The sequence below is a fragment of the Rhamphochromis sp. 'chilingali' genome (assembly GCF_963969265.1).
Source record: "Rhamphochromis sp. 'chilingali' genome assembly, chromosome: 17".
NCBI lineage: Eukaryota > Metazoa > Chordata > Actinopteri > Cichliformes > Cichlidae > Rhamphochromis > Rhamphochromis sp. 'chilingali'.
This window is the reverse complement of record NC_137944.1, coordinates 9,179,061-9,251,149: the sequence shown is the minus strand read 5'-3', so window position 1 is coordinate 9,251,149 and position 72,089 is coordinate 9,179,061.

Genomic DNA, 72,089 nt, shown 5'->3' with positions numbered 1-72,089 from the left:
AAAATGTTCCTAATTTAATGTCTAAAAGCACTTGGAAAAGGCAGAATCCCATGTCAAATTAGCGCAACAAACTCCATTTTCATTACTGAAAATAACCGTATTTTTATGGGACAGTTATTTTCTGTTATTTCACGGTCGTATTTTGGCGCCCCAGCTGCCGGAAGATTACCGTTGTTTTACGATGTTTTTTGTAACAGTGTAGTGTCTGTCTCCCGAATCCAAACTGGAAGCTGGTTCCACAGAAGAGGGGCCTGAAAACTGAACCCTTCTACTTTTAAATACTTCTGTAATTATTAAATAAATACATGTTTTGGTTACTGATGCTTTTCAAAATATTTATCTTTGTTTTATATCTTTGTGTGCAAATTCTCAAAATCTTGTCATATTTCCTCAAACAGAAGTGTGACGTATTTTTACTCACACCTATCAGTGCAGTAGTAGTGTTAGTGGCGGTCCTAGCCTGTTTGGCGCCCTGGGCGAACACTCCCTCTGGCGCCTCCCCCCCCCCCCCCCCCCCCACACACACACACAAAACATATTAAGGATTGTACATTAACATAAAACTGTTGTACACACACACACACATATATGAAGAGAGAGAGTATGCATAGTATGCAAATGGCTACCAAACAGCCATCATAATTTATCATGCAATGAGAACAGGATAAATCAACAACTGACAATGACTAATTAATATTAAAATCTGTAGCATAATGTATTGTTTGGAGTTTAGTCTGTTACTGATGCTATTTTTACCATTTCTTCTTGGAGCAACTGTAACGCACATAATTTCCTTAGGCATTAATAAAGTATTCTGATTCTGATTGTTTCAGGATGACCTGCCATTATCCAATGACACATCTGCTTACCTGTATCTTTTGCTCGTTTCTCCTCCTCTTCTTTTCTCTTTTTTCTAAACTGAGCACCTGATGGCTTTGAACTTTTCTTGTCCATCTTACCCTTACTCCCAGCAAATGGGCGATAGAAAACCGGTCGGTGCTTATGCCATTCCCAATATGCGCTGGCTGACGTCGGGGCAGCATGAGCACGAGCAATTTTCTTTTTTTTTACCGATGCCCGCGATGCCGCCCCCCACCATGATGCCGCCCCGGGCAACAGTCCGTGTCGCCCATATCTGAAACCGCTACTGAGTAGTGTAGTAAGGTGCAGACCTTTTCGATATAATTTTGATGTCTTTTGGTGCTTGAAAAGGATTTGTTGATGTCCCATTTTGAAAAAAACAGAAACAAAACTTAATTGAAAGCAATATGTTAAAACAATACTGATATAACACATTACTGAAAACACACTGATTGTTTAACAACACTACTGTGAAAAAAAAAAAAACCACGAAAAATTTCCAAAGCCAGTGTCACAGGGTATTCATTTCATTTCACTAAAAACAGTCAGTAGTGTGTGTGGAGACTACTGAACATATCTCTGTAAGCTAGATTCTAAGTAAATTGATTTCACGGAATAATCATTGTCACTGAATCAGTAGCCTTGAGCTGTGGGAAACCTAACTTGGGACAGAGAGTACCAGTGTCAGCTCAGCTGTGATTCACACACATGTTCCATCCTCATTAAAAGCTGGCCCTGGGTCATATCTTCAAAGCTGGATTTATTTTATTTTAATTATTCATTTATTTTTGGACTACTTTAGAGTGACAGAAATGAAATTTTAGCATCACGAATCAAGGGAACTGGTAGTAGTTGTGTGCAATACTGCAGATTTTGCAGATTTTGGTATTGCTCTGATACCAAATACATATAAAACCATTATTGCCGATACCAATACCAGTACTGCTACTTTTAACCTATAAAGGCAGCTTATGTAGGGGAGAGCAGTTTATCATGATTTATGACATGAATTATCGTAAGTTTGCAAATTTTGAACACATTTTAATGACCACTAAATTACTGTGTTTCTACAATGAGTTTAATGAGTTAATGAATAAAAACAATAAAAACACACCTTTCAGCTTTTCATGCATTTTGAAACTGAGTTTTTTGGAGACCTGAAGTGTAAATGTTCCTGTCTCTAAAGCACAACTTATATTGTTTAAATAAAATTCATGTTTCTATCCATATTATCACAATGGTTGTTTAAAGGAAATTTTGTCATTTCACAAAAAAAGGTTGTTTCACCTAATCCAGTGGGCTACATACTGAACATAGAGGATAGAAACAAAGTATCGATCCTATCACACTAGTAACGATCCAATACCAATACCAGCATTGTTACTGATACTATCGAAATTTGGATTGATCTGGTAGATGGAAAAAAATCTATCACCCAATATTTGTTTTTTTCTATTTTTCCCCAAACAAATTAATAATTTTAACAGCACATACTTTTTTCAGTACATTCCCCTGAGCAAAATCTCAAAGTCAACTGATATATTGATCAACAACTAATAAATTAAATAAATAAAATGTACTTAATGATCAAAATTAAATGCAAAGTTGAAGGTTGACCCATCATATGCAGCACTTGTTTCTGCCAAGGTCAATATAAAAGACAGACGTAGCTTTTGGTGAGGAAAATGAGGCAAGTGACTTAACTTGCATTTTATCTGAAGACCGCTAGATGGCAATAGCTGTGGATGCAGAGAGACTGCCAGCCGGATGTAACTCTTTGGGAAAAATGCTATCTTGGTTTTGTGACTATATAAACACATTCCTGATGAGTTTATGGGCTCACTCACTATTTCTGAGGTCATACTGAATAATTTTTTATTTTGTAAATCATGGTCATGGCTTGCCAATGACAAAATGTTAGCAGTTAGCAATTTACAGTTGAACCTGCACCTCCTCATCATAATCAGGTCCCCACCAACTGTGCAAACACTTATTTCATCCTCTCTGAATGGTTAGCAAATGATAAGGAGTGTTATGCAATTGCCATTGAACTTATTATATTATAAACTTAAGTACATTTAAATTCTAGTGAAGTTAACAAGTGATTACTGAAGAACAGCAAGAGAGTTATTTTTTATCAACCTTTTGTGGAACACAATATAAGCCCTAGGAGTTTTGTTGGCTGTGATGGATAGTGGAAGTTTGGTTGTAGACTTAGCTCAGTCAGTGAATCCTAAATCTGCTTCTCATTATTCAACAAATGGCCAATTTGAAAACAGTAAACAAGGGAACAGGTTTTCATAAATGACATGAGAAATTTAATGCAGTTTTTAATGACAATTTCAATTTTTAAGGGAAAAAAGTTCAATCTAACAGTTTGTTCTGTCACCCTTGACAGCAACCACTGCTGTCAGACATTTGGGATAATTTGCAATGACTAATTCACATCAATGTAGAGGAACTCAGGTTCACTCTTTTTTTGCTCCCTACAATTATAACTAAAAACATGACTGTCATGGACAATATGTCACGTGGTTCGAAGGGGAACCCCTCTAAAATGGGAAGAGCAGTAGGGGTGTGTTGTGCCAAGATAGGTATCCCTGACAAAATTTGTTTCCCTTGCGTCGGGAGCAGTCGCTGAGCAGGGAGAACGGATGCAGTTTACTCCGCCTCCATTATGCCCAAGTACACATAGAAGTAGTGATGTTTTAGTTTTCTGAAAAAGTGAAAAATGAGTGTTGTTAAATTATCGTTACATTTGTCATAAGGCAGAAAAAATAAATGTATTAGACTTGAAGCTTGAGATTAATATTTTACAAACCTAATCATAGCTACTATATACTACCCGAACAAAGATCAAGGTCCAAGATCTAAGAGTTTGTGTGCTTTATAATACTAAACTAACATTTCTGTGATTAAATTAAACTCCCTTTGAAGATTTTATGCTAACTTTGAACTCTCCAACTGCATTGCAGAGGAGTGCATGACACATCATATATCAGGTGACTAGCAGAAGCTCTGAAAAACATGATTTTAACAGTAATAAAAGACACAACCCAGGTGAGAGCAGTTAGAATTTCCTCAACATCTTCTCTGTTATAACTATGTCAGTGCTCACTTTTCTACTTCAGATTAATTTAATTTAATTTGCTGATCATAAGGCAACAGCTCAAAACAAGTCTCTGTACACAAGCAAAACCTGTTCCAAATTCATTATCCATTCATGATGGGATTCATTTTTTAAAGCCCATGTCTCATATCCTCACCGCTGTGGCAACATGAAATAAGCAGTGATTATTTTGTGTCTTACAGTGATTAAAAAAAAAAAAAATCAGCACAGCCACACAAATCTCCTGATCATCAGAATATGCAATTTTCTCTCCTCTGAGTCTAAATCCACTATTAGTTTTTCTGTCTGTGGTGCATAAATGTTCCAAAGCAAAGATGAAGGTCCTCGGGAGATTGTTGACTTCCCCTTCAGAATGAGAATCTCAGAATGAAAGCCTCCAACTTTGAAAGACATATTTTCTGTAGTTTGAGTAAACATCTGATAAAACCAAAATTTCTATGTGTCATTTTCAGAATAATAAAATGTTTTATAATTGATATAGCCTAGAATGAGTGATTAGAGTCCACCACCTTTAAGTCCTTTACCAGGTATGTCAGTAGCACACAGGGCCAATCCTGCCCACTGGTTACTTTGAAAAATGTGAAGATTTCAAACTAGAAGATACAGATACACTGATCTATACAGAAGATCAGTGTTATAGTCTTCTTACTGACAAACACATATCCCATGGATGGGATCTCATACGCCAAAGTAAGGAAGAAAATGTGTTGATTTTTTTTATTGTTGGTTTAATAAAAGGTTAGAATTTTCTGCTTGTTTTTTTCACACAGTAATAACAGACATTTAAAATAAGTAGATCTGTCTTCAGCCTCATTTGGCCAATGCAACTCTTTGGGAAGCTGGTGGACCTTTGTGTGGGGAGACCCACCTCTAACTTTATCTTTGTATTTTCTCAGACAGATAACAGAGAAGGGAGGCTGGCAAACAAAATCATCACTCAGGCTGAGAAGCAATCTTTTTGAGTCATCAGAACAGCAGAGAAAGCCATCACCTGTGCCATCCTTTCCATATGCTACACACAGAGAGCACCTCTCACTCACTGTTTAGGTGAAAGAACTTAGGATGTTTGGTCCATTACAAGCAGGACAGCATCAGCTCGATAAGCACACTTTTACATTTTGAATCCAGCAACTGCCCGATTTATTCCTTAAGGACATTAGGCCTTAAAGGAAATACCCATCCCTCACCTCCTTACAAATCTTCCAAACTTAAGTCTAATTTAAGACTTTATCTAAGAGGTTAAAAAGAAATGATAAGCAGTGGCTCTTTCTAGGCCTAAAAATGTGAGTAAATTGTTGCTATAGTTGGTGCTAGATTTGACTGAAGTACTGTGATTGTGCACTCCTTTGTTGTCTTCATGTCTTGGTGTTACTCACTTGTCTTTTGGGTTATTACCTGTTTGAGTTTGATGTTTTTCACATGAGTTTTCACCCGTCTCTGATTACTTTCCCCCGTCCCTCATTCCTTACCTGTTTATTATACATAATCAATCACCAGTGTATATAGTCATGTGCAAAAAGTATTAGTCATCAACCATTTCTTTGGGTTTTGCTCAGAAAAGGGGAAATAGGTACAGCAACGTGCTGAAACATGAAACATATGAAACAATTGTACATTTCTATTGAGCTTGAAAGTTAATTTGGTATGACCACCTTTATTCTTCAACATAGCCTGAACTCTCTTTGGCATGCTTTCTTGTAATTTCTTGAGTAATCTCTCTCTTTTTGAATTTTGGCTGCCTTTTATTCTGTTCCTTGTCAAGATGATGACACATTGCCTCAATAAAGTTAAGGCTCTGGGGGGATAAATCTGATAGTGTTAAACTATGGATGTTTTCCATTAAGGTAAGCTTTTACTGGATTAGTAATATGTCATGCTGAAAAGCAGAGCAAGCATCTGCATCTCATGGTATTGTATGGTGGATCAAAATCTTGTGGTATTTTGTAGTATACAGATATATACTGCAGACATATAGATAGTCCTGACTTTTGACGTTGTTTCTTTCAGTTCTGATGTCTGTGCTTGCATCGAGCTCAAACACCCAAAATGAATTAAGTTTATTACATTCTTAAAAGCATCTGGTTATAGGTTGTTTATACAGCGCCCCTTTTCTCTGATCACTAATAAGACTTTGTGTTTCACCTTTTAAAAAGCTTGGTTTTTGAACAAATGCTGTATATTTGTTTATGGGTGTCCATGCCATGTTTCCATTTTTTGAAATCTCAGACACTGGGTTGACCTGCAGAAGCAAAAATAAATCTAAAACCATTTAAAAGGTGTCAATTTGGCATGTTCAAGCACACTAATTCCCCCAATCAAGCATTTTTAGTTATCTTAGTCCACTCAGATCTTTACATTTGTGATGACAGATTAGAAAATTATTCTGATTACTTTTGTTTTTTTGTCTTAAGAAATAAGCTACAACAGAGATGACATATATTCATTCACTTATCTCATACATCCTACTCTGTATTTCCAAATCATCCGCTTTCTCATGCTTACAAACTTGAGTGACATTAATTTAATATGCGGACTCCACCCCTTTCTAGCTATAATAGCTTCAAATGTTCTGGGAAGTCTTAGAAAGAAGCTTTAGGAGTGTGTTTATGGGAATTTTTGACTGTTCTTCCAGAAGTGCATTTGTGAGGTAAGACACTCATATTGGTAAATGGTCTGTATTTATATAGCGCTTTACTAGTCCCTAAGGACCCCAAAGCACTTTACACATCCAGTCATCCACCCATTCACACACTGGTGATGGCAAGCTACGTTGTAGCCACAGCCACCCTGGGGCGCACTGACAGAGGCGAGGATGCCGGACACTGGCGCCACTGGGCCCTCTGACCACCACCAGTAGGCAACGGGTGAAGGCTTGGCTTGCAATCTCTGCTGTAATTCAACTCAAATGTGCTCTGTCGGATTGAGGTCGGGACTGTGCAGGTCGCTCAGGTTCTTCAACACTGCACTCGTGCACAGTGATTTTGGAACAAGGAGGGGCCATCCCCAAAGTGTTTCCCAATAAATCTGTTTACTTTTTTGCTATTTATTGTGAAGATTATAGTTGCAGCTCTCCAGGTAGCATCATTTTCAGCAAACAGATATAAGCATGATTATCATTCTCTCTCTTCAAAAAAGCACGTTTAATCACGTCCCAAAAAACAATTTACATGAGTCGCTCAATTCGAACGTCCACTCACTGAGCTCGAGTGTATGTTGTATGTGTAAGCACTATTCTTACAGTAGGAGAGTCAAATAGATATTGCAGACATTCTTAAAACTGAGGCAATGATGAAAGATTGTGTAATCGTGGATTGGCAATAAAATCACACATTTACATGTAAATAAACAAGAAAGTTTAATAATTATATAAACATGGCTGACTCAGTTAAAGATATCTCCCACTTTAATTCCTGTCCTATTGTATTTTTCAAAACGTGCCAAAGGGAAAATTGTTTTGTGTTTAAAAGCATCAATTAAACATTAAACATAAACATTTCTCATATTTTTGAAATAATAATAATAGTAATTGGCTCACTTTGCAACTGTTCTTCAGTATCACATTACTTTTACAGTTTTTTTGCTGTCAGTTTAATATTGTGCAGAGTGAAAGAAAATGCGGATGTTCTCCGCCCTCCATCGACAGTCTGTACCTAACATCAACATAAGGCGGCATAACAGGAATATAAAGGAGATGACGTCTTGTTGTCCTCCTGTTTTTTAAACTATACACAACAGTGATTCCCATTACATGTATGGATACCTTCATTTTGAAGGCATAACAGCTAGAAGAAGTAAAAAAAACCCAAAAAAAAACCAGAAGAATAATAAAACACTGAGGTGCCTGTGGAACATATGAGATGTTTACAACCATCAAACACATCTGGTTTTGACTTTTATCAAGAGAGAAAGGTTTGTGTATATGTATTCTCCTATATTCTACCAGAAGTCTGTTACTGTACAAAGTAGATCTTTGTTTTGTGTGAGCTTTGTCTCAGCAGGGATATACTGTGGAAGATTAGAAACTCAGCCTAGCCTGACTGTCAACACATGTTCTCATCTATGGAGACCACCAGTTAGACAAAGGTTAGTGGAGCTTTTCTGACATTTTTGGATGTCATCTGTTATTTAAGTTGCAACACTTTGACTTTCTAGCTCACATTTGCCTTTTACCTTGATGGCAACAGTCCAGATATTTTACTGTTTTCAGTAGTGAACGCCGAACACTCTTGAATGTGTGGTAAAACAGCAAAAAGTGGTAAAAAGCAACACAACACAAAAAGGTTTTCTGTTTTTTCTTCCTATTTTAAGTATACCATTCCTCCAATACCCAGTAGACACTCAAGGTCTAGCTACCCTTGGGCAATTCAAGAACTTGCATCCTTTCATTCATTCTGCATATTTATAACAGAATACGCAGTGTAATGTTCAATTTCATGGATTTCTATGAATTTCATGGTTGATTAGCACTCATTTTGTACATTTTGCATGTTTTAAGCTAGTTATAATCACTGGTTCAAATCTCGACTGTCTTTAATCTAAATAAATCAAAGATGGTCTTGATTGAAGATCATCTGAATAATGCTCTTCGATGCTTTTAATGTCAATTCTACATTTGGGTACAATCAGTTTACAAGAAAACTGAAAATACTTTAAACATACAACTTGTCAGCTACAAATCTTAGGTATCCTTTAGAGCAGGGGTGTCAGAATCATCCCGCCAAAGCTTGCCAATCCGGCCTATTGGGTGCCTTTGGAAAATATGAAGTAGGACATAAATTTGGGTGCTTTTAACCGTATTTTTTAAACTAATCTTTGTTTTATAGCTTTTACTGCTGATAAATACCCCCCACAGCAATACTGCACCAAAAGAGTTAAGTGATAGATAGATAATTAAAATCCATTAAAAGGCCATTATTTAATAAAAACTTTGTTTTATAAACGTGTACTAGATCTTTTTCAGTCATTTTACATACTTATCATGTAGACACACTGAGATGTGCTAATGAAATTGCACTTCTTTATCTTATATTAAGATATATGAAAGATTAAACGCCGTGGGTCTCACCGCCCACTATGTGTTAGTGCAATGCGGCACAAGCTCTGGCAACGGTTGTACAGACACTGGATAGCTCGCAGTAACAAGCCAGATACCCCATACTCTTCGGCTCCACAGAATCCAATCCAAAGTTCGACTAACAGATAGACTCTCCTCTCCAGTACTCTGGCACAGACCTTCCTTGGGAGGCTCAGAAGCCTAAAGCTCCCCCTACAGCTGGACACATTATTCAGTCACACTGGTTGAAGAGGGAAATCCTCATCCCAGTCATTAAATCCATAGCCTGAGAGTCCTTAGCTTCCACACAATATACAGATGTGTGTCAACCATGATAGACCCCCAACATTCAAAGCCTTGAGAAACTCAGGGGTAAATCGTATCCACCCCCTGAGTCCTGTCACTAAGGAGCTGATGAACTACATCGGTGGCCTCGTTGCCAGTACTGGGTGAATCATCCCTTTTATACCCGGACTCTGTTACAGAAGCTGTGACAGTGGGACAAACCTGAGTTTTTACCTTGGCTACTGCTAGAGCTGCACTCCCCACTCCCTTTGGCTTGCTGGTATATGTCAGCTGCCTTAAGAGTCAAAAGTTCTATAGGACTTCTTCTTAAGCTTGACAGCTCCCTTTTTCCCTTTTTCTTCAAATCGCTTAGAAACACGCTATTTAACATCACTATAGTCCTGGTTAAGATCAGGATAACAAAATACAATGCAAAATGCACAATGGAAAATATAGAGCTAGTGGTCTAGCTGTAAATATTACTAGATAGACAGTGAAAAATTACTCTTATACATTCTACACTACAATAAAATCAATGGCTATTACATTTAATTGTTAAAATCTATTCAGCTCCCCAAGGGAAATAATCCTGTCTGAATGGGCTTAATTTTTGACATTTCTGACTGAGCCATAGCAAAGCATCCACAGTCACGATAGGTGCTTGTTTTGCATCAGCAATTTCTTGCACTTGAGTGATACTGAAAGCATTTGAGGCAAGAGGAATGTGCTGTAACCACTTTACTGATGCTCTGGCAATAAATCTGTAATGTTTCACTTTCAGATGATTTATGCTAATGTTCTGGTAATTTACATTCAGGGGTATGTTGTCCTCAGTAATGTGTTTGCACTAGTTTAATGTCTTTCTGTTAATGACAATGGAATACTCAGATTTGTGTAGTTTTTCAAAGTGAGCAGCTGTCACATTCTCCTGTGTTCTTGTCTGTACAAAATGTCTTGCATTTTCTTTGCCTGAGGTTAAGAACAGTGCTGTGCAATACTGCAAATTTAGTGATCAATCTGATACCATGTAAATACAGGGCCAGTATTGCTTACTGTTAACCTGTAAAGGCAGCTTAAATAGGCAAGAGCACATTGCCATGATTTATGAGATGAATCATCATCAATTTGAAAATTCTGAACACATTTTAATGTCCACTGAATCACTTTTATTTACTTTGCACAATACTTTAACACAACAAAACAGACCGTACAGCTTTTGATGTATTTTGGAGACCTAGTGTCTGTCTCTAAAGCACTTTGGTTCAGCTTATTTTGCTTAAATGTGCTGTATCCTCTAAATAAAATAGACATGACAACCAGCACAAAAAGGTCAAACGTCTTTCATAATGCATATTTGAGATATATTGCACATAGATACACATATATAAGTATAGTTTTTAATTTCCCCCAGAAAATAAAGTTAACATCAATTTATCTGGGCCACATACTAGAAACAAAGTATCAATCCTATCGTGCTATCGTGCTCCTACATACATATTGTATGTAAAGAGGCTTCTCTGGCCATTGGACCTGGAAGAGTGCTGTTGCTCCTCAAAGTGCTCAATGCGCAGACTTCTTGAATGACTACTGAACAAAATATAAGGTATAATTTGCTCAATGATCAACTTGTGCATGATAATGCAAATAATTATTTATATTAATATTTAATAAGTAATAATTATAAGTTCGGTTTTGTGGTTCTGTATGAGAAAATGAAAGACTGACTTTTAAATTCACATGTGACAAAAAACCTGAGTCACCTCCGTTGTATCCATTCATCCACTGCACAATATTTCCTACAAAGATTAGCTTTTTGTTTTTGTCTTTTTACTCCTACTTAGTGTTACCTGCCTTCACAGTTTTTAGCAGAAAGCCTTCACCTCCCACTGTTTTGCTTAGAGAAAACATTTGCTGGTCGACCATGATCCCCAACGCAACTTAATTCTTGAAACCTGTTTAGCGAGAGCATGAGTATATATCTGTCACACCCCTTCACTGTGCATGAACATAAACCTGTCCATGATAAGTGTTCTTCCTGAGCCTGTGTGGGTTTCTTTTTTCTTTTTTTTTTTACTTCCACAAACACCCCAAAGTATGTTAGGTTAATTATTGATTCCCAAGTTATTCACTGATAGTAAGTAAATAAATTGCTTAAACATTATAGAACTATATAACTTTATGGTTAAATGTAGCTTGTAGTCTAAAGTGTTTTGAGTGATCAGTAAGACCAGAATCACGCTATATAAATGCCAGTAAGGTTAAAAACAGGGTGCAAGTACAATGGAGTCCCATCTCGCCTTCTTTTAAGAGGCAGGTAATTCAAATGCAACATTTGAAACAGTTTGACAAATGCCATCAAACGAACACAATATTTCTGTGTCAATCTTTTTTGTTAGATAAAAGCTCTGTATTTCCCAGGGGCCCAAAAGCACTGATGTGAAAACGTATGTCTGCAGAAATATGTAAGAAAGAGAGAGAGATGATCTTCAATGTTCAGTGAGTGACATTTATTAAAATGAAAATAAAAGCTTATTGCTAGTTTTCTGTTAATTAGATAAAAGGATCTAAAGTGTACATGATGTGGTTCTGAACTTGATTATTCTTTGAGCTGTGGCTCAGGTGTCAGTGAGAGTTGTCTACCAGTTGGAAGGTCAGTGTTTTGATCTCGGCTCCTCCAGTCCACATGTTTAAACCCTGGTTTAAATATTATCGTCTCTATTGTGAAGTCATATTTAGATGGTTACGACCAGACTGTTCACTTTCCTTTTCAGTTGATTGTATGATTTTTACATCCATATAATAACAACACTATTTCATTTCAGTGCCTGTTCCACTGCGTTGTTAGCCTTGTACGGTCCATGCTTGGCTCTGACTGATTAGAATTACTGAGGTGAAATACATCATATTACACCTCAGATTCACACTGACAAGTGAATCTATTTTCAAACCACAATTAAACACGGCTTCTCTGGCAGGAACTGACAAAAACATGCTGATTGACAGACAGCTCATGACAGTAACATGACAGTTTGTTAACTAACCCTTTACATTATAGTGTTTGGATGCAGTTAGAAGACAAAAAGAGTCCAATGCATGGCCAAGCAAACCGATGGTCAAAGCACAGGCTTCTCAGATACTTGGAGTTTCTCTGTAGGTTAAAATGGCCCTGTTTTTCTCTGATTTATTGCCAGAATTAGCTTTCAGAAAGTCAGTCATCGCAAAGCTGGAAATGTAACATGAGCAATGGGATGTAGATTCCAATCAAGACATCCACAAAAGCCACATGCCACATCCAAAGATGAGGACATCATCTCAATTTAAAGCTAATATACTCTGGGTGCCTTCAAATTGTAGTGGGACATTGCAAAAAGAATATTAACCAGTAGTAGTTTTTGCTGCTCCTGCAGTTTATAGTTCACCAAGCATTATTTAGAAAGGGGTTGAGAAAACAAGCACATGTAAGACTGCATTATTCAAAGCTCTATGCACCAGATTTTCTTTTTCTAAAGGTCTTACTAAGTTCATGGTCACAGTCATGTCAAATAGACTGCACACATACTCAACACATAGTATTTTGGATCATTTGGTAATAATTGTAATGGTAGTTTTATACATTGTGTCAGTGAAGTGTAAATTGCAGGCTTTCACCCAGCCTGCCTCGTGGACACACTACTCTTCTGACTATGATGTGTGTACCGGGGGTCAGAAGCTTGATTACAGGCTGTCACTTTCATGAAATATTACTTCACTGACACAAAGCATTAGCCTTGTTCAAGACCTGCAACTCATTTAAAATGAATGACACATTGCTTACATTGTTACTGCTGCCCTCTGGCAACAGTCATTCCCTTCCAAAATTGGAGTGAAGTCCCCCAAGTGAGCTCAGGCAGGCATCTCTGGTTCATACACACTTAGATGACTCACTTTCCTCCCAGATTATGCCAAACACATCCTCTAAATTAGGCAGTTTATTAAAGCTTCATAATTTCCTGTCTCTGTCTCTGCCTCTGACATGTCAGTACCGCTGTTGCCTTGCTTTACTACCCGATGCTTCAACACCTTTACCACATCTAGCATCCACCTGTAGACTCTGGGAGGATATTTACTTATCACTCCCTACACGTGCTACTGAGCCCTAACATCAAACTCCAACTGTATTAAAATCTTTTCATGTCTGATTGAACTGTTGCAAACTTCTAAAAACGATCACGTGTCCATTACAATTTAGAAAAGGGTCATTCCATGGAATAAAGAATTTAATTCAATTTCAATTCAATTTTATTTATACAAGCGGTGGCACAGTGGTTAGCACTGTTGCCGCACAGCAAGAAGGTCCTGAGTTCAATTCCACCATCAGGCCGGGGTCTTTCTGTGTGGAGTTTGCATGTTCTCCCCGTGTTTGCGTGGGTTCCCTCCGGGTACTCCGGCTTCCTCCCACGGTCCAAAGACATGCAGCTTGTGGGGATAGGTTAATTGGATAATCCAAATTGTCACTAGGTGTGAATGTGAGTGCGAATGGTTGTCTGTCCCTGTGTGTTGGCCCTGCGACAGACTGGCGACCTGTCCAGGGTGTACCCCGCCTCTCGCCCTATGGCAGCTGATACAGTCACAATTTGATGCTGAATGGGAAAAAACAATTCCTGAGAGGAAATTATCCCCTCCCAGTTGCATATTGGGGAGATAATGAACCATAGTGTTTTGTTTTCCACTCAATATGACAGATAATATTAAAGCTATGGAGTGAGCTATCCATAGCATGAAAATATAATATACCCACTACTCAAAATTCTCTAAACACTTACGGTAGATTTGGGCCAGCTGTGTACTAAAGAAAAGGCCTTCCAGCACAATGTGACTCATCAGAAATCAGGGAACAGTTCTTAAGCCTCAGATCCAGTAAAAGCTCTCTGCAGTACTCCTGCATGTTATGGGCAGCAGGCTTCCTGATAATATGGCTGTACTCTCCCTATTTATTCCCAGAAGGCTAACTGGGCTGGGTATCTTGTTTTAGCAAAACAACACTGTTCGCCTGTAGAGTAAATGAACAGTTGGTGTTTTTCTGGATTAAAAATGATAGTTGTTTGGATACGGGCTTAGGAGAGCAAAAGTACAATAGCTATTTATTACAGAAATGAAAAAACAACAATTTAGGAGCAGAGGTGTGTGGAAAAAATAATCCTACAGAAAAATGGGGAGCACTGCCAGGAAAAAAGTAAAGTGGATGAAAGAAATTTGGTGTGTTTTATTGGACAGATTTAAAATGAATGAATGAATGAATAAATAAATAAATAAATAAATAAATAAAATAAAATCAATAAATCATCCCTGTGGGGAGACAGCACAACAGCTCAATCATGCTAGTGTCATTGACTAGTTTTTTGTAATTACTTTGGTCTATAATGCTTTTTTTTTTTTTTACTACTACTGCTACTACTACTTCATTACTTTAATTATTACTACTGACAACTACAGATCCATGATGGGAATCCTCCACACCACCACAGGGGGTGGAGTTTAGATTTCAGGGGTGTACTACAAAGCAAGATTAGCAAGCAGTGTTGATGTTAGAGTCTTCTGTTAGTTTTCTGTGTCACAAAAGTGGTTCTCTCTAAATATCGTGCTAACTTATGCTGCATAACCTGGTCAAGAGGAAGCTTCAGTTTCAAATCATCTGGAAGAAGCTTTACTCAGTCCTTTGATTGCAGCATGTTTTAAGATAACAATTTTCCAATGTGCCAATCTTCTAATGTTCATTTTTAGTGACCCCGTGTAAATATTAGCCTCAGTTTCTTGTTCTTAGTTCTTCTGCTGCAGGTTGTGTTTTTTCCCCTGAGCTCTTCTCAATCAAAGGGAACTGCTGGATTTTCTTCTCTCTTTTTTGGATCATTCTCTCTAAATTCTGTTGAAGGTTGTGCAGGAAATTAGATGCAGATGAGCAGCTTCTGAAATTCTCAGACCAGACTGTAAGGCACCAACAACCATTCCATTGTCATATCACAAATCACCTTTCTTCCCCATTTTAATCCTCATCAGCAGGTTTTCAGGTTGCTACCATGCGATTGGCTTATTAGGTATTCTGTTAAGAATTAATTGGACAGCTGTAACTAATAAAGCAACCGGCGAGGCTGATTAGGGATAAGACATGGGGAAGGAAGACACAATCACTTTGGTTTTATCTATAAAGGACAGTAAAGTATTATAAACTAGGGTCCTGATTACTATAAGGGCAATGTTAGAAAAAACAGAAGAAAAAAACTGAGCAATTGGTGTCCATTAAATTAATTCTTCTTTGTTTTTTGCGTCTTCAGAAAAATGTACAGATCACAGAGTAAACAGAGGGGAACCATCCTCTGAGGGAAGGTTGGCAGGTGTCAAAAAAGATGGTGATATGGTAAACATGAGATATTTTCATGTTAGAGTGATTGGCAGCTGTAAGACCTTATTGAACTGTTTACTGAGTCTGAGCCAGTGAAGAATATATTCTCACAAGAGCAAACCCAGCACAGTTCCCAAGCTACACTACCGTGCACAGGGCAGCTGAACAGTACTTTGTTGTTTAGTTCCTTCTTGTTCAGCCTCTTTGTGATTAGGCAGCATCTGTCATATCAGCTTCAACAGGAACTGTTTGATTGTGAATAGTTAGGTCTTACCAACCTGCTTCTGTTTATCTGGTCATTCTGTGTCGCACATTTCATTTCAACCACATATTTACTGTGACAGTGAAAATGCACTCTCAGCACCCGACTGTGGGACATTTGACTCCACTCCATTTCCACGGCTGTGCAAAGACAGATTCATAAATATTCATTTATTAATTTACCTAAAATGACAAGCTGGACAACTTGGGGATTCTTACTGTATGTTCTATATATGTTGTTGCAATGATTCATTTCTTTTGGAATTTACCACAGACTTATCTACTTAATTATTTATAGTTTTGTTTTATAAAACTAGCTGTTTTTTGCTTTTTATACTGTAAGTCATGCTGTTTGAAAAAAAGAGATGCCAAGATGACAAAAATACAGCTTTTCTTCAACAAGATCTATCCAGATTTAGAGAACAGATTTAGAGAGAACTGCAGCAAGGTTTCTGTAGGTCAGCATAGGTTTACAGATCAGAAAAAAAAACTTTATTCTCAGTCTGCTTTCAGTAGCATGCAACAGATGTCTCAGTTGGCTGTAATCTTCAACTTTATGCTCTGGGTCAAGGGTTCATTCCTCCTCGTTCATCTCATGGCTTCTTTTCAATTCTTGCAAGACACAAAAGTTTGCTGCCACCTGGTCTTCTCATCACCCTGGTCTGGTTTACAGACCACCTGTGGTGGAGGCTGTAACCTGAAGGGACCAATAGACTTTACAGTCAAAAACATCAATTTGTCTGACCTGATGACTATTCTGTGATTGCTTCCCTTTCATTTTTTTTTCATTTTTTTTTTATTTAAGAATCTCTTAAGGCGATGTCTAAATATATGCTAACCACCAAAATGTCTTGATTCAGTCAAAGCAGTTCAGTAAGGAAAGATCATTAAAAGGACTTGAACATGATTATTGATTTGAGGTATTTGGCAATTAGAATCCGATGGACTATCACAGCAGAATGGATTCCCAGGGGTGATAGGGATTAGTGCAGGAAACCCTGAGTCTAGATGCTGGTGGTGGAGATGGAAGCTTGCATGGAGTCTTAATGATGGGGAGGAGGTGGGGTGCATGAAGGCGTCCGCAAGGAACAATGACAGATGTGCAGTGAGAAGTTAAAGTACATGGCGTGAAGGCTGATTGGCTTGAAGAAGGCCAGGCATAGAGATGATTGGACTAGACCAGTGATGTCCCAATCAGCTAGACAACGTAGGAAAGTGGCAGTGATGAAAAGCTTAGATTAGCTGCCAACACCTGGGAAGCAGACAGACAATTTACGCATAAGCTTCATTTCTATAAGGAGAGATCATTAGAAGGAGTTGAACATGATTTAATGATGTACAGAATTCCATTTGAGGTACAGCACGGGGCGACCATGGCTCAGGGGTTGGGAATCGCATCTGTAACCGGAAGGTCGCCGGTTCGATCCCTGGGCTCTCTGTCCTGGTCGTTGTGTCCTTGGGCAAGACACTTTACCCTACTTGCCTACTGGTGTTGGCCAGAGGGGCCGATGGCGCGATATGGCAGCCTCGCTTCTGTCAGTCTGCCCCAGGGCAGCTGTGGCTACAACTGTAGTTTGCCTCCACCAGTGTGTGAATGTGAGAGTGAATGAATAGTGGTATTGTAAAGCGCTTTGGGTGCCTTGATAAGCGCTATATAAATCCAATCCATTATTATTATTATTATTTCGTGGTTAGACTCTGATGGTTCATCACAGCAGAGCAGAATCCCAGCAGCGATCGGGATTAGGGCAGGAATTCAAAGAAAAGAAAAACAATCTTACCAGGGCAGGAAGATCTTACCTACAGGGTATGGAACACAATAACATTAGTAGTACTCCAAGGCACAGGGTGATGCATAACATGCATAAAAGCATCACAATGAATGAGAAATTAAGAAAAAGGTCTGGATAGCAAAGGGCTAGAGCAAAGCAGGATAGAGATTGAGCCTGCAACGAGGATCAAGGGCCATAGGAGGCCAAGACGGTGCAGAGACACTGAGATAATATATGAGGATAGACTGAAGTTGAGAGAGAAATAGATGCTTTGATAGGCTCAACCTGATGTACAGCAGGAGAGATAGGCGAGCCTGTATTAAGGTTCAAGGCCACCAAAGGCCAGGTCAGTGCTGGAAGAGACAGGGTAAGAAGAGCCTCCGTTAAGGCTCAGGGCTGCTGTTGGCCGACAGAGAGCAGAGAGCCTGGGAAAAGATGAAAGGCTTTACTAAGGCTCAGGACAGCTGAGATTCTTCAATTCTTGGGTACACATTAAAGACACATGAGGGTGCAGGGAGAGAGAAATTTGCATGCTATTAACTTGCAGATGGAATTTAAGGCTTGCAGATGTAAAAACAGAAACAAGCTCCTGTAATTGTGAAATTGCACAGCGCTGAGGCTTTCTCTGGATTAGCACCGCCAGCAGCAAGAATTTGCCTAGAGCAGAATGGTTGTAGCCAGATGAAATGCAATGCAGGTTGAGCAAATTTGCTAAACACTAGCACTTCCAGAAGGGCGACAATGATAGGATAGTAGATTAAGCTGCGAACAATTGAAATAATTGAAAGAACAACTAAAAGCACATGAATGCACGAAGGCATCAGCAAATAAGAATTACAGATGTGCAGTGAGATTTAAAGTAAGCCAAACCTAGTACACAGACATCTGGGGAGTAAATGTTCAGGATGTGTGTAAAGGACGCACTGCTTCGCCTCAAAGGTGGAGAGGAAAACCCAGCCAGACCGCTTATCCACCTGACCCAACACCTTGACATTTTGTAATCAAAGTAAACATCTGTCACGCTAATCTGAAAGACAAACCTCTTAATGAACATTTAAAGAGAAGAAAACAAAATGAATATATACAAAATAAAATACTATTCTACTAAAGTAAATATTCCATGTAGAATGAGCTGCCTTTCTGTCTTGGATGGCTTTCTTTCAATAATTTCAACTTAAAGAATCATGAAAAACAGTGAAAATAAAGTGTTCTGTATTCAAATATATAGATTTAATTGATGTAATAATGTTCTGTAAGTTTTCAATATTTAGTAGTGACTGCAGGGCAGACTTGACTGAGCAAGTTACATTTGTGTTGAGGACTGTTGTTGACTGTAGAGATGACTGAAATATAGAGGTAGCAGCTGTTTGGGGATGCGTGGTAGTGAGAAAAAGCAAGCACAGTGGGCGAATGATGAAGTGGGCAGTGCTGAAGAGAAACTGCTGGGATGAAATTCATACAGATGCACCACCTGATGTGCTTCCATCACTCCCAGAATTGTTGGGTTATGGGTACACTTTGTGTATTTTATTTAATTTCTTTAACTGTAGCTACTACTGAATGCAAATTTATTTTATATATTTTGGGACTAGGGACGTTTTTTCATCTTGTTACTTGTTTGACATTCAATTTCGTGGAAAATGGAAGTGGAAATTAAAATGACAGTTGATGCTGAACATCAACTGTCGTTTTAAAATTCAGCAGAGACATTTTATCTGTGCCCTTGACTGAACAGAGGACAATGAAGACAACCTTGCCTAAAACATTGGCACCATCTGGACATTGTCATTGTCAGACAAGCATGCCTTAGGTTTGTGATCTTTATCCACACATACCACAGTGAAAATTGACAACACATTAGTGTGTTGTAACTTAATCCTGCAAGGCAAGATGCTCCACCGCATAAACAAGAGAAGTTCTGCATCCAAGATGTAGTATCTACAGGAAGTTGAAGAATTTGCTCAGTACCTCATGGAAGCTATGTCTAAAAACCTACAGCACATCCTAAAATTAAATAATAAAAATCAGAGACAATTAGGTGTTATTGTCAATTTCAGAGGGTTTAGTCAGTATATAGGTTTATGCAGCAATTAAACACATTATAATCTGAGTTATCTGAGTAGGGCACCAATGCCCCTATTTATAGTTCATTATCTGTCACCACACATTATAACATGAAGAATGGTTTTACTGTAGTTACAGTACAGTACACATTTGCATTATGATTATGATCTCCACAGTTTCAACTTTACATGTTTCATGATATAAAGTGAATTCATGCCAGCTGCTTACATTGTAAAAACATTATGTGAAACATACAGTACATAAAAAACCTCCATATTCAACATTCAAACAACAATTCATTTCAGATCAATTACAATTTATTTATGTTGTGTCAAATCATAAACAGAGCAAGTCTTTTACTAATTGTAAGGTTGTTGGTTCGATCCCTGGCTGCTCCAATCTGCATGCCGAATATCATTAAGCAAGATACTAACCCAGATTTGCTTGTATCAATCTGCTTGTATAAATAGGCGTGAATGGGTGAATAAGGCATGTTGTATAAAGCGCTCTGAGTGCTTAGGTAGCGTAGCAAGAACAGACCATTTAGCTAAGCTTCGGTTTTTAGCTAACATGCTTACATGCTAACTTTGTGCATACTCTGGATGGGAAACAGGAATACATATGCTCATCTGTGCAAACAGCTGCAGCAGTGAAAAGTGCATTTCCTACTTTCAGAGTACCGGAAGCAGAATGGGTTGCCATATCTGTTTCTTACTGACAGCTCCAGAACTGAGTATGAACATTACACAAGTATAGCTAGATCAGCGGTCCCCAATCCCCGGGCCTCGGACCGGTACCGGTCCGTGAGTCGTTTGGTACCGGGCCGCGAAAGTTGAGGTTCAGGTGTGAAATGTATGGTTTTCAGGGTTTTTATCAGTTTTCAGCCTTATTTTGTTATCATTTTTATCGTTAACTCGGTTTTCCTGGATCTTTTCATGTGTGTTATGAATAAATCTTCTTTTTTTCGATTTTGTTGTATTTATCCGCGACACCTTAAAGGCCGGTCCGTGAAAATATTGTCGGGCATAAACCGGTCCGTGGCGCAAAAAAGGTTGGAGACCGCTGAGCTAGATCACTGCGAGAAGCAAGTTACTATAGTTGACAAAAAGTGCAGTGCATTTTATTTGTGAACTTGACACTTAACTGATTTAACAAAAAGCTCAACAGCTGTCATTCTCAGCTATGGAGGACCAAAGACAGCTCTTGGGGTCGCGGCAGAAGTCTTGGAATGATGCAGATGGACAAAGTTAAAGTACAGTAAGCTTATCCTCATTATCTGAACTGCTTTCTGAAGTGCTTTCATGAAATAGCTATTTTAGTGGTCTTTTGGGTTCTTGTTTTTTTTAAACAGCTTTCAGAACAGGACCTAGAAACTTAAGGAATTATGCTACTACATTTTCTCTTCTGTTCCTCCACATTGGCTTTCTGCAAACTCATCTCTTTGCCTGAGAGATGTCTCATGTTCGTTCATTGCTTTCAAGAGTATCACATCATTTTCTTCAAGCCTACTTACAACAATCACCTCATTGCATAACTTTTTGGAGAGAAATAAACCATGTCTGAAGTCAAAATAATACAGCACACTTTTACCTGACCTTCACTAACAGCACACTCAAGAAATACAAAAGTAATGCAATCCATCAAAGAGCAATTGCCTAGGAAAGCCTAACTATTAGTGAAGATGTCAACTCTTATTTTGTTCCATTTAATACTATAATGTGAGCATGTCTGTACATTCTACAGCAGGGGTGGGCAACTCCTCGAGGGCCGTTGTCCCTGCAGGTTTTAGACGTGTCCTTGAACCAACACTGCTGATTTAAATGGCTAAATTAGCTCCTTAACGTGTCCTGAAGTTCTCCAGAGGCCTGGTAACAAACTAATCATGTGATTCAGGTGTGTTGACCCAAGGTGAGATCTAAAACCTGTAGAACATCAGCCCTCAAGGCCTGAAATTGCCCACCCCTGTTCTACAGGGTGGGCCATTTATATGGATACACCGTAATAAAATGGGAAGGTTTTCAGTTTCAGTTTTCAGTTTTATTTGTCATATGCAAGTTAGCACAGGGTCAACATTGCAATGAAATGTGTTTGACGAGCAGCAGTCACTCAGCAGCATGGTACAGTAGGAGAAAATAAAATAAAATAAAATAAAATAAAAAAAATAATAAAAAAAAAATAGAAAAATAGTAAGGAGCAAAATATTAGAGAGACATGGTAAAAGAGAAAAGATGACTAAATATATGTATCTATAAATATAAATATATGTACACTAGTGATTAAATAAAAAAATCTTGAAAAGAAATATGACGGGAGGGCAGATGGGATATTCAGAATCAGAATCAGAATCAGAATACTTTATTGATCCCTGGGGGAAATTATTTTTTGTTACAGTGCTCCATTTTAAACCAACATTAAGACAAGACAGACAATACGCTAACTAAGAATAGTACAATATATACATATATATACATACATACATACATAAGTCACTTATAAATAAATATTTGGAAAAGAAACATGTGTAGTTGTAGCAGCAAACAGTGTGTTAAGTGGATGCGTTGTACAGGGAGATGGCCACAGGCAGGAATGATTTCCTGTGTCGTTCAGTGGTGCTTTTCGGTAATCTCAGTCTCTCACTGAACGAGCTCCTGTGACTGACCAACATGTCATGGAGTGGGTGGGAGGTGTTATCCAACATTGTCTTTATCTTGGACAGCATCCGCCTCTCCGACACCACCTTGAGGGAGTCCAGCTCCATCCCCACAACATTGCTGGCCTTACGGATCAGTTTATTAAGTCTGTTGGCATCTGCGACCCTCAGCCTGCTCCCCCAGCATGCAACAGCATAGAGGATCGCACTGGCCACCACAGACTCATAGAAAATCCTCAGCATTTTCTGGCAGATGTTGAAGGACCTCAGTCGCCTCAAAAAATAGAGACGACTCTGGCCCTTCCTGTAAAGTGCTGTGGTGTTTTTAGCCCAGTCCAGTTTATTGTCAATGTGTACTCCAAGGTATTTATAGTCCTCCACAATGTCAACACTGACCCCCTGGATTGAAACAGGGGTCAAGTGTTTCCTGGTCTTCCTGAAGTCCACGATCAGTTCCTTGGTCTTTGCCACGTTGAGCTGCAGATGATTCTGCTCACACCACGTGACAAAGGAGTCGACCACAGCCCGGTACTCTGTCTCATCATCCCTGCTGATGCATCCAACCACCGCAGAGTCATCAGAAAACTTCTGAAGATGGCAGGTCTCTGTGCAGTGGCTGAAGTCTGTGGTGTAGAGGGTGAAGAGGAAGGGGGAGAGGACAGTCCCCTGTGGTGCCCCTGTGTTGCTAATCACCTTGTCAGACACACACTGTGGGAGACGTACATATTGTGGTCTTCCTGTCAGGTAATCAACAATCCAGGACACCAGAGAAGCATCCACCTGCATCGCTGCTAACTTATCACCCAGGAGGGTCGGCCTGATGGTGTTGAAAGCACTGGAAAAGTCAAAAAACATGACCCTCACAGTGCTCGCCGGCTGGTCCAGATGGGTGTAGACACGATTGAGCAGGTAGATGATGGCGTCCTCTGTTCCGAGACGAGGCTGATAAGCGAACTGAAGGGGATCCAGATGTGGTCTTACTATGGGTCGCAGCTGGTCCAGGATGAGCCTTTCCAGGGTCTTCATGATGTGGGAGGTCAGTGCCACGGGCCTGTAATCCTGGGGGCCACTGGGACGAGGCGTCTTTGGTACAGGGACGAGGCATGATGTCTTCCACATCACCGGGACCCTCTGCAGACTCAGACTCAGCATAAACAGTTTATGAAAGACTCCACACAGCTGGGGGGCACAGGCCTTGAGGACAAGGGGACTCACTCCGTCTGGTCCAGCAGACTTGCCTGAGTGAAGTCTCCTCATTTGCATCTCAACCTGGTATTGAGTGAAGGTGATGGGTGGGGGAGGGGTGTCAGGAATCTCACAGGAGGCAACATGTGAAGAGAGAGGCTGGCACAGTGGTGTGGCTCTGGATTCCAGGCTGACTGCAGGTGAGGTTGTGGGGGTGGGAGCAGACACTGTGGTGTCGAATCTATTGAAAAACAGATTCAACTCGTCGGCTCTATTCTCACCTCCCTCAGCTCCCCTGCTGTTGGTTGGCCTGAATCCAGTGATGGTCTTCATGCCCCTCCACACCTCTCTCATGCTGTTCTGCTGGAGTTTCCACTCCAGCTTCCTCCTGTAATTGTCCTTAGCCTCTCTGATCTTGTCCTTTAGTAACAGGAATTGCACAGGAATGAGCAGCAGAAAATTACAGTATTGCACTTTTAAATATAAATATCAATGACAATAAAGTGGAGTGACCAGTGCAGATTAAACAGAGTACTTGTGAAGCTGCAGGGTAGCTTCTGAGTGCTGTGTTGTGTGTGTTTAAGTGTTGTGGTTGAGGTGTCATATGGCTTGGTGGTAAAAACTGTTTTTAAGTCTTGTAGTCCGAGCAGACAACTCCTGTAACGTCTGCCAGATGGTAACAAGGAGAACAGCTGATGTGCTGGGTGGCTGTGGTCCTTGATGATGCTGTGTGCTTTACGGAGGCATCGCTGGAGATAAATGTCCTGAATGGCAGGAAGCCTCGTGCCAGTGATGTGCTCTGCTGCCTTCACCACCCTCTGTAGTGATTTACGGCTGCTGGCAGAGCAGCTTCCGTACCAAACTGTGATGCAGCTCGTCAGCAAGCTCTCAATTGCACACCTGTAAAAATTTGAGGTGATGTTGGCGTTCATGCTAAACTTCCTCAGCCTCCTCAGGAAGTAAAGCCGTTGGTGAGCTTTCCTGATAGCAGTGTCTGTGTGAAGGGTCCAGGAGAAGTCCTCAGTGATGTTGACTCCAAGGAATTTGAAGCTGCTGACCCTTTCAACCTTGACACCGTTGATGTGGATGGGCTGGTGTTCTCTGACTGGTCGTTTCCGGTAGTCCACTATCATCTCTCTAGTTTTGCTGATGTTGAGAGTCAGGTTATTTTCCAGGCACCACTCATACAGTGCCATCACCTCCTCTCTATAGGCCGTCTCATCATTGTCTGTGATGAGGCCTATGATGGTTATGTCATCCGCAAACTTGATGATGATGTTGGACTCGTGTTTAGCAACACAGTCGTGTGTGAACAGGGAATATAGGAGGGGCTAAGCACACAACCCTGTGGTGTACCTGTGTTTAGGATCAGTGGTGAGGAGGTGTGCTTACCAACTCTCACCACCTGGGGCCTGTTTGTGAGGAAGTTTAGAATCCATCTGCAGATCGGTGTTCCCAGCCCAAGGTCGACGAGCTTCGTGGCAAGTTTCGAGGGGATAATGGTGTTAAATGCCAAGCTGTAGTCGATGAAGAGCATCCTTGCATATGTATTCCCTTTCTCCAGGTGAGTGAGGGTGGTGTGCATTGCCAGGGCGATGGCATCCTCTGTGGCTCTGTTTGTCTGATAGGCAAACTGAAGAGGGTCCAGTGTGTCAGGGAGGGAGGAGCAGATGTGACCTTTGACCAGCCGCTCCAGGCACTTCATGATGACGGATGTCAGTGCAACAGGACGGTAGTCATTCAGACAGGAGACCACTGATTTTTTGGGAACGGGGATGGTGGATGCTTTGAGGGACGTGGGGACCACTGACTGCCTCAGGGAGAGGTTGAAGATGTTGGTAAACACCTCTGCCAGCTGGTTGGCACACACTCTGAGAAGCCGGCCTTGGATGCCGTCTGGTCCTGGAGCTTTGTGAGCTTTGTGGAGCTTTGTGTGAATGGTTTGTGTGAATGGTTGGTGATATTAAAGTCCTGTTTGTGGCACATTAGTATATGTGAGGGGGCAAACTCCTCAAGATGGGTGGTGACCATGGTGGCCATTTAGAAGTCGGCCATCTTGGATACAACTTTTGTTTTTTCAATAGGAAGAGGGCCATGTGACACATCAAACTTATTGGTAATGTCACAAGAAAAACAATGGTGTGCTTGGTTTCATTGTGACTTTATTCTTTCACGAGTTATTTACAAGTTTCTGACCACTTATAAAATGTGTTCAATGTGCTGCCCATTGTGTTGGATTGTCAATGCCACCCTCTTCTCCCACTCTTCACACACTGATAGCAACACCGCAGGAGAAATGTCAGCACAGACATCCAGTATCCATAGTTTTAGGTGCTGCACATCTCGTATCTTCACACCATAGACAATTGCCTTCAGATGACCACAAAGATAAAAGTCTAAGGGGGTCAGATTGGGAGACCTTAGGGGCCATTCAACTGGCCCATCTACTTTCCAGGAAACTGTTCATCTAGGAATGCTCGGACCTGGCACCCATAATGTGGTGGTGCACCATCTGGCTGGAAAAACCCAGGGAACGTGCCAGTTTCAGTGCATAAAGAGGGAAACACATCATCATGTAGCAATTTCAAATATCCAGTGGCCTTGAGGTTTCCATGGATGAAGAATGGACCCACTATCGTTGTACCCCATATATCACACCAAACCATCAGTTTTGTTGTTCCAACAGTCTTGGAGGGATCCATCCAATGTGGGTTAGTGTCAGACCAATAGCGGTGGTTTTGTTTGCTAACTTCACCATTCACATAAAAGTTTGCCTCATCACTGAACAAAATCTTCTGCGTGAACTGAGGGTCCTGTTCCAATTTTTGTTTTGCCCATTCTGCAAATTCTGTGCGCCGATCTGGGTCATCCTCGTTGAGATGTTGCAGTAGCTGGAGTTTGTAAGGGTTCCATTTGTGAGTAGCTAATATCCGCCGAAGGGATGTTTGACTAATGCCACTCTCCAGTGACATGCGGCGAGTGCTACGCTGTGGGCTCTTGCTGAATGAAGCTAGGACAGCCACTGATGTTTCTTCATTAGTGACAGTTTTCTTGCGTCCACATTTTGGCAAATCCAACACTGAACCAGTTTCACAAACCTTATCAAGCAGTTTGCTAACTGTAGCATGAGAGATGGGTGGTCTCGTAGGGTGTCTTGCATTGAAATCTGCTGCAATGACCCGGTTACTGCCTTCACTGGATATCAACACAATTTCGATCCGCTCCTCACGTGTTAACCTCTTCGACATGCCAATGGCTGTGAACAAAGAGAAACTTGTAAATAACTCATGGAAGAATAAAGTTACGTTGAAACAAAGCACACCATTGTTTTTCTTGTGACATTACCAATAAGTTTGATGTGTCACATGGCCCTCTTCCTATTGAAAAAACAAAAGTTGTATCCAAGATGGCCGACTTCTAAATGGCCACCATGGTCACCACCCATCTTGAGGAGTTTGCCCCCTCACATATACTACTGTGCCACAAACAGGACTTTAATATCACCAACCATTCCCATGTTATTACGGCGTATCCTTATAAATGGCCCACCCTGTAGAAGACAAAGCATGTTGTTATATCCCTTCATTAGACCATCCAACTGTGATCATATTTTGTCATATAAACATGCAAAAGGAATCACAGAAACTGTGCTGAAATATTGAATGACAAAGTATGACAAGTACAAATACACACAGTATATCAGTGTCACAGTAAACAGCCCACTAACCAAACTGGAAATAGATTATATGCAATCTAGGTTCCTCTCAGAGTCCCGTGACACCCAAACTTATTTTTAAGCTTTTGAATTAGCAATGGAAAGATAAAGTGATGTATAAACAGGAATACACTTAAAACCCAGATGTTCCAGTTTTCCATCAACACTTGAACACAGCATTCATTTGTCCATCTATGCAAATCTGACCTTTAAATGTGATGTAACTACACATAGTTTATATTTAACATATGTAACACATATATTTGCATGACTAAAAATGATATAAAAATTAGACACTTTTGTAAATGTTAGCTTTAATTTGGAGAACATGTGACTCAGATTTGCCACCATTTAGAGTCCAATTTCTCTCCATCAGTCCTGGCAATGCGCAATGTTTGAGCTGTTGTTTTGAAGCACCTATCAGAATGAGCAAAGTGAGATCTGCAATTGTAATTTCAATGATGCTTGAGAGATAAACATTTCTGAGAAAAAGAAAGGAAATTGGCTCTCATCTGTGATACCAACCTTTGCCCAGTGCAGCTTCACAGAAATCTTAAGCTGAACATTTTGAACAATCTAAATTCCCTTCTGAAAGAGACTGTCCATATGTTCACCCTTTTTTTTTTTAATTTCCTGCATTGAGACTCCCAAGACACACAGTGTTCTCTGCGAGGGACACATCCATTCATCAGATGGTTTGTTTTAATCCTGTAATGCCTCCAACTAGGGTATTTTTTAGGCACAGGTATAAACAGCATACATTTTTGGAGTCTAACTTACTAACTTGCTTCTTACACAAATTCACTTATTCCTTTTTATTTATCTTCTTACCTAGAAACATATAAAATAGATTTGTGATGGCGGCGGGACCTCTATGACTGAAAACTGAACTTTCTGCAATCTTATCCAAGTATTTTTTGTGCCTAAACCTGAGCAAATAGGTTTTTTTTTTGTTTGTTTTTTACCCTTTGTTGTTGTAAGCAGGAGATAAAACTTTTCAAATCCTAAAGAGGAAGTTTCAGATGAAGTTATGACTGAATTATGAAAGTATAGTTGATGGGTTTATTTATCTGGCAACAATGAAGTCTTTAGACAGAATGACCACCTTGCAAATGTTTTCACATCACTGAACAGGCTGTCAGGTTAGCTGACACAAGCACAAGGTTACGAATAAATGTTTCTGATTTTCAGAATGGTTTTTAACCCAAATCTGCTTTCTCAGTGTTCTCAAAAATCCTGAAATAGTTTTTATTCACATACAGAAACAAAAACTATGGATAGTAAGGAAAGTCATGGCAGTAAACATCCATCTGCAAAGACAGAATAATCACTGCCGCAAATAATGTTTATTCTAGTGAATTAAAAATTATAAAAACGTGATGCACCACTGAGAAAGCTGAAAGCAACAAACACATATTTCATATTTCAAGACCATGTAAGTGCTGAAACGTAAAAAGAAATGTTCAAACTAAAAACCTATTTGCAGTTGGTTTTTGTACTTTCATCTTTTATCATTATTTCACTTTTTTCACATTGATAAAATTGCTGAGGAACTTGTTGCATTGAAATACTCTGCAGTTTAGTGCAAGAAAAAAAAGATTGTTTACTATACAGTAATGAATTTAAATACCAACTTTATACTGTGTAGTATACTGTCAGTTTATGGAAATCAGCCAAAACAACTCATCTGTTTACATCTTTTTGAATTCACTTTTGTGCATCCACAAAGAGCAGTAAACCTCAGAGCAGTAGCATCAGCACAGTGCAGCTGATCACAACCTGTACACAAAGAAAATCTGCTGGAGCCCTCTATAGAAACTATTGTGAGATGTGATTCTTACCCCCACAACAGATGTTGATAGGTACTTTATTGATCCCAGGGGAAATTCCAGAAACTTGTACAGGGTGGCCATTTATATGGATACACCATAATAAAATGGGAATGGTTGGTGATATTAAAGTCCTGTTTGTGGCACATTCGTATATGTGAGGGGGCAAACTCCAAGAGAAACTTGTACATAACTCATGAAAGAATAAAGTTACGTTGACACCAAGCACACCATTGTTTTTCTTGTGACATTACCAATAAGTTTTAATGTGTCACATGGCCCTCTTCCTATTGAAAAAACAAGAGTTGTATCCAAGATGGCCGACTTCTAAATGGCCACCATGGTCACCACCCATCTTGAGGAGTTTGCCCCCTCACATATACTAATGTGCCACAAACAGGACTTTAATATCACCAACCATTCCCATTTTATTACGGTGTATCCATATTAATGGACCACCCTGTACATTTTAAGGTTCCTCACCTGTTGAATATCACTTTAATCCTTGACTGTTTGATTTTTCTGTTTAGGTATGAAGGCAAAGTCACCCTCTACAATGTAGACAAAAAGGAATATTCTCCTGCTTGTCTACATAACCCACACAGGCACAATTTACAGCTGACAGCTGTTGTCAGCTATCAAGATGTGTAGTGGAAAAGCTAGCAGCAAAAATGCAATTAAAGATGACATAACAGCCCATTCTCACTCCTGAGGCGTAACATGTCGACGTTTTGTCACGTCCCGCGGCGTTCCTGAGGAACGCGAAAGGAGACCTTCGGCGTTCTTATGGTACGCGGCGGGTTATGGCTGGAATCCAGTGCAATGACGCTCCCGCGGTAATAGACGTTCCAACCCTGTATTCCAGCCCTAAACCTAACCTTATCCCTAGCCCTGACCATAACCTGACCTTAACCAGGTGTCATGATCCTGGGTCTTTTGACCCAGCGTTTTAAGTTTCAGTTTATTTTGTTCATTAGGTTATCTAAGTTCATTTGGTTATTAGACTCCTTGTGTTTTCTTCCCCTGTATTTAAGTTTCCCCTCACCCTTCGTGTTTCATGCTGCGTGTCTTATGTTATCAAGTTTGTATTATCATGTCTGTCTCATGTTTCCTGTTTTATTTTAAAGGAGTCGTGTGTTCTTTGTTCATTGTATTTAGTTTCACTTCCCTTGTCCTGTCATTAGGCTCATGTCAGTCAGCTGTTCCTCCATGTGTTCCCACTTCCCCTAATCACCTCCTGTGTATTTAAGTCCTCTGTTTTCAGTGTGTGATTGTCAGGTCGTCTGTTGTCATGCCATGCTTCCTATGCCATGCCATGCTTCCGAGTTTCTTGTCTAGGTTTTTCTTATTGTTTGTTTAGATTCCCCAGTTTAGGTTTGTGTTAATTTTGCTTCAGTTTGCCTTGCCCTTTGTTTGTACCTTTTCTACCAGCCATATTAAACGGCTCGCCTTTTATTAACATTTCAAGTTCTGTTCCCTGTTCCTTGGAGTCTGCGTTTTGGGTCTTTTTGTCAACCCCTACAGTCTGCCCTCGCCAGACTGTGACACCAGGACTTTAATGATGTTAAATAGCGTGTTTCTAAGCGATTTGAAGAAAAAGAGCAAACGTGTAGATTCAGTCCAGACGGTTCTCATATTTCCTCTTTTTTCCGAGGTCGTCATTTAGGAACGTGGTGGGTAGCCGAAAACGTAATATGGTGACGATTTGTCACCTAGCGTAAAATGTTACGCTTTGGGAGTGAGAACGTGTTGGACATAAAGGTATCTCCACAGATGGCAGTAGATGAGCTGTGTATCCATAGGCATCCACTGATAGCAAAGGGTAAAAGTGCTGGAGCTTTTACTTAAAATTAACCATGAAACTTAATTTTATCATAAAAAACTTGTATTGCCAACATCCTAGCATGCTATTTACACTTTCAGTTTATGGTTAGGTTATGTGTGTGTTATATATATTAATACAGGCACATTGAGAAATTCAATTTCTGTCCACAGATAATTTAATAAGTTCTTTCTACCATCCACACAGGTGGTAAGTACACAGGTACTAAAATCATAATCAGTATAATGTGTATTTTCCAACTGAATCAATCACTCTGCATCTGTACACAAACACTGCATAAGATACGTATTGAACACACCACCAGTTTTTTAAGTACATATATTTTTAAAGGTGCTATTGACATGAAATTCTTACCAGATGTTGGTAACGACCTATCTGATCCACATATGCAAAGAAATCAATAATAATGTGTAATAAAGAGAAATGAAATGGGGGGGGGGGGAAGGCATGGAAAGTCAAGACAGCAATGCCACAACACACACTATGTATACAGCACTGGCACACTTTATATAATTCAAGGAAGGATGAATGGCAAAAATGGAAAAAATCTGCAGCTAGAATGACCCAGCCAATCACCTGACCTGAATCCAATGAACATCTATGGAAGAACTAAAACTCACGCCGACGGGACCTTCAGGATTTGAAAAGTTTTTGTGTGGAAGAATGGGCAAAAATCACATCTGAGCAATGCATGCGACTAGTTTCTCCATAAGCGAGCGTCTTGAAGCCGTCATCATCAACAAACACTTTTGTATGAAGTATTAAATGCATTTCAGTAAGTGTGTTCAATACTTATTCCCTGTGTTAAGTTCTCATTATTACACATAATTTCTGGACATTTATGGTTTTGATTTCTTTGCATGTGTTGTTACCAACATCTGGTGAGAATTTCATGTCAATAGCACCTTTATAAATACAAAAATATACTTAATTAGGCAATTGGTGTCATGTTCAATACTTATTTTACCCGCTGTATCACTTACAGCTAATTTTTCAGTAATTTTTCCTCCTCGTCTCACGTATCCTATCAGATTCTTGTGTCTTGGTGAGACCATTTTGTGTCACTTGCCAGTTAATTTCTAAATTTTAAAAAAGTGTAAATATTAGCTATAAAAGATTATGTAAGTGTGATGCTTGTTTAATTTGTTGTTTAGTTTTACAGATTTTATATACTTTTTTCTTTAAAAAAAAAAAGTAATGAAGAATAGGGAATAATTATCCATCTTTGTTTTTCTGCTTTGCAATTAAAGTGCTTTTGACAGTCATCCTTGAAGTTACTTCATAATTAAGCATAGACATGCCTGGACTGGTAATCTGGCCTTTGCATGGTGCACTAATGGCTCAACATTTATATTATTTTCTTTGTCGATATAAGGACTGGCAGAATTTACCAAATCAAATTTCTTAATGCAACCAGCCCCTCCCCTACCTTCCTGTGCACTATTGCACCTTATAGCGCACAGTTAGTGTGCAGAAAATGATTGATAAAGATGAATAAACAAAAGAGAAAAGCTGGAGCTGAAAAGCTAAGAGAGAGAAAAAAGAAACTAGAAATCAATGCAGTAAAATGTTTCAAATTAACTAACAAGTTAGCAGCTGCACCGTCAACAGTCGTACCAACAACACCAAGGAGCCAGCGTTTGCAGTCACAGGAGTTACTGTTGGTAGCATTAGTCGTGAAGCAGTGCAGGAGCAGTACCACCAACAGAGTGAGGAATAGATGGAGGAGGGTGTAATTACTGTGGCAAGAAAATAGAAGGAGGCATATAATTAGGAAGCGAGAGATTCAAATAAAATGAATGGCTACCTTGACCATGCGCTAACAACCTGATTAAAAAGAAAAATTGCTTCAATATCAATTTCCAAACATGTCAAGGACGATTTTTTTAACCAAGTCCAGATCTGTGCATAGATGAATGTAAGACAAGTAATTTACTACCTAATTTCAGTCAGCCCAGTTGAGCTTAGAGTCTAACCTTTAAGAAGAGAGGCATTTCCTCAGGTGTATTTATTAATTTAAAAGGCCTTAAGCAACTTAACTTGAACTTCTTGAACTTAATTTTGTCCAATTTTTTGTGAATTTAACTGGATTTGATTATCAGAAAAAACGGTCACTGCTGTCACAGCATTTCCTTCAGAGTGCTCGTCTGGTTGTCTTTTGTGCTGCCTGTATCAGAGTCTGTGTGTAGCACTAAAGGTTCCATTGTGCCAGATAAATCTTGGAAACCTGCAAAAAAAATAAGGGGGAAAAAGGCATGAAATTAAACTCCAGTTTGTTGCTGATGTTACATTCCAGTATTTCAAGAATATTTCCCATCACCTATCTGTCTGCACAGACCTTCTGGTTAAGTTCTGTTTGATCATGACAGATGAGTCATGGATGCCATCATTATTTTATGGTAGTCTATGCATGAGTGCATTTTTAGTTGCATAAGTCCGATGTAGCAATCTTTTACCACCACTTGGCTTTATACAAGTTCAAAGAGACTCTCTATAAAATGTGGAAAACCCATTAGCTTACTGGCAAAAAAGAAACAAAAAAATCACAGTATTCACTCCAGCTGAATTCAAACTGTCAGCACTGCCAAAGCTACAGGCTGCGAATCCCTTGGTACCATTGCACGTTGCTACTTTATATTCATACTTTACATCTAACTGTAGAGGGAAAAGGAGACTGAATCATTTATCACAGTTTAACTTATGTGCCAAAATACAGACAGATAAATATAGTTTGTTGGCTCCAAATACAACCACAGCTTGTTCTTACAAAATCCAATTAACAACTGGAAGCATTAGGGGGGCGTATTTTGAGGAGAATCCCATAACATGGCAGGCACAGCTTGAAACACAAGTATGTATTCCAATTTTAAAAAATATCAGGCTGTATTTCATTTCTCTTTGTTAAATTGGTGCCACAAAAGCTCTACTTAGGGACCTTCTTGACTCCTGGGGCAATTAAACCTTTTCAAGATCCCTCACACACTTCTATTATGACCAATGCTGCCATCCAAACCACAGTGGTCCTAGATTTGCCGTTCCTGCAAAGTCACACCTTACACCCTTGGCAACTACTGCAGTCCTTTAAAAGAAACCTTAACTGGTGGCTGTGTCTCAGGAGATAGAGTATGTTGTCTACTACTGAACTCTGAAGGTTCCTGGCTGTTCCAGAGATTTCCAAAGTATCCTTGGTTAAGATACTGAACCCCAAATTGCTCCCAATGTGTTCACTGGATTGTAGACGTATGAATGTTAGACTGAAAGCTCTAATGTAAAAAGCATGTGTGAATGGTAATATCTCCTGCGTCTAGGTGCGGGTTCCTCCTCTGTGTGTGAGGGTACCTGGACCTGGGGTATAAAGCATGTTTGGGGAGTGTGATTGTGTGTACAGTGTCCATTTGTGTCTGTCTCCACAGTGGGTGAGTGCCGAGTATTTGTATATGTGTGCATGAGGGTGGGAATGCATGTTTGTGTTTGTGTGTGCCTGTTGTTGTGTGTGTCTGTGTCTATATGTCAGGTCGGGTCTTAGACTCCACCTCTCTGGGAACATCTCAGGCCCTCCAAGGTATGGAGGCCTATCACCACACTCCCTGCTGGTGACTCAGAGGTTGGTGCGCTGGTGGTTCTTGGTGTCCAGGGCTGGGCGCTCAGGTATGTACTGGCTTACTCCCAGTGGCTGCTTGACAGAGCCGGATACCCATGGCCCTCTTCCGGGGGGAGGGGCCTCTGGCCTCTGGGCCTGGGCTTGGTCCACTCTGGCGCAGCTGGGTGCCAGCAGAGCCCGCAGGCACGTCGCTGCAGCCCCCTCTGGCTTCTGCTCTTTGGCTGCTGAGTGACTCCTCGTCTGGGGCTCTCCTCAGCTCTTCCCAGGAAGGTTGCACGATTGCCCCTCCTTTGGTCTTCCTTCGGCTCTCGCACTCTGGGGGCTTCTGGATGTCTGGGGCCTGGATCTCCTCCATGCCTGCTTCATATAAGGGACGGGGCTATGCCCCCCACACCCTCTAATGGATAACTACATGGAGAAACCTACTGAATATAAGCACGCTCACACACACAGGTGTGCACACAAAGACAGGTGTACAAAGACACAAACTACACCTGTCTTGGGTGCTACCTCAAAGCACATTGTGTGCTGTCTGTCTTGCGTGCTTCACAATAACATTCAATATTTAGGATTTACTGTTATTTACATGGCCCTGTGACAGACTGGCAACCTGTCCAGGGCGTACCCCGCCTCTCGCCCTATGACAGCTGGCATAGGCTCCAGCGCCCCCTGCGACCCTGAAAAGGATAAGCGGAAGCGAATGGATAGATGGATGTTATTTACACTTAGCTAGATTATCCTGATGCTTTTGTGTTTATTATGTTGCTCTCTTTTTTGCTTGTTTTCTCTTTTTTTTCTTTTTTTCTTCTCTCAACAGGTGATGTTTTAAGTGCCCTTTCTCACTGTCCCTCTTCCCTTCTGTTTGTTCTTGGCCTTCAGACAATAATTCTGATGGCTAAGGAACCAAACAGGACAGGCAAAAAAAAATGCATGTGTGAATGGGTAAATGAGGCTTGTGATATAAAGTACTTTGAGTGCTTGACCAGAAAAGTGTTATATGAGAATCAGTCCATTTACCATCTTATGTTATTTTTTATGTGCTTGTCTTACTATAAATTCCCTACTAAAATACACTGTTAGATATACATGACACATTTAAAAACTCCTAAATATGTATGTATGGATATTATGACTATTATATGACCATTTGAATTTGGAGATTACATAAACTGGTAATGCTGCAGCTATTGTTATTTTTAATGAAGAACAGAAAAAAATGTTACATTTTTGGTTCAAATTTCCTGTCAATGAAAATAAGGGAAATTATATCATTTCATCCCCAATTATAAGAAAGGCAAAGCTTACCGTTTACTCTTTGTTGATTAGCAAAGTGTGTCTTTCTTTCATAGCCTTTCTTTATCTCCATGTTGACTGCCAAATTTATTATCTGACTTTAAACACAAGTCAGATACTCCAGTCACCTGTGCAGTAGTACAGCTATTAAGAAAAGGTCACAAATGCTTATAGTTATATTCTTTTAGTTATATATTCTTTTTTATTTTGGATATTTGTCACAGATACATGTTTCAGATCATCCAACTCTTATTTCTACATAATTTAAATCATGAGTTATTAGTTATATTTTGTATTTACTCTGGTTAATATGCAACAAAAAAAGAAATCATGAGGAGGCAAATACCTTATCACATTGTTTTTCTTCCCTGCAAAAATGTGATTGTTATTTCTTGCTTTGAAAGACATAGACTGAACCATAGTGTTCACTGGTGGAGTAACAGTCCTGTTTCAGTCGGGTTTTCTGGGTTCCTTTGACAATAAGAGTTGACATGTTTCAACAGAATTTCAGGTAACTAAAAAAAAGAAGAAATATAATGACGAAGCATGCAAGTTTACTCCTCGCTGCTGCTGCCAGGCTTAAATCTTCGCTCTCATTAGATGGAATAACTCGGTTCACTTGGCACTAAAGTATCAGGATTTGTCTCATCTAAGAAAAGACATCACATCTCACAGTGATATCAGTCTCAACCTGGGCTTTGAGTCACTTTTTGTTTAATAGAGAAACAAGTTTGGACATTTTGTTTTTAAGGCAGCAAGCAAGCTGAACTTCGGGACAAACAAAAGATATGAAATACTGGTGCTTCACGTTTTTTATTTTTAATCAAATCATACAGACTGGTGATCTCTCCGTGGCGTACCCTGCCGCTCACCCTATGGCAGGATAGACTTCTGAAATGAATAAGTGGATGAAGATGAATAGAAGCTGTAAGCTGTTAGATGAACTCTTAAAACATACATATTTTGTACATCTGCTTTCTAAAGAAGAATAAAAGTGTTGTTGTTTTTTGTTTGTTTGCTCTTTTCTATAGGAAAGCCAACTTATCTTTTCTCTCTCAAATTCTGATTTCCTGTGTAAAGACCAGTGTGAAGGGAAGCTTTGCTAACTACAAAATTTTAGACTTAGATACTTAGTTAACATTTGAAACATTTTGCCAAAAACAACTTGAAAGCTGAATAAAGTACAATAATGTAAATTTCTCCTTTGTTCCACTGGCAATATTTATAACTCGTGTAACTCATTCTCATTTTTCTTTCTCCAGAGCAGACCTTTAAAAAATGGAAATAATTTAAATAACATATGTAGTATAATGCTATATATAATCTAAATGTATATTTTTATATTGATATTCTTCTGCATTTCAGACTCTGGAACAATCCTTATAGTTATCGGTTGAAAAGAACCTGACATCTGCCCTTGGGAAGTCCATGCCGTGATAGACCTGAGACAGATAAGGTTCTTCTACAGATTACTCAAACATAGACAAGAAACGTCTGGAGGGTGTGATCATGCATTATGAATCTAACAATGGTTTATGTATGAGTCTGGTTGAGATAAATGTATGGGCAAAAATCTGTGCCATCAGAAACTGAATTTGAATAAGTTAAATTTGAATTTGAATTGCTCAGATTTAATCTGAATTGTAACTTGAATAAATGCTTTTGAAAACTGAATTTGAATTAGTCTAATTTGAAATTGAATTTATGGTTTGAAAATGATCATCACTAAATTGAAATTGAATTTTATATTTTGAAAATGAATTCATTTGCTTTGAAACTGCATTTTATCCTTTGAAAATTCAGCTCTCGAATAATTTTTGGAACTTACATCCGGTTCTGGTTCAAGCGCAGATTAATAGAATTACGTTTTACTAGCGGACCGAAAGTGTTACTGACGGGAATCTACAGCGTCTTGAGCTGAATTAAGACTTCAGAAGTCATTCGTCATGTCGAATGACCAGCGGATAAACTCTCAGGTTGGTAATAAATGTATTACATGAATAAGAAGAAGCGTCATGTTAACAAATGATAGCCGTAAGGTAACTTTTATGCTAATTGTAGCTACTAGCTAAAAACGCTAATTTAGTGTAGTTTGCCCGGAATTCAGCTTTGACAAACAAATATGATCGCCTGTTTCTAGTAGAATTCCAAAGTTGTCATCTTGGACCCTCTCAGAGTACCCCCTCTGTATGCTTGCAGAGACCCCTACAGTAGGGAAACATGCAAAACGGTGCCCAAACCTTTGTATTTTAGCTTTATTTATGTCTTACACAGCATCCCAACTCTTTAGCTAACTTAATAACTTTAGCTAAAGTGAATAGTTAGTCTAATTCATTAGTGCAGCATTACTGGATCATCTCTGTTTGAAGTGATATAATATCATATAATATCATTTTCAAACCATAAATTCAATTTCAAATTAGACTAATTCAAATTCAGTTTTCAAAAGCATTTATTCAATTTACAATTCAGATTCAATCTGAGCAATTCAAATTCAAATTTAACTTATTCAAATTCAGTTTCTGATGGCACAGATTTCTGCCCATACAAATGTCTCGTTGATGTGTTGATGTGAATTAGAGTTTGAGTAAGAGCAAGTGCCTGTAAAGAAGGGGCTTCGGTTTTATTTATTTGAATTTTTATTTCTGTGTTAAAAAAACATTTATAACTCTAAGTAAAGTTTAAAACGTTGGAAAAAGATTGCTTTCAGTGCTGAACAGTGAAATCAGATTCAAGTCTTTCCAACAACAATCACTTGCGTGTGCCAAAGCTGTAACTTCTGGATCAATCAGCCCGGATGAAATTAAACAGGAGGCAGGAGGCGTGCTGGGTGCACACCTGCTGACAGTCCCCTACATTAGAAGAGGAGAGACATGTCGGTTCCTGGGAAATTTACATTCTCTGCAAGCTCTTGATTACAGAACATTCTGAAGAAATTGAAAAAAGTAAGCACAGATAGAAAAACAAAACACAATCTTACATATTAAACCATTGTAAAACTACTAAAATGAACACTTGCACATGTGGTCGCATAAAGACAGGAACAGAAAACTGTGTGCTTATTAACATTCCCCTAAACAAGCGCTACTGTGAGTGAGTGAAGCCTTTGTAATGAAATATGTAAATAACAAGTAGAGCAATATGAAATGTGTGTGTGTGTGTGTGTGTGTGTGTGTGTGTGTGTGTGTGTGTGTGTGTGTGTGTGTGTATTACTTATATATATATCACAAATAAATAAAAACAAGAATATCAAGGCATCTCAAAGTCAAAGTAAACTTTATTGTCATCTCTGCTATATACGGTACAATATATAGAGAGACGGGATGACAAGGCTCCAGTTCCATTTAGTGCAAAAGTACAACAATAAGAGTAAGGTAGTGAGTTCAGGAGTCTGATGGCTTGCAGGAAAAAGCTATCTCGCAGTCTGGAAGATCAGGCCCCGATGCCGCGATAGCGTCTGCCGGATGGGAGGAGGGAGAAAAGTCCACGTATATATAAAACTAAGAATATTCTTAACTAAAAGTGAGAGATCAAAACTCAAAACACTGAGTCAAAGATCCAAGACCATGACAATGAGGGTTTAGTCCTGCCACAGTTTAGAGTGAGTCAGTTTCCTTATCTCTGGAATGTGAGTTAATCCAAATCTGATTGCAAAACCTGCCAGACAGCACAGGATATAAAAACAAAAAAAAAATTCCCCATTCAAAAATGTCTCCTCTATATATTGGCTCACAAGTTCAGAGTTGCATTTTTTAACAATGCAATTTATTGTCAGAAATAGAAGATATGATTATCCAACTTAGAGAGAGATGTCGAAGGGTAAACAGTGAATATATTCAAGGTCTTTCAGTGTTATCTGATGTACTGTACTAAATGTGATAAATACAAGAATAACTTCACACTTGATAATGTTGCAGTGGTTATGAGTCCATCCAAAATGACACGGCAGTCTGAATGTGCAGTGGAACTACTGCTTAGGAAAGGTGGCATGATTTTGCCATTTGTGTGTTGCACCGTTAACTACAGGCAGCTCACAGTTAGGATCCAGACCAGAGAATGACATCATTCAGTGTAGGCGTGAATGCACCAAAAATTATTGTAAATTAATCTTGATTTCATAAATTAAATAGACTGATGACCCTAGTGTGTGGTGTGTGTGAGGACAGGGAAGGGTCAGCTTTATTTCAGATTTGAGAGATAAACTTTACATTTCATATATAAGTTCATATATAAGTCTAGAGCCTCTGAGGATTATCTAAGTATTTATAACATTACACAAAGCAAAAGTCTCCATCACAGTGTTCATGAAATGCTGGGTTTATCCATCTTCTAGGGCGGGCCTACGTTGGAGTTCTGAATATTTCCCTGTGAGGGTAATAGTGATGAAGATCCCGAGGTCCTCCTTGATCCCTGTGATGAGCTTTAGTCTTCCTGATGTTTCTTGCCTCTCTCAGTGGTCAAGAGAACATCTGGCACAAGACTGCTGTGATGAAAGAAAGGGAAGAAGTTTCTCCAAACATCTGGACCAAGAAAACCCAGTTTGGTCCAATTATCAGAGGAAGTGTTTACGTCCTAACTGCGTCAAAAGACTAACAAACATCCATCCTAAATGAATGCAACTTAATCGGTGTGTGTGTGTGTGTGTGTGTGTGTGTGTGTGTGTGTGTGTGTGTGTGTGTGTGTGTGTGTGTTCCTTTGAATCCTTCATGCACATCCATCAATATTTTTCTGAAGTGCCTCAGCCTGTGAAGACCAAGCTGTCTTTGAAAATGTAAACAGATATTTTATCCATCTGTGTAAAGATATCAACTCAAGAAAAGTTCCAAGCATTTTATAAACAATTGTAATCTCTTGGCTCTGCTTGCATGCCTGAAACCCTCCATCTATCCATCTTCTTCTGCTTATCTGGGGCAGGGTCGCTGGGGCAGCAGCCTAAGCAGAGAAGCCCAGACCTCCCTCTCCCCAGCCACCTCCTCCAGCTTGTCCAGGGGAACACCAAGGCGTTCCCAGGCCAGTCGAGAGATATCTCTCTCCAGCGTGTCCTGGGTCTGCTCTGGGGCCTGCTCCGAGTGGGACATGTGCGAAACACCTCAACCAGCATGTAGCCTTATCAGATGCCTGAACCACCTCAACTGGCTCCTTTCGATGGGGAGGAGCAGCAGCTCTACTCTGAGCCCCTCCTAGATAGCTGAACTTCTTACCATATCTCTAAGTGGGAGGCCAGCCACCCTTCGGAGGAAGCCCATTTCTCCCACTTGTATCCACAATCGTGTTCTTTCTATCACTACACACAGTTCGTGACCATAGGTGATGGCAGGGACGTAGATCGACCGGTACATTGAGAGCTTCGCTTTTACACACAGCTCTCTCTTAACCACGACAGACCGGTACAGTCCGCATCACTGCAGCCGCAGCACCAATCCGTCTGTGTCGATCTCCCGCTCCCTTCTCACTTGTGGACCTGAGGCCATGTCCACACTAGAGATGGCACGATACCACTTTTTTATGTCCGATACCGATACCGATATCATAAATTTGGATATCTGCCGATACCGATATGAATCCCATATAGTGTTTTTTAATCAACAAAACTTGTTTTTTTTAATATCTTGCTGCATTTTGTATAAGTTCATACTCAAGTTTAAAACAACAACTACACTAAAGCTAATCTGTTATACCTGTATGCAAAAAAAAAGATTTCATAGTTCAGCAATACTGATCAATCTAATAAACTTAAACCTACACCATCCTCCCTATTCTGGTATTTTAAAGAGTACTTAGCGTAAATATTAAGCAACCTAACTAATAGGGTTCCAACTCCCAGCAACAAAAATAAATAAATAAAAAATGGGGAACCACCCCTCACGCTCCACCTCATGATGCTTAATCGACGTAATCAACCTTAATTTGATGCAGTGTGAAAAAAAATGCACAGAAATCAATTATTTTTCAAGAAATATAATAATAGATTCAACATCTTTCTTCAACAAAATTGCAGACTGCACAGATGGTACCTTCCCAAAGGAAAAAGTACTATAGCTTACTAGGGTATATATATTAGACTTAATAGTTACTATATACAGTAATTGACTTCTATTCATTTTACATCAAATTAAAACTTTGGGTGTCAGATAATTATTTATTAAAAGCTCAACATTTTAAATGAGAATAAGAAAGAAAAGTATGTCTTTGTGCCCCCTTTTCCCTGTTAATGCCCTATCGGCCCCCCTGGCTAAACTTTGCTAGATCCGCCCCTGCACAGTTACCAGCGTCAGCTACGTAGAAAAAGATCCTGGTGTAGAAAGTAATATTAAATAAATTCTAACAACAGCTGATCAAGCTTAAACGTGCTGCTGTTGTTCAGCCGCTGGTTTCCTCTTTCTGGTGCAAAGTGGGCCAAAATTAAAGAAGAGAGACGGAGTCGCGACAGAAAAGCCGATCAGCTGATAATTAAGCAGTTTCATGATTGAAGTAGCAGCCGGAGAGGCAGTCGTTTGTTAAGCTTAACGCAGGAATGCTTTACATTCAGAGATGGACTTACACACTTGCTTTACTTCTCTCGGGATAACTTTGTCGGAGATGAAATGCCGGGTTGCTAGCGAAGCTCCAAATGCTATCCAGACCACCGACAGGTCCTACATGCCACAGCCGCTCTATCACGTGATGCATACTGCTCCGACGTGCTAACGTTCTGAGGTGAGTTACGGCGTGTTGCAAGTTTTGTGAGGTGCTTTCGTGATATTTAATGGATCGGATTACATTTTTTATTTTTCTCCGATATCCGATCCAGTAATTTAGGTCAGTATCGGACCGATACCGATACGTAATATCGGATCGGTCCATCTCTAGTCCACACTAATACGTTTGAAAGCGTATCTTTTTTTCTCTGTTTTGGCCTTCCATCCACACTGAGACGGCATTTTTGGTCAAGAAAAACGGCGCCTTTTTAAAAACGCCCTTCAAAGCGTTTACATTTGAAAACGCCGTTTTCACGTCGCAGTGTGGACAGCAAACCCAGAGCCTTTTCGAAAACAATGACAAATTTTAGTTGACAGCCCTATTAAAGATTAATATCAGTTTGTATATGCTCCAGATAGCTTTTCTTCAAATTCTTTAATTCTCACTCGCTTTTGCAACTTTGGACTTTTGTGTTACTTGCAGCAACAACCACCTCATCATCAGTCCATTTAAAAAACTTGGTGCTTTTCCTTGACATTTTGCCGCAGCGTTTCAAAGAGCCGGAAAGTAAATAAACGGCAGACAGAAATGAGGCAGGTAAAACCGTCTTGCATTTCACGCATGTGCAATACAGGAACGTAAGCGTTTTCGGCCGTTTCAATGTGGACGCACAACTCTGTGAAAACAATTGAAAACAATAGTGTGGACGCGGAGCGTTTTCAGACATATACACCATTTTCGTATTTATCCAGGCTAGTGTGGACGTAGCCTGAGATACTTAAACTCCTCCACTTGGGGCAGGAACTTGTCCCTAATCCGGAGTGGGCACTCCACCCTTTTCCGGCTGAGGACCATGGCCTCAGATTTGTAGGTGTTGATTCTCATTCCCACCGCTTCACACTCGGCTGCGAATCATTCCAGTGTGAGCTAGAGGCCTCACATGAAGAAGCCAGCAACATCCAGAGCCTTCAGGAACTCAGGACGGACCTCATCCAACCCAGGGCCTCTGCCACCAAGGAGTCATTTAACTGCCTCAGTGACCTTGCCCCCAGAGATAGGCAACTTGTCCCCCACGTCCCCAGACTCTGCTTCCTTTAGGTCCTCGAAGTATTCCTTCCACCGCACGACAATTTTCTCAGTCTAAGTCAGCAGCCCTCTACCTGCACTATACACAGTGCTTTCAATTCATGAGCCAATTAAGTTTGCCAGAACCTCTTCAAGGCAGTTCAAAAGTCTTTTTCCATGGCCTCTCTGAACTCCTCCCACACTCAAGTTTTTTTGTTCAGCTACTGCCCAAGCCTTGGCCTGTCGGTACCTATCAGATGTTTCTGAAGACCCACAGGCTCACCTCTGGTGTTCACTATTTGGTTCGGGGATTACCACCACTACATGTACCAACCACCTTCGGCCACAGCTCATGGTGGAGATGGAGGTGCTGAATATGGTCCAATCAGACTCAGTGTCCCCAGTCTCCCTCAGAATGCTGTTGAAGCTCTGCCAGATGTTTGCGTTGAGAATCTCCTGAACTGGGGCCTATGCCAGGCATTCCCAGTGCACCCTCACTATACGTTTAGGTGAGCCAGGTCTGTCCAGCATCCTCCCCCGCCACCTGGTCCAACTCACTACCAGGTGGTGATCAGTTGACAGCTCAGCGCCTCAGTTTACCCAAGTGGTAAACTGGCAAACTGTGGTTTACACAGACGTCCAACAACAAAACACTGCTCGGGTTCAGATCTGGGAGGCCGTTCCTCCCAATCACGCCCCTCCAGGTCTCACTGTCATTGCCCACATGAACGTTGAAGTCTCCCAGTAGGACAACAGAGTCCCTAGACGGAGCACCCTCAAGCACCCCGCCCAGGGATGCTAACCTACAGGCTACAGTCCCACAGACCAACACAAATCCCTATCCTAATGAGGACACATATGTTATATTCCCTCCTGTGGTGTCAGTACACTAATTAGGGCTTATACAGAGTCAGACTGATACACACCGTAGTTTGTTTACATTTTGACTTCTTCTCTTTATTTAACATAACACAGAAGTTACACATACACATAACTGGGCGTGGTGCCCCCTATAGCTTGTATAGCACACCATATATCTTGGTTCATACATAACAACATATATGATACTTCCCTTAGTATTTAGGGATGAACAGAAAGCTTACAGTGCTGAGCAGTGATGAAAACCACCACAAAGTGACTTTAAAATGATTGGCACAGTGATTCTTCTTTAGAAACATGAACAGGTAGAACATTTAACATAGCTCTCTTAAATAATTTACTGTAGAAATGTTTAATATGAAATAGTTTTACTGTAAAAACACTGTAAAAATCATTGCATCACCTGATTTTTAGAGTATTGTCCATAACAATAACAATATCATCACTACAATGATTTAGTGAGTAATTCTTAATGAATTCATAACCCTGTTTAATCATTATTCCAGCATTCAAAAAAAAAAAAAAGCTCAGTGAAATGAACATTGTCCTCCCTGCTTTTCTTACTCACTATAAGATTAACAGCAAAGATACAGCCAGTGCCTTATTGATCTATGCAGTTGCTCAGTTGTTTCCTTTCCTCACCTAATTACGAAATATCTGTTGTTACATGTATTACAAATGTTTGATCGTGTTAATGGGGGGTCTGCAGGACAACTTAACACCTCTGTCCACCAACTGCTCTGTTTCTGCTGTGGTGATTCTCACTTCTTGTCTCCTACTCTGACGCAAAAGCTTGTGTAGTAATAGCATGCTTCACAGTTTCAAACCAGGGATTTATTTCCTGCAGTAACTGGCATAGTACTAACAAGCAGTGAGTGGGGAAATATTGTTGACTGCTGAAAATAAATAAATATATAATGTGTTTATAATGCATTAGTATGCTTACCTCTGTGAGGGGATCATATGCAAATGTGCAGCATTCATGCACTTTTTTTCCTGAATATTATCATCAAATTTTGAAAACAGCACTTCAATTCAGTTACTCCTATTTTTTCATATCTTTAAAAAGGACATGCTTTCATTACTAATGAAAGGTTGGTTGTTGGCTCTTCATATTGTGAATTATTTTGGTGTATTTGTTTTTTTCTCTTCAGATTCAGTTACCTGTCTGCATATTCGATTTGGAATTTGCATCCTATCTTTGCTGTCTCATAAACTTTAATATGAGTCCCTTTCAAAACTGTTACATTATTCATACCTTTTGTAGACAGAGACAAGGACTCCTATTTCCCAACAGGCACTGACCTTTTCAGCAAGAATGAGCAAGAAGGCTTCAGAGTGGGCCTCTCAAATTAGGCAGAGCAAATCCCGTCTTACTGAAAGCTAACTTTCGGGGCCATTGAAGATGTTAATTATTTTGGCATTTAACTCCTCTCTCCTCTCACCCCCTTCCTTCCCTTGCAGTTTTTATTCTCTTTGTGCTTGCTCACCTCATGACACCTCCTTTCTTTGTCAGGTGACTATTTTTTCTGGAACTCATACAAAGCTTAAATTTGAATATGGTGTTTTCTATTACAATTGTCTCGAGAGCGAATTGTCAGTTGTATGAATTTATTTAAATTATTGCTGCCATCACTTTGCTGACTTTGTAACTTCAGCTGACTCATCAGTGCCTGAGGGGTTGAAAAAAAAAAGCCATGGAATTATCATTGCTGGTCTCTTATCTTTTATCTGCCACTTATGCTCATGGGTGTCCAGTTAGTAAGACTTTAGCACAAAGCTAAATGTTAATTAACAGATTAACTGTGGAGTCCTGACATGAGGTTTAGGTTTATTTCTGTTACACTGGCTCCAAAAATCCACACGAATTTCTATAAAATAGTTCCTTCCAGGTTTCTGAAATTAAATCACTTTCAGTTTTATAGTTCTCATCAATCAAACCCACCTTGGTGACCCTGCATGATAAACAAGGACAACATGGATTGGTGTTTCACTTTAATCCTCTCACATCTGCAAGGAAAGCAAGCGTTTATTTAAAGCCGGTGACCTTACTTCTAATGAGGCAAGTACTTGTAGAGATAAACTTGGACTAAAGTAACCAAATTTACATTTTTCTTAATTCATAAGGGGTGTGCAAATAGCAGAGTAGGAGTGATGAATTACACAATTTAATCATAATACTGAACCCACTGAGACATGTGGCAGTCTCTGTTCCTTCAAACAAAAAGCTCTTTATCAGAGTTTGGATTATGTGGTAGCAAACCATCCAACCTATTCCACAGCAACTCTTTTTAACTTTCCTAAACATATCCACGGCATCAGTCACAGATCTGGACCTCTCAGCAGTGTTGGTGCCTTGTTGAACATGGAATAGCCCTGCAAATAATATTGCCTCCCATGAGGTCCAAAAAATTTGTGCTTCAGCTTTAGCGAGTGAATTCAACACTATTGATACACTGTGATACCCAACATGAATTAGAAGTATTTGTGTTTTGCTAGCATTAGCTGAAAATGTACCCCAAAACCCACTTGTCCAAAGATTTTTGGGCATCAAAAGACCAACATGATACCTAATGACCGTCGTTAAAGTCAGAATGCCCATCTTAGATCTACCTAATGACCCACCCTTAACAAAACAAAAATTAATAAGTGTTGTTTGAGTTTGAGGAGTGCCTTTGTAAATACGTTAAGGAGACAGTTTCCAAAATGTTCAGCTGACTTAACAATGGTGGTCATTCTAGTGACTCACTGGCATAATAAAAAGATTTAAGCTTTTTAAATCTTAAGCAAATGATAATCTGCTTGAAGTAAATAAGAACGTTTGGCTAAACAGATGCCGAATGCTCTACTAATGCTCAATAACTCTTTTGGTTAGGTGTATCCCACAGTGGTCTGGGTTTGAGCCTGACTACTATCGAAAGAAGGCAAAATGCTAATGTTGCATCACATTTTCCATTAATCACTGTATTTAATTAACTGTTGCTGTTTATTTTAGCTTTAAAGTGAAAACTTACTGTGTGAGTACCTGGCAGTTCTGTTGCCACAGTTATCTAGTGTGTGTTTGTGTGTTTGAATGACTGAAGCAGAAACATTCTAAAGGTTTCCTAAGTACAGCTAAGCCTTAAAAGCACTATTACACTAATTACCACCACTGCAATACAATGGCATAGCACAATTATACAAGCCCTGAACTGTGAAATGATTCCAAATTAGATATCATGCAGCACATTCTCAACTTTACACTGTTATTACCCTTATGAGTGACAATTTTCCACTCTTTGCATTTTTCACACAATGCGCAATAAATGGAGAAAGTAGGCATAAAAAAAGTATGTGTGAAAGTATCAGATTGATTATCTGTGGTCTGAAGCCCTAAACTGTCACCTTTTTTTAAATTATCAGTCTACAAACGTGTCTGTGCTCAACAAAGGTGGTCTGTAAGGTACCTGCATAGTTTATATGAGTTCTCTACTCCAGGAATCTCAGAGCTCAGGAGTGTTTGCAATAGAAGCCTAACAAGCGCAGTCTCTAAAAAATAAATAAGAAAATGATGCAAACAAAGAACTGAACCTGTAGCTGGAGCAATTAGTTCATTTCTTTTATATAACTGTGAAATTGTGATTAGTAGGTTCTGGGAACTGTCCATTATCAGAAAAAAAAATCAAAAACCTTACATGATTTCAGTTTTGGTGATCTCCCATTAACCTCCTAGAACCGGGCATCCAAATATGTGGACATCACATTTTGGGTTGTCTAGAGCAAAATACAAGGGCCTGATTTCCACTTATGAGGACATTATACTGCCACTGTTCTATCAAAATTTAAAACGAATGTCCTCATATGTGGATATAATTTTTCTCAGAAACAAAAATCAGGTAGAAAAAAATCTGGTAATTCTTTGTTTTTACATTCATCAGGTCCCAATCAGCCCAAATAGCAAAGAGAAATTAAAAATGCATGCCATGAAAGAGTTCAGGTCTTAGGAGGTTAAGGCTCATCTTCTTGTGCATGTCCAGAAGTTTGAATGCATTTCAGAGAAACTGGAGAAGATCCTTTTAGACTGCACGTCATATCATCATTTACTGCCCAAATAAGGTCCTCAGTATATACAAGTGAGAAACAATTATTACTTTCTTCACATTACAGCATCAACTTTATTGGCCAAATATGTGCACACATACAATGAATTATACTTGATTCTTATTTTGTGCTGAATGTAAACAGAATAGACAGAAAGTATAAACTGTAACAATATGATACAGCAAATAACAACAGGTATAATATATTTAAATGTGCAATGGTGCAATCATACTGTGGACATGTGATGCAAAAAGTTTTAAAGGGAGTGAATTAAGGTTATGTTTTCCCCTAGCAAAAAGTCACATGGCAGTTTCCTGCTTTGCACTGCACTGCACTGCAGTGCTAGTCTTCAGTGTTTTTAAATATATGTGATATTGTTCCAAATGTATAATTCTGCACTTTAGGCCCAAATTTTTGTCCTGTAGAAGGTTTGAAAATAAGGGCTCTGTATCTGCACAGGGTCCAATTAATCCATGTCAGTGCACTGAGGCCAAGATTTTACTAAGAGCCCCTGTTGACCTTTTTGCTCCTCTCATCTCCTCACCTTAATAAGTAATTAGTTTGTGAAATTTCGATTAAGATAATACAAGAAATCTTATTCAGAAAATTACACCAAGTACAAAATAACATGAAAAAATAGAGGTATTAAAACGAGATTACCCTTAAGGTCACAACATAACGTGATATTAGTTGTGTGATACTAGTTCATATGTGTTTAAGTGTGTGACAATCTTACAATCAGATTGCAATACACACAGATGACCACACAACAATCTTGCTTCTTCACAGGCCTTTCAAGGATCAGGAGTCCATCCCATCTTTTTCAGTCATGTAGCTATAAATATACAAATAATTCTGTTCTACTCAGCGTGCCTTTTCCCTTAACTTTGCATCCACCTTCATCTTTAACCTCCCATGGCTTTTAAAGGAATTCTTCCCTCTTTGCCAAAAGGTTTCAAGCTGTGAGTGGGAGATTTTAAAAGCCCAGATATAGTCACTCAGAGCTATTTCTTAAGACGTGCGTATGTGTGTATGTGTGTGTGTGTGTGTGTGTGTGTGGGGGGGGGGCATGTGCATTTTGGTATTTCAAACACAACAGGAGGTCACTATAGTTTGCTCGGCTGATCTGATTTGACCAACTTAGCAGCATAGTGAACAGCTGTGGCAGCAGAGACAGGTCTGACTGTGAAAATTAACTCATGGAGGCATTCCTACTAAATTATATGCTAAAAATGTGTAATCTATGTGATGAGTTTTTACAGAGTTGGACAAATATATTCAGCATGATAAACTATCATGGTTCCTGTTAGCTTGTTGCCTGATCAAATTCAAGCTCTGGGTGCTGGGCTGAGGTTGGAATTGGACATCACTCTGGGTTCTTGGCTAGCTTAGCGTTGGCATGCTGTCTGTGCAGATAGTTGCAAGGAACCAAAGTTACGTTAGCGATACAGTGCAGTTGTTTCTGTCCTGGATGTATTTTGCACATAACCATCAGGGTGTTGTCTTTTTGTGAAGGAAAAATAAAAATACATTCATATCACTGTGACAAAAAGATCATGTTTGTTTTTGGGTTTTTTTGCTACCCTCCTAGCTTGCTAATAACTGAAGAACTTTTGTAATGCAAGTAACAACATGATTGTAACTAGATTGCATTTGCTGAATTTAGTATTGTAGTGTGTTATATTGTTGCGTTGTGATAAATCACTTAACAAATTTCTCTTTATGTAACTCTAGAATTTGAAACCTTGAAAACACCACATTTAAGGTGTCCTTTCAGTTTTGAATATACCCATCTTATTTATTACAGTTATCACAATAATATCACATTGATATACTACAAAAATATTTAAAGCAACAGGTAGCAATATCATATAAAATGTTATACATAATCAGCAGCAACTAAAATATAAAAAATACAATTCCAGGCTTATACACTCAACAAAAATATAAACGCAACACCTTTGTTACTGCTCCCATTCCCCATGGGATGGATGTAGAGACCTAAAATTCATTCCAGATACACAATATAACCATCCCTTCCAAACAGTGGTCACAAATCAGTCCAAATGTGTGGTAGTGGGCACATCTGCCATATTGAGATAATCCATCCCACCTCACAGGTGTGCCACATCAGGATGCTGATCTGACATCATGAGTAGTGCACAGGTGTACCTCAGACTGCCCACAACAAAAGGCCACCCTGGAATGTGCAGTTTTTTGCGCTATTGGGGGTCTGGGGACCCAGAACCGGTCAGTATCTGGTGTGATCACCATTTGCCTCATGCAGTGCAACACATCGTCGCATGGAGTCTATCAGATTGTCAATTGTGGCCTGTGGAATGTTGGTCCACTCCACTTCAATGGCTGTGCGAGGTTGTTGGATATTCGTGGGAACTGGTACACGCTGTCGTATACGCCAGGTCAAGACCCCGATGAGGACGACGGGCATGCAGTTGAGCGTCCCTGAGACGGTTTCTGACAGTTTGTGCAGAAATTGTTTGGTTGTGCAAACCAATTGTTCCAGCAGCTGTCTGGGTGGCTGGTCTCAGACGATCTTGGAGGTGAACCTGCTGGATGTGGAGGTCCTGGGCTGGTGTGGTTACACGAGGTCTGCGGTTGTGAGGCCGGTTGGATGTGCTGCCATATTCTCTGAAACGCCTGTGGAGACGGCTTATGGTTGAGAAATGAACATTCAATGCACGGGCGACAGATCTGGTTGACATTCCTGCTGTCAGCATGCCAATTGCACGCTCCCTCATTGCTTGTGGCATCTGTGGCATTTTGCTGTGAGACAAAACTGCACATTCCAGGGTGGCCTTTTGTTGTGGGCAGTCTGAGGTACACCTGTGCACTACTCATGATGTCAGATCAGCATCCTGATGTGGCACACCTGTGAGGTGGGATGGATTATCGCAATATGGCAGATGTGCCCACTACCACACATTTGGACTGATTTGTGACCACTGTTTGGGAGGGATGGTTATATTGTGTATCTGGAATGAATTTTAGGTCTCTACGTCCATCCCATGGGGAATGGGAGCAAAAACAAAAGTGTTGCGTTTATATTTTTGTTCAGTGTAATATGAAATTGGAAACCATGCTTATAAAGGGTGACTACTAATAATAATGGGAAAAGCTCACTTCACATAACAAAGCTGTTAAGTTAAGCAGAGACACACAAACCAGTGGATTTAGGCGGACACTGCTTTGGGTTAACCATTGGAGACAGGTGAACTGCAGACAAATTAATTCTTATGTAGCCAATTTGTTTTCTGTTCATGCCACATTTTCCTGTTGCTGTCTGACCACTGTTTGCTACTGCTGCAACTTCTGAAAGAAATTATGGTGTCACGCCATTGAATGATGTTCAATCAGCTTTTTTCTTTTACTATAGAGCAAATAGTGTTGTAATAGTAATTTTACAATGTATGTTGAAGGGATATTACTGCCCTCTGTTGGTGTGTCTGTGCATTACACTCAATAAAAGGTGTTTGTTAAAAACATCAGGTTATGGGCCCAGAGGTCGCCAAGGGAAGCTGCTAACACGTTTTCTTTTGGGAGTCATAAACAGAATTGTGGGATTCACAATGGAAGATAGACTGTTTATTGACAAGCTGAGCGGACCGGAGAATTGGGCAACGTGGAAATTTCAACTGGAGCACCTGTTGAAGGCAAAAGGACTGTGGGGTATGGTAAAGGAGACGGAGCAGTTAGCTGCAGATGCTAATGCCCAAGCACGAGCTGAATTTGAACGGAAGAAAGAAAAGGCATTTTCAGTGCTGGTACTGAATGTAAGTACACCCCAATTGTACTTGATAACAAACTGTAAGACCCCCAAAGAAGCATGGGAGATGCTAAAAGCACAGTTTGAAAGAGATACTGTTGCTAACAAGCTATTTCTGAAGAAGAAGTACTTCTGGTGTGAAATGAAGGAAGGAGAACATCTCAATGATCATTTAAAGAGGATGAAGGAACTTACTGATCAGCTAGGGGCAATAGGTTCTGTAATTGAAGAGGAAGATCAAATTGTCACCCTTCTAGGTAGTTTGCCACCCAGCTATGCAACTGTTGTTACTGCTTTGGAGACAAAGATGGACAGTCTGACACTACAGTTTGTTCAACAAGCCTTGATAAATGAGGAACAAAAGCGAGTGCTTACTGACAACACCACTGTGTCCAGTAGTGTAGCAGCGATGTCATCTCAGATGCATAGAAATGAACAGAGTGGATCAAAAACAGTGGGAGCAAACAGCTCCGACTCATGGAGATGTTACAAATGTGGGAAGGAAGGACATATCAAGCATGATTGTCCAAGCATTAAAAAGAAATACAAGGCCCACAAGGCTAAAAGTGTGGTGTATAAGGACAAAGAGGACTCATATGAGGGAGCTTTTGTTGTAAATGAGTCATTTAAAAGTGATGCACAACAAGAAGAATGGTTAATTGATTCAGGAGCGTCAAAACACATGACATGGAATAAAGAAGCTCTACAAAACTACCAAGAGTTTTCAGAACCACAAACAGTGAAACTCGGTGATGGCAGAGTAGTTGAGGCTTTAGGTCTGGGCAACATAACAATGAAAATGTCATTCAGAGTTAGTGATGGAAAAGATGTCACAATGTATGATGTGCTGTATGTTCCCAAATTATTAATGAACCTTTTCTCAGTGGGAGCTGCTGCCAAGAAGGGAAACACAGTGAAGTTCAAAAGGACTCATTACTACATAAGAGGAAAGAATGGAGCTCTCCATGGAATGGGAACACAAAGATCTGACGGATTGTATGAGCTGGATATTGAGGGAAACTGCACAACCTGTCATGGAGCGTCAACTGCTTCAGTTCCAGCAAGTATGTGGCATCAGCGCCTAGGTCACACTACAAATCTGAAAAAAGTCAAAAACTTGGTAAAAGGAGTTAGCTTTACAAATGAAGAGGAGGACATTTTTTGTGAAGCTTGTGTTGAGGGCAAATTATCAAGAAAACCTTACAAATCAGTGGGAGAAATACGAACAAAACGCAAGTTGCAATTAGTGCATAGTGACGTTTGTGGTCCTTTTCAAACTGAGTCACTAGGAGGAAAAAGTACTTTGTGACTTTCATTGATGACTACTCCAGATGTTGTAAAGTGTATTTCATAAGAGAAAAAACGGAAGTCCTGAGCAAGTTCAAAGAGTTTGAAAGAACCTTCTCAAATGAATGTGGGCAGGGAGTAATACGACTCAGAACTGACAATGGTGGGGAATACACATCTAAAGAGTTTCAAGAATATTTGAAAGCTCAAGGCATCCACCATGAAATGACTGTACCACACACACCACAGCAAAATGGTGTTGCAGAGAGAAAAAACAGAACTCTAGTGGAATCAGCTAGAAGCATGCTGTCACATGCAAAGTTGCCAAACACATTCTGGGCAGAAGCTGTTGCTACTGCAGCTTACGTACAGAATAGGCTCCCAACATCTGCTTTAAAGAACGAAACACCCTATCAGAGATGGTATGAAAAAAACCCAGACATTAGCCATATGAAAGTAAGTATTTGGTTGTGTTGCCTATGCTCATGTTCCAGACACAGAGAGAAAGAAGCTGGACAAAAAGGCAGTGAAAGTTCGCTTCCTGCGATATGCAACCAATGCAAAAGGCTACTGACTGTGGGATGAGGAAAAAGGAAAAATACTGATTCGACGAGATGTGGTCTTCAATGAAACAGAGTTTAAATGCAAACAAAGTGAAAAAGATCTCGGTTTGGGGAATGAGGTGACACTACATACGGGTGAAAGACAAACAAGTACTGAGGAGACTGTCGCCAGTGAGGCTACAAAAGGAGATCAGCGGATCAGAAGACCTCCAAAGAGATATGGATTTGAGGAGTTTGCTGATGCAGCTACAGTTGATCATTATGCAAACATCTGTTGTGTCACAGAACCAAATACACTGGAAGAGGCTATGTCATGTCCAAATGCAAAGGAGTGGAAAGAAGCAGCTGATTTGGAATATGAGTCACTGCTAGAAAATGGCACATGGGATTTAGTGGATCTACCAAAGGATCGCAAAACAGTTAGATCAAAATGGGTCTTTAAAGTTAAGCATCACAGTGATGGACAAGTGGAAAGATACAAGTGCAGACTTGTTGCCAAAGGCTATTCACAGATTTATGGTGCAGACTATGATGAAACATTCTCTCCAGTTGTACGATTTGGTTCAATTCGTACATTGTTGTCATTTGCTGTGCAAAACAATCTAAATGTGCATCAAATGGATGTTGTGACTGCATTCTTGAATGGACACCTGGAAGAGGAAATCTACATGGAGCAGCCAGAGGGTTAGATCAAACCTGGGCAGGAACATCTAGTGTGCAAACTAAACAAGTCAATATATGGACTGAAGCAGTCTCCACGTTGCTGGAGCAAAGTTTTTACAGAGTTCATGAAAAGTATTGGTTTTACACAGAGTACTTCAGATCAGTGTGTGTTTGTTAGAACAGGTCAGGAGTTGGAAATATTGGCTGTGTATGTTGATGATCTGATTTTGATTACAGAATCAGCAGAGAGCATGAAGACCTTAAAGGACACTCTGAAGAAACACTACAAAATGAAGGACATGGGTGAGCTATCCTACATTCTGGGCATCTCAGTGGTCCAAGACAAGGACAAAAACCATGTTATGCTTCATCAGAGACAGTATATTGAAAACATACTACAAAAGTATGGAATGGACAGTGCCAATCTAGTAGCAACTCCAGCTGACACAAATGTCAAATTAAGAAAGAGTGATGATGTCAGTCAACCTGTAAACCCAAGCATGTATCAGTCAAGGGTTGGAAGTTTATTGTATGCTGCCATGGCCACACGACCAGATATTGCACAAGCAGTGAGTGTGGTGTCAACGTTTAATGCAAACCCAAACACTACACACCTGACAGCTGTGAAAAGAATCCTGAGATATTTGAAAGGACCTCTAAACATGGGGCTCAAATATCAAAGAACAGAAACAGGAACCTTGGTTGGGTATTCAGATGCTGATTGGGCAGGTGATCAGGACGATCGACGTTCTACAACTGGAAACATCTTTCTACTTGCAGGAGGTGCAGTCAGTTGGCTTAGCAAGAAACAAGCAACAGTTGCACTTTCAACTGCAGAGGCTGAGTATATTGCTTTGAGCCAAGCTGCACAAGAAGGAGTTTGGTTAAGACGATTACTAACTGAGCTTGGAATGGAAACCACAGCAACAGTGATCCTGGAGGACAATCAAGGAGCAATTGCAATCGCAAAAAATCCAGTTGATCATGCAAGAACAAAGCACATAGACATTCGTTACCACTACATTCGTGAACGTGTGCAAAATGGACAAATCCAGCTGAAATACTGCTGTACAGAAAACATGAAGGCTGACATGTTAACCAAACCACTGCCTAGACAAAAGTTTGAGTATCTCAGAGGGAAGATTGGACTGTGTTCGGTTTAAAAGGGTTATCATATGCTTAACATGCCTATTCTATGCTTATGTTAAGATGTCATGCATGTAACTGTAATGAAGAATAATAGTTTTGTCTAAGATGGACACAGTACATTTTTTGTGTGAGTTCAAAACAAAAGAGAAAATGTTTATTTTCTAATAACACCGTGATATAGGTGCATAATGTTGTTTTTTTTTTTTTTTTTGAAAGAAATAAGCAATGGCAGTCAAGTAAGTGAACTCCATGGTAAAATTAAGTGGGAGTGTTGTAATAGTAATTTTACAATGTATGTTGAAGGGATATTACTGCCCTCTGTTGGTGTGTCTGTGCATTACACTCAATAAAAGGTGTTCGTTAAAAACATCAAATAGGATGTAACATAACTATTATAGTTGAACATCCTTTCTTCATAGAACATACATCAAACAAATTTCATTACTTAATGGCATATTTTCTCCAGTAATGAATTATGAGGGAACAACTATGGAATCACCTTCCATAAATAGTTGGATAAATACAAGAAATACTTGCCAAAAACGAAATAAATTAAGCAAGAGCGTTTCTTTGCAAACCATACTGTCGCATCTGGCTGATTGAAAGGCAGCATGGCCACAAGAAGAAAGCTGTTGGTTGAAAAGCTGAAAGAATTACACAGCTCCTTCAAAAAGGAAATTGTGGAGATACAGAAATCATTTTACTGCTACAATATATTCCTCATCAGTAACATTGCATTAAGAAGTTTATTAAAGTCACTGGCACCATATTAACCTTTTATTACAGGTGCAGCCATAATCATTTTATACACACATTGCATGTTTGTGCTCATTGAGAATGGATGCTCAGTCTATTAAAGAAGGTTTCAAGCTTTGTGAAGCGCTATGTCTTCACAATCGATTGTGTAGGTGACTTGGAGCACAGAAGGATTGCGTACACGCTTACAAAACACATATAATCCAGAAACCTGCCAGGCTAAAGGCCTGAAATTCATTTAGCTTCTAGCTGCATTTCAGTTTGCTCAGTAACAGATGACAGAAGACGAGTCAAGATAAAGGACAAGCCTTCAGGGACCATCTAGGATGTCTAGTCAGGAATCAAACCCAGGACTTTGTTACTGCAAGGTGACAGTGTCAAGCACTACACCACTCTAGTTCAGGGTCAGCTGTGTCATCCTCCACACCTCTTTCAAATTAATCATTAGTCTCCATAGTGTATATACTGTAAACCTCCTGCGCTTAACAGATTGTCTCATCTCCTTCGACTTGAGCTCTCTGGCTATTTTCCCAGAGTTCCTTGCTTTCTCATTGGGTTGTTTTTTTTCCTTGTCTTCTGATATCTTGGAATCTGGCTTTACTATAATTTCATAAGCCCCCTGTGTACTGTCTTTGCTCCTGAAATCCTCCAAGACCTAAATTATCCAACTTTCTCCATTGAAAATTTTCAAACAATGAACTGTCCATTGGTTTTTATTTGGAAACAGCCACATGATGTGAAATTTAAGGGGGATTTGATGTTAAGAGGCATCCATGCAAGAACATTAGAAGAAATGTACAGAGCAGAAACCATAAATGACAGTTTATACCAGTGAAATTCAGACACTTATGACAACTTATTGCCATGTATGGAAGGTGTTATAGAAAAAGGAACTTCTGTGTCTGTTTTTAGAGATTTAAGATGAACCATTTACTGTAATCGATGTATTTGATGTGTAATTGACGCGAGAAGGGGCGTTAACCCTGATGTTATAAAAGCATTTTCAAGTGTACTCTTAGCAGGAGACGTATGCTGTAAAATTTGGAGCAAGAAAAAACAGGATGGGAAAGTTAAACCAGAAAAATGGTAGATGGAAGATGTCAAAACGTCAACACGGAAAAACGACAACAAAGCAAATGGAAATAGAAATGGGCAGAAACTGTGCTTGTTTGTGAAAGAACTGTAAGAAATGGACGGCATGAAATTGGATTTACATACAGAGGAGCCAAATCAAAACCAACACTGAAAACCAAAACTAACACCTAAAAGCAAGAAGAGAAGTTTACAGCAGGCTACAAAGAGACGATCTGGACTGTGGATGCTTGGATGAACGTTGGCGTAAGATATACTTATTTAACCCATATTTAAATATATTTATTCTATATTGCGTATATTTATTTTCTTCTCCTTTTTATATCTATTTATTAGCTTTTTTTGCACTGATGTAACTGGAGCTTTGTCGTCTCGTCTCTCTGCATGCTGCACTGGATATAGCAGGCTTTGACTAATAAGCTATTATTTTGTTCCAGCAGTTGAACTGCTACTACTATCAAGAAAAATGATGATGATGATGATTATATGCATGTGTAAATTATTATTATTAGGCAAATGCCTTTCTAACAGACAAATATATTATAAAACGTGATTGCAGTGGTATAAACATTTTCCAGTAATCAGTCTGTTGAATGCTAAGTGCTGCATTGCTAAAAGTCCAATAAGTGCTCAGTGACCTGAACCAACATGATCTTGTTTTTTCTCTCACATTGCTGTTTTACTCCTGAGGATTATTGGTTGTGAAGTTAAAGATCCAGCCATGTTCATTAAACAGGAATTTGCCAGCTGTATTATAGTCTTATAATATTAAAGAATCCATGTGTTCACAATCATTCAATATGCCTCGAGCATTCAATCGTACTAATACATCACACATTGTTCTCTTTTAAACAGAATTGCTCTAACTTTTAATAGCCTTAGTTAATATTGACTATTTAACAGTACCAAACACTTAAAAACTTATAAATAAAAGTTTATCCTTTAGAGGGGGTTTGCCATCCTTGAGGGTTTTCTGTTTACTAGATAGATACCAAGCTGTGATCTGTTGCTCCCTCTAAAGTATATCCATGTCTCTTATAAAATGCTGTTTTAAGGACCAGTACATACTTAAAAGGAAATGAACACCCTTTTATTTTACCATTTTGTCTTGGTATTAATACTTCATAAGAAGAGATACTGATAATAAGTACTTTTGTTCTGACGTCATGGCATGCACAAGTTATCTGATCTGCATCACAGCATTTGATAATTTTTCTACTTGGGTATGCACACAGGGCACTCCAAGTCCTCAGAGTGTTGGTATATTTTTTTCCACTGTAAGTTTCATGAATATAAAACTTTCTTTTTTAAAGTCACTCATCTTGTATAACTCCATCAAAGTGGGATAGCTGGGTAGAGGATTAAGATTTGATTAAAATCTCCTTTAAAAGAATCTTTGCGTTCACTCCATCCAGTCACAGAAAGACGGTGGATCTTGTTTTTATCATCACTGACTTCAATGCTCTGCTGCACCCAGAATTTTCTTTTCAGTTAATTGAATCCTGGCAAACTGATCAGAAACTATCTGCAAGCAAAAGCGCGAAAGTCAAGGGATTGTTTCTTCTGACGAGGCTTGTTTTCTCAGTAATTCTGTATTCATTTTATCCGCTGGTTAAATAAAACTTTGAGCTGAAATTCACTCTTTTTACTCAATGAGAACTTTGTGATGTAGTGGAAGTGAGAAGACCACAGTATTCGGGTTGTTAAACCTGCACCATTGCAGCCGATTCCAGCTATTAGTCAGCCTTTCGAGTACTTGCTTATTGATTGTGTTGGGCCCTTGCCACGTGCCATGTCTGGCAGTCACTGTGTTTTGTCGGTTATGTTCCTGAGCAGCCAATACCCAGCAGCATATCCTTTGCGTACAATTGCAGCAAAGTCGGTGGTGAAGGCCTTGACACAGTTTATTTCTGTATTTGGCATCCCTAAAGTTATCCAGAGTGACCAGGGATCCAATTTGTCTTCCCGTTTGTTGGCCCAAGGTTAGAGCGTTTTCATCAGATGCTCAAGTCTCTTCAGACCCACCCACAAATTTAATTGACTATGTGAATGGCTTTGGACACAGGTTATGTTGCAGGTCAGCTGGCGAGAGGCGCACTGGCAGTGCACAGGCAAAAATGAAAGTGAGGTATGATCGTCACACTAAAGTGCGTAAGTTCAGCACTGGCGACAAACTTTTGGCTGGCTGTCCGTTGGTGAGTTCCCCTTTTCAGGCTAAGTTTTCTGGTCTTTTTACAGGTGCCAAGTGTGTTTCGGACCAGAATTATTTGATTTCAACTCCTGGTCATTGGGAGCCAGTGAAGTTATTCCATGTTAACTTGCTAAAAGCCTGTTGTGATCAGTCTCCTGGTGGATCTTATTCTATCTTCCAACCTGATAGATTTAACAACCTATACTCTCGTATGCTACCTTTATAAAAGTGAATGTTTTACACTGAGAGCAAAGTGTCACTTAACTTTGAGGGAATGGCTACATGTGCATATCTTGCATGATGCTACTTTTCAAAACCAAAAGCCATTTCTGTGGTTCTTCTGAAAGTTTTCACTTGATCTCTAACTTAGCAGCTACTTTGTAAAATGGCCATAGCCCTGGTGATACACTCTGTCTCTGCAAAGCTAAAGAAAAAGCAAGGCCAGGTCAGCCTTTGTTGCCCTTCAGCCAGTGGCAAATGCATCAGTTTGTAGCTTCATATCACAAGCTTGCACTGATAATGACTTAGCCAGTTGCTTCTGCAGTGGCAGTTTGAACTGACTATTTATAAACATTGGCTGAGAGACTGGAAGTGAGACTTTTCACACAGTCTTTCATGCCACAGATCCATCTTCTAAAACTGAAAAACTGAGATTTCCTACTGTGTGGAGTGAAAAAAGGAGACTTGACAGCAGAAGTGTACACAAGATGGATCATGCACCATAGCATCTCACCTGTTCCTTTCATGCTGTGCACACACAGCCATTAGTAAGTTATTATTGCTATGCAAACTCTGTCTTTTTTGCTCCAAAAATTGTATCCTCAACGATGATTTTAAGTTCAACACAGAAAGAGAAGATAATTATTCATTTCTGTAAAAGATTATAGCTACATTTGATTCCAAAGCTGTTAACTACAAGTGTCTATAGCTGGGAATGGAAGTGACGTAGACAGCCATTGTCTTAATGTTTAAAGCATTTAAATTAAAGCATTTAAATTATGTAACCTATTGGTAATTGTTGTAATTTCTAAAGTGCTTAACTACTACTTAGTCATGCACTTGCAACGAGCCTTTTATTGCATTTGTTGTATAATTACTCAGGGAGGGATCCATGGAAATGGATTGTCCATTAAGCTGATGAGTTCCTTTAGACACCTCTGTCACAGTCTGATTGTACCAGAATTGAACCAGCTTGTTCAGTGTTTTGGCATCACTTGCCTTCACTAGTCCTTCTCAGCACACTGCTGCATTAAAAAAAAACTAGACTGGACTAGTCTAGTTTTTTTGTCTGTGTACTCCTTGGTACCCGTAGTCTTCAGCCACCTCAACACATATCCCATAAAGATGGGAGAGGGAGGACAGACCTGATACCTAAGGATTAATCAGCTCTTTAGTTTTAATGATGTTCAGCTGTAGCTAAGCTCAGAAACTCAACAAGGCTTCCACCACTGTTCAGTACTCCTCCCCATCAGTGATGAGGCCAACATTAGGAGAGTCATCTGTCAGTCTCTGTAGGTAGCACTCCTTTGCTGATCTGTATGCTGCTCGAGGAGCAGCTCTTCAACCAAAAATGGTGTGGTTGACCTGTCAAGTAGTTGATAGTCTAGGTAGTTTATTCTCAGATAAAGATGCTGTAATATGGTTTGTCTGGGTAGATGATAGGTGGTGTCCTCAATGCTGATACGCGGCTTAGTAGGGAAATTACAGGGGATGCAGAAAAGGGTCCACTAGCAAATGCAGGTGGTTGAGGTTTAATCTCTGTAGAGTCTTCAAGATACGTGAAATAAAGGTCACTGGCCTGTAAGCTTTGGGTATCAGCTGGGTGGTAAGTGATAAGGCCTCTGTCAGAAGACTGACTCTAAATTTTATGTCCATAGAAGGACCCTAGAATCACCACCCAGACACTGTGGCTGTTGTTGTTTGTGTTGTGAATGTCTTCAAGTCATCTCCAACGATTTCTAAATAAACTTGCAAACATAATCAACTCCACCATTAGGATTTAGAACACTGAATTAGAAGCTAGACATTATTGATAAGCTTTACATTCCGAAGGGGAAACATGAATTTGTTATGTGGGCACAAAAAAAGAATATCAATAACAAAACTAAACACGCAACATAAAAGATGCAGCTTGCACATGACAACCATCTAGACACTGAATTGAATTCAGTTCCATTTAGTTCAATTCAATTTTATTTATACAGTGCAAAATCACAGCAACAGTTGCCTCAAGGTGTTTCATATTGTAATTTAAAGACAATAATATAGCAAAAACAGAGAAAACCCCAACAATTAGATCAGTCTTTCTCAAAGTGAGAGAGAGCCCGCGTACCACTATCTCTGGTGGTACACGGGAAAGCTCCAATTTTTTTTAAGATGAAATAATATACCATTGTGGAGGTATGCAAAGACGATGCAAGAGTTCCATAGGCTCTTCTGGGAGCCGGAGTCAACCAGAAAACGTGTCCCCGAGCGTGACTCATCTGTAAAGAGTAGCCTTTCCTTATTGCCAGTGGTCACGGGCCGCTATGGAGCACTGGCAGGTTCGTTTCCCTGCAAAGGTGGCACGGCGCTGTCACGCTGATGGTAAAAACACAGCCCTTTTTCGCGGTGCTGCGATCCTAGCCACCATTGATGAGTTGGAGGCCCCCGGGAGAATCGGTAGGGGAGCGGGAGATGCCATCGGTGAGTTGGGAACTATCACTTGGATGCCGAAGCTCATAGTAGCCAGGAGAATGCGATCCGCTTCTTCTGCAAGTGAGTGGTACTTCAATAGCCATATATTTTATGAGGTGATACTCACTGTGAAAAGTTTGAGAACCACTGAATTAGATAACCCCCTAGGAGGAAGAGCTTGGCATCAGTGGAAAGAAAAAACCTCCCTTTTAATAAGAAGAAACTTCCAGCAGAACCAGGTTCATGGAGGTGACGCTATCTGATGCAACTAGTCAGGGGTCAGGGGAGGAAGACAGGACAAAGACACTCTCTGGCACATCCTAAAAGGAATTATGTTACCATGCCAGCGAACTCCAGGAAACACTTAAATAAACAAAACACAGTATAGTTCAACGGCTGATAAAAGCAAATATTTATTAATATAAGCAATAGCATAGAAATGGTCAGACAATCTGCTTATTAGAAATACCAATAAGCATTAGCAAGGTGTTAGTAAATTCTTAACTTGTAATTTTTTAAGCAATAATAATATATAATTTATGGATGTGGACAGAAATATTAAATCTTGATTAATTAACTCATATTTATTTTTCATGTTTCATGAAAGCAGCTTTATGATCAATAAAAGATGGATTAACAATCTTGATACAGTAAAGCATCATTTAGAAACCACAAAACCATGTCAAGAGAGAAAGATGTGAAAAAGAGCAAATACCCAGAGAGTGGCCATTCTCTGGATGGAGTTGTTGATGCCAGAGGAAGGCAGTCACTCAAACATAACATGCTATGCCACAAAGCTTAAATCATCTCTGATTGGTTTCTTGAACATAAAGTGATTAGGTATTTAAGCCCAGTAGCCTTAGCCTCTGGGCTTAACCATCCAACCCAGCTCTCATTGCCGGCTTTGAGGAGAAGTGAACTTAAGAACATGATCATCATTTTTTTTTCAACACTCATCCAGTCAGTCAGCAGATTTTTCTCCCTGTAACTTTTTCTCCTTGAAAATAAAGATCAAGAAGTCTAACTTTTTCACCACACCTCACATTATTTCAAGATACATTTTTTTGTCCAAAGCAGGTATTTTCAACATTTGGTTAGTAAGATAAATTAAGAGAACAAGAGCTATTGGGGGTAATAAATCAAACTAAAAGAGGACAGAGTGAGGACGTCCTCTTCCTGTCAGGATATTCTAAAGAATGAGAAGAAATCTGAAATCTGGATTGGTGTTGGTGTTGGTTGGTGGGTTCTTCCTTTACTCATGGGCACCTCTCCACTGCTGACAGTGATCGCATACAGACTTGCCCCGTGGACTTCATGTTATTCTGTATTAAGGAGTTTTTTTCCCTTTTCATTTTGTAAACTTGTCAATTTGAATAATTAATGGTTGTAGATGATGCTATCAAAGTTAGTACAGGAGACCCCAAACTGTCTCCTTACTGCATTTTAGGAAACTTTGGTTTTCTTTTAAATCCTTATGACTTCTTTTTTTATCACAACTAAAAGGATCAAAATCAACCATTTTACAGATGCATAAGGCATGCAATCATCTGTGAAATTCAGTTTCAGTAAGGATAGCTGTGAAGCTGTGGAGATCTTTTTTTCATTGCTGAAAGATGACAAAAAGGCACAAGGAACTCTGAGTTCACAATCTAAATTGTCAGTGAGATCAGAGGTCCTCGGGGTTTCACAGTCACCACCTACGTGCAGTAATGGAATTTGACTCAATCCCAACACTGAGCATAAAAAGTATGTTAGATGAAGTCACAGTGCATTTTCAAATAACAGAATTTGCAATGCTGACCTTTTAATTTCTAAAGCTGTTTCAGATTGTAACAGTATGTTGGTGTTATAAAGACACCTGGAAAAATGATGTAAGGGACGAAAAGTCAGATGGCCAGTTGCTTAGAATTTTTTCTTTCTTTATTTTTACTACTTTCTACAAATGGTTTCACTTCGCAGGTGTTCCTTGGGTTCATTTGTGGAATTTCTTGACTTCTTAATGAAGTTGGGACCATCAGTTTTGTTGTGCAGAAGTCAGGTTGGCAAACAGCTGACAGATGTGTGCCAACCTGAACCAATCAGCTAAGAGAAACAAGAGTCCATTACTTTAAGAACTGAAGGTCAGTCAGTCCAGAAAATTGCTGAACTTTGATTGTGTCCCCAAGTGCAATCGCAAAAAACATCAAGGGCTACGACGAAACTGACTCACATGACCGCCCCAGGAAAGAGTCACCTCTGCTGCTGAGGATAAATTCATCTGAGTAACCAGCCTTGGAAATCACAAGTTGACAGCACCTCAGTTTAGAGCCCAGATAAATGCCACAGACATACACACAGAGTTCCAGTAACAGACACATCTGCACATCAACTGCTCAGAGGAGACCTCATGAATTGGGCCTTTATTTTCAAATAGTTGCAGAAAAAGCAACAAGCAGAAGAGATGTGTTGGGCCAAGAAACACAAGAAATGGACATTAGACCAGTGGAAATCTGTGCTTTGGTGTGATGAGTCAAAATTTGAGATCTTTGGTTCCACTCGCCGTTTCTTTGCAGAAAAGATAAATGGATGGTCTCTACATGCATGGTTCCCACTGTGAAGCGTGGAGGAGGAGCTGTGATGGCGTGGGGGTGCTTTGCTGGTGACACTGTTGGGGATACACACTGAACGAGCATGGCTACCACAGTATCCTACAGCGACATTCAAGTTTCAAGGACTCAAGAAAACGTTATTGTCATTCGCATCACATGTTTACATGACGTGAAATGAAATTACATACACACGGTCCCGGTTATCCGTAAAAAAAAAAACACAAAACCAAAAACAGATAAAATAATACAAATGAGAAATAAAATAATATAAATAATACAATGTGTCATAAATAATAGATAGCTACAACCCAAGTAACAGTATGTAATGCAAATATAAAAATGTATAAATAATTATAATATAATATAAATAAAGCTGTGGTTTTCAGTTATATTTCCGTCTCAGAGTCCTGCACTTGGATCCACATCTCCACCTCCCCGCACACAGAGCCCTGACACCTAATATGATTTACTAGTCACAGTAATCACATAATAGTAGTAATCACATAAGTTTTTACTATTTCTTTTCCTTAAGGATTGGGATTGAGTCAAATTCCAATACTGCACGTAGGTGGTGACTGTGAAACCCCGAGGACCTCTGATCTCACTGACAATTTAGATTGCGAACTCAGAGTTCCTTGTGCCTTTTTGTCATCTTTCAGCAATGGAAAAAAAGATCTCCACAGCTTCACAGTTATCCTTACTGAAACTGAATTTCACAGATGATTGCATGCCTTATGTATCTGTAAAATGGTTGATTATGATCATCTTAGTTGTAATTTAAAAAAAAAAAAAGAAGTCATAAGGATTTAAAAGAAAACCAAAGGTTTCCCAAAATGCAATAAAGAGACAGTTCAAACTGTTCTCTTAACCACATTTTGAAAAGTTAGTTAGTTTGTTTTAGGTAAAGTGTTAGTTTGTGTCCATACATTTCACAAAAAAATCTGGTCATTCAAATCTGTTGGGTTAATATCATAAGCACAGAGCTGTTCAGCACCTGGTCTACCTGATCATGTAATCTCCCCCTTTCAGTGGGCTTGACGACACCTTCTGTATTCAGGCAGAGTAGTAGAGTAAGCAGTAATTACCATAGGGACATGGTTGAACTTATTTGGTCTGATGAAACGTGAACTTTCATTGTGGGGTTTGGCACAGTGTTGAAGGGATTCTGTAATCTCCCTTGCAGCAGCTTTCAGTACAAGATAATGATGGCAACAGGCTGGCCAGTGTAACAGTAACCTTCATCCCCCACAATAAAAATAGTCAGGATGAGAATACACAGCCTTTTGGTACAAATTTATTTTCTCCAGCGCACAGGTGTCATGCACAGACTCAGAAAATATAATGAAGGTGTGGAGTAACAGGCCCCTTCACATCATCACCTACTGCCTGCAGCTGTATGGATGAGAAGAGTTTGTAGTTCATGTAGTCTTTACTAATAAATTCAAAAGGGTCTCCAGTACCCACATACCTTAAAAAAAAAAACTCTTCTAGCCAGATGCTGTTAGTCCAATGCAATCTCCTCCAGCTTTCTAGCAGCAGTGAGGTTAATATTCTCATGCTGTTGCACAACAATCCTGCCAACTCCCCTGGGAATCAGCCTTCAGGCTGCAGGCTGTAGCTCTGGGAATTTGGAACACCCATGACACCACATTGTATGACAAGCTGTGTGCCAGCCATCACAAACTTGTGTTACAGTTATCTAGTGTTAGTTTCATTCTTAGCACAGGAATTGTATTGTTTAAAAGGTTTATACATAGCCGTGTGTGAAACTTTCCAGCCTACAGAAAGAATTAAAGTTGGTGTACCTGGTGCAAAATGTGCACCCGTAATAATGGATAAGTTTTTGATAAAACATAACAAAGTCAATAAATGTTTGAGACCCTAATAGAAGTATGTGTTCTTATGGGCATTAGCTGTGGTTGCTTCAAAGTAGCGGCTCTAACTAGCTTCACTTTAAAAGGGATGGGGGCTTTTGTTTGGAGACTTTGGTAAGGTTAATTGGCTTTCACTGCAAAATACAATAATACAATGAAGGGAAAAATGCTGAAATGGTATTCGTCAAAATAAAACAAACATTGAGAAATCAAAGTAGATTATGCATTTCTTACTTTTTCATATTTTTTCCTTTTTGCTAAAAAGGATCTTGGGACAGTAAATATACCAAGCCAGGCTGCAGCAGACAGAAATTGATTAGATTTCAGTGTGCTTTAAAGCTATGCAGCTGTGCTATACTCCTTTAGCCACATAAATATGCTCCTCTTAAGAACAGAGCACCCTGTTCCTTTATTCAGGGACTGAGTGGATTTACTTGCTTTGCTCAAATTAAATTTCGATGTCAAGAATGTGATACTGTTCCACAGGAAAGGAGGATTTGAAAATCTCGACTGAAATAGAAAACTCCTTTTGTTCATTTCCTGATTTAGACCTGTTTTGTTTTTAAGTAAAAGCATCGGAGAAGCACCTGGCTTCATTCTCTTAGCACAGCTTTGTCGTAGACACATAGCACTTAGCATTGTGTGGAAAGACAAATGACAGTACCTAACTTTTGTCTCCACAGCCTTGTTTTGCAAATGAAGGAATTTGAAGGCTTAGGGAGGCACAACATCCCTGAGCAATATGAATCATATGATTTATTTAATAGGTGAGCTGTACCCCTGTGAGAGTGAATTGGTGTGGTGGAAATGCTCTTTATTGTGATTATTTTGTATTGCCTCTAAAGCAGTAAATACAAAAGCAAGAAAGCTCCAGCTTTGATTCAAGGGTGTTTTACATAATTTTAAAGACAGACATGTTTGAAATGTAGCCCTGAATGGCTTGTATTTTAGCAGGAATATCCTGGTGAAATCCTTTGAGTGGAATTTGTTTGTGTAAATCTGTTAGTTTGCTCAGGTAGTTCACAAATACTTTTACAACCACCAAATGTGTGCTGCTGTGTAGGGGAACCTATGTTTTCTTTATCAGATTCAAGCACGTCTATTTAGGATTCTTTGAGCAGAAAGGCAACAGTGTCTTTAAAGAGGTAATAAAAACTGCTGCACACTGTCAGAATGATTGTCAGCATTATCCTGCAAGGCAATGTAGTAGTAGTGGCAAGAAAAGAAAAAGATTGCACAGTAGGGCTGCACGATTTTGCATAAAATGAGAATCACGATTTTTTGGCTTAGAATTGAGATCACGATTCTCTCACGATTTTCTTTTCCAGTATAAATATTTATTGCACTTATTAACTGCACATCAACTTCGTAACAGTTGAGACTGAACATAAAAACAATAAATAAACATAAAAACAACAAATGTCTCACGTTTTGTTGTTGCCGCAAAATGTTGTACTGCTTGAAATTCCGTCTCCACCGTTGCTCGACGCTGCGTGTATAGAGCAGGTAGTGCAACAATAGAAAAATAGTTGCGGGACGGCACTGTGTAGCGTTTGTCTAGGGTGTTGATCATTTTCCTAAATCCCTCGTTTTGCACAGTGTTGATGGGAGCCATATCTCTGGTCAGCTGATAAGTGATAGCCTCCGTAATTTCTTTGTGCCTGCGGGAGTTTGACGTGTATAGGGAAGCGCTGTATAAGGTTCCCGTTATTGAGGTTTGGGTGGTTGACCGGAACGGATTTTCTCCTGTCACTTTCTCGTCATCCCTGACGTGCTCTCCGTTGTTTTTTCCCTGCTAATTTTAGCATCACACGGCACAGCTTCTGTATCACGTGGTATAAGGCTCCGCCCTTGTCATTTGTTGAGCAGGAAGAGTGAGCGCTGGTTTTCATGCAGATTACGTCCCGGATCAAAATGCGGTACAATCGTTGTCTTTTTCTTTTTTCTTTTCTTTTTTTTTTTTTTTAAATCGTTGTCATTTGGAAATGAGATCTCACATAAGTATGAATCGAGATTGCGATTTTCTAACGATTAATCGTGCAGCCCTATTGCACAGTGTGTTGTGGTTAGCACTGCTGCCTCACAGCAGGTAAATCAAGAGTTCAAATCTAGGTGGAATTTGACTGTTCTCTGCATGGGTTCTTTCTGAGTACTCCTGTTTCCTCCCACAGTCCAAAAACATGCAAGGGTTACATTAGGCTAATTGGTTATTCTAAAACAAACTGACTGGCATGAAACTGAGCATGGCTTGTCTGTCTCTGTATAGGAACTGTTTGAGGTACACCCCATAACTTGGCATCACAGCTGATATAGGCTCATTTTTTATCTAAGGAGCTTGGAAGGAAAAGTGACTAGACTTCTTTGAGTTTCCTGGAGAGATCCACCTTTCATCCAAGAAGCTTCTTTAGTTCTAAGCCTCTATACGTCTTCAAAAAACTCAAAGAAGTCCAGTCGCTTTTGTTTTCAAGGTCCTTAGATTACCATGACCTGGGTATGGAACCAAAAAGTAGCTCACACCCTCTCCATCTAGTGCCAGATAATAAAAGTAAATAAATACATTTATAATACATTTTCTGTGTGGAATTATTATATGTTCTCCTCATGTCTGTGTGGGTACTCAGGCTTACTCCCACTTTCTGAAGACATGCAGTTAGTGAGGTTAGTTTCATCTGTGACAGTAAACTGCCCATAAGTGTGAATGTGAGTGTAAATGGTTCAGTGTCTCTGTGTTAGCCCTAGGGCTGTTCGATATAACGATATATATCGGATGACGATATAAAAACATCTATCGTTTCAGCTGGAAAAACTTCACGCAAGTCGAGTTGCCCGAGATTCACAGAATTTACAAAAAATATTACATTTTTGTGATTTATATCGTTGTCAGGACGATAAATGTCTTATATCGGGATATGAGATTTTGGTCATATCGCACAGCCCTAGTTAGCCCTGTGATAGACTGGTGACCTGTCTGTCCAGGGCATACCCTGAAAAAATTACACACATGAGTCTCGTGCTGGACTGAGACAAAATAAATGCATATTTTTCACACTCATCTTTGAACTACGAAAGAGGATTGAATGGACGAGTTCCTATATAACGCTTTTCTACTCTGTCTAAGCACTCAAAGCGCTTTATCACACCAATTCACACAAGCACTTTTCTAGGTTTTCAGTGCTACTAACTAACATTCATACACATTGACACTCCGATGCATCAGAGAGCAACCTAGGGTTAATATCTTGCCCAAGGATATTTGGCATGAGACTGGGACCGAACCAACAACCTACTGGTTAGTCCCATACGGAAAAGAAATAGTAAAAACTTATATGTGATTACTCATGAAAGTGGCCACTTTCATGAGTAATCATATAAGGCTTACATGATTTACTCATGAAAGTGGCCACTTTCGCATTACTTTCATACATTGTTTTAGTAAGTATCCAAAACATACAAGTTTCATTATATAATTTTTCAAGGGATCTTATATCTGTTTTCACACTTATATGCTTTTCATACAAGTTTCACACAAGACAGATACAAACTTTATAAGATTTATATATATCTTTTCCATGTGGGGTAGGTAGGCTGGATTAGGGCTCCTAGGGGGAAAAAAATAAGTGGAGACGTCTTTTTCTTTTTTTTAAATTCTGATATTAAAGTTGAAACTCTGACTTTCTTAGTTTTAGTTTCTTGATGCATTTTAATATTGCCATGGTGTCTCCTCTGCTGTTTCACTGCTAATGACACAGACAGAGGACAGATAATGCTGGTATCTTACTCTGCATGCCTACAGAATGGGACATGAATGTCTTTTACCCTTTAGCTGACGTTCTTATGTTGACACAAATGTGCCAATGTCGCTATGCTTACATCTTAAGTATATCCAGTCATTCCATCCAAATCTACAGTGTGTTATATTTTAACAATCAAATAACATAAACTGAAACAGCTTTTGAATGTAGTAAACATACACTTCATTATATAATGTGTTTTTGTCTCAAAGTTTGGATTTTTAAAGTTGTGCTATATGAGATGAACAGTTTACATTAAATTAAATGGAGTTCATAAATAATATATCAGGCCGTCTAAAAATATTTATTGCGTTTTCATTTTTGGTTGGCTTTTCAAAGGCTTAGTGGTCTGTTTGAGCCTATCCATAATATAACATTAGTGCCCTGGAGGCAGAACATTGGTGGAGAGAAGTTTATGGACCATGTTCTTTATTAAATGTTGAGATTCCCATTCTTTCTGAATGCAATACCATTCTTATTAAGTCTATTAATGAGATATCTGCTCAGGACATACTTTACACTGAGCTCTTACCAAGAATCTGCAAGTAAAAAAGCAGCATTTTATTAATCTGTCAACATAAAGCTTGATGCAGGTCCTGGAGCAGGTAGCAAAAACAGTGTTACCTGTTGCTGTTGTGCAGCAGAACACCACCGATTTGATTTATGGAGATAAACTACTGCAATATTATACTGCACCTTGGGAGGGAGCCTGTGTTTGTGGTCGTTCAATATTTTCTCACACAAAGTGAATGTAGGACGACACAACATCACAGTCGGGGTCATCAAACTAAATCAGCCCATTGAAATTCTGTCGTCCCAAGCCAGATGGGAGGCATGTTTATCAAATGTGTGCTCAACACCGATGCTGTCTTTAATCAATGTCTTTGCTTTTTGCCAAAAAAAGAAGAAGAAGCAATTTTGCACACAGCTGCAGTTTGTCATGTAGGCCATGAGTGCTTTGAGTTGACATATGAGATACGTATACGGCACAGTGTGAAGCTCACTTTGAAAGGCAAAACTCCTACGCAAGAAAATTACAGATAATTTACTATGGC